This window comes from Blennius ocellaris (genome assembly GCF_963422515.1).
Source record: "Blennius ocellaris genome assembly, chromosome: 12".
NCBI lineage: Eukaryota > Metazoa > Chordata > Actinopteri > Blenniiformes > Blenniidae > Blennius > Blennius ocellaris.
This window is the reverse complement of record NC_137661.1, coordinates 22,019,140-22,090,814: the sequence shown is the minus strand read 5'-3', so window position 1 is coordinate 22,090,814 and position 71,675 is coordinate 22,019,140. Positions and strand designations below refer to the sequence as shown.

At 40.2% G+C, this 71,675-nt stretch overlaps 5 protein-coding genes across 6 annotated transcripts; 2 read left to right on the top strand and 3 right to left on the bottom strand.

Moving 5' to 3' along the window:
* Positions 1–6,578: 6,578 nt before the first annotated feature.
* zmat3 (zinc finger, matrin-type 3) lies at positions 6,579–17,167 on the top strand. 2 transcript variants are annotated; one of them, XM_080505813.1, is made up of 5 exons: positions 6,579–7,315; positions 7,574–7,714; positions 9,332–9,498; positions 9,856–9,902; positions 12,579–17,167. In XM_080505813.1, exons 1-5 carry the CDS (start codon positions 6,581–6,583, stop codon positions 12,785–12,787), a joined length of 1,299 nt encoding a protein of 432 aa, XP_080361939.1. In that variant the 5' UTR covers positions 6,579–6,580; the 3' UTR covers positions 12,788–17,167. The 2 variants fall into 2 exon arrangements, with proteins under 2 accessions (XP_080361939.1, XP_080361938.1); XM_080505812.1 differs by having other exon boundaries at positions 9,856–9,959.
* Positions 17,168–25,413: 8,246 nt separating this feature from the next.
* Positions 25,414–28,309, bottom strand: LOC308137558 (E3 ubiquitin-protein ligase RNF14-like; the record flags this gene model as incomplete). Its single annotated transcript, XM_080506310.1, has 7 exons — positions 25,414–25,544; positions 25,667–25,814; positions 26,426–26,632; positions 26,712–26,790; positions 26,969–27,634; positions 27,785–27,915; positions 28,156–28,309. The coding sequence occupies 6 exons, from the start codon at positions 28,307–28,309 to the stop codon at positions 25,726–25,728; spliced, it is 1,326 nt and encodes a 441-aa protein (XP_080362436.1). The 3' UTR covers positions 25,414–25,544; positions 25,667–25,725.
* A 1,913-nt stretch (positions 28,310–30,222) lies between these two features.
* Positions 30,223–38,065, bottom strand: ankmy1 (ankyrin repeat and MYND domain containing 1; the record flags this gene model as incomplete). Its single annotated transcript, XM_080506309.1, has 20 exons — positions 30,223–30,419; positions 30,668–30,822; positions 30,947–31,019; positions 31,166–31,322; positions 31,486–31,587; positions 31,855–31,977; positions 32,055–32,162; positions 32,307–32,408; positions 32,531–32,671; positions 32,918–33,089; positions 33,213–33,373; positions 33,480–33,786; positions 33,977–34,104; positions 34,280–34,441; positions 34,572–34,788; positions 34,863–35,101; positions 35,753–35,947; positions 36,041–36,187; positions 36,961–37,105; positions 38,058–38,065. 20 exons carry the CDS (start codon positions 38,063–38,065, stop codon positions 30,223–30,225), a joined length of 3,039 nt encoding a protein of 1,012 aa, XP_080362435.1.
* A 329-nt stretch (positions 38,066–38,394) lies between these two features.
* On the bottom strand, positions 38,395–47,191 carry stxbp3 (syntaxin binding protein 3). Its single transcript, XM_080505788.1, has 19 exons — positions 47,136–47,191; positions 45,896–45,945; positions 45,689–45,770; positions 45,532–45,608; positions 45,351–45,423; positions 45,148–45,248; positions 44,564–44,709; positions 44,057–44,150; positions 43,682–43,806; positions 43,464–43,562; positions 43,318–43,375; positions 43,158–43,223; positions 42,709–42,789; positions 42,344–42,479; positions 41,716–41,822; positions 41,476–41,574; positions 40,120–40,205; positions 39,370–39,518; positions 38,395–39,077 (listed from the first exon to the last, which is right to left on the bottom strand). The coding sequence occupies exons 1-19, from the start codon at positions 47,179–47,181 to the stop codon at positions 38,974–38,976; spliced, it is 1,779 nt and encodes a 592-aa protein (XP_080361914.1). The 5' UTR covers positions 47,182–47,191; the 3' UTR covers positions 38,395–38,973.
* An 843-nt stretch (positions 47,192–48,034) lies between these two features.
* On the top strand, positions 48,035–55,633 carry LOC308137556 (fibronectin type III domain-containing protein 7-like; the record flags this gene model as incomplete). The annotated part of the gene is made up of 12 exons (XM_080506308.1): positions 48,035–48,044; positions 48,322–48,582; positions 49,121–49,381; positions 50,924–51,184; positions 51,841–52,107; positions 52,701–52,955; positions 53,039–53,296; positions 53,392–53,646; positions 54,116–54,370; positions 54,827–55,087; positions 55,493–55,522; positions 55,602–55,633. 12 exons carry the CDS (start codon positions 48,035–48,037, stop codon positions 55,631–55,633), a joined length of 2,406 nt encoding a protein of 801 aa, XP_080362434.1.
* Positions 55,634–71,675: the final 16,042 nt, after the last annotated feature.

Genomic DNA, 71,675 nt, shown 5'->3' with positions numbered 1-71,675 from the left:
TGGCATCGGAAATGGACCGTACCAAGTAGGCAGGGTACGTCGAAGGAGACACTCCAAGGTTTGCGTGCTCGGTAATACAATTCTGCCACGAGGAATGCATTGTAGGACGTTTTGTGCAAATTAATACATTTAATGTGGATAACTGTTGAAGAAAGACGCGCATTGTTGCTTGTCGACGCCCCTCTGGATTTCGCTCTCCTCCTCGGATCCCCCTCCGGCGAGAGACTCGGCGCCTGAGCGTTGGTAGAGGCTGTCATCCTGCCCTGGCCACCCGGTTTTTTGGAGAGGAGAAGTTGGCAGAGGGATGATCCTGCGATGATGGCGCTGCAGCTCAAGAGCGGGGATGCCGCGTACTACCAGAGCGCAGATTACTGCAGAAACTACACCTCGCCGCCTGTCAGCTACGGTGACAGCAGCCATTATTTTGCCCGACTGCCAGGTAAGGACGGGAGGCTTTTTGCCAGGCTCGGTTCCCCTCCACCTTTGACTGTCAGCAGTCTTGTGCGCCAGTGTGCATGGATGGAGAAAATCCAGCCGGAGATAGGCGGATGTGGAAACCCGGTTTCTGCTGTCCTCATCGCCCTCACCATCGTAATGTCATGCCGATGGGGTGCACCCGCTACCATTCCACCCCCCCCCCCCCCCCCCACCTTTACAGAGCATGGATGCTGCGACGCAAAATCTGAGGTTGCAGAGGTAGCCCGGCGTGTCTTTTGCACATGCATCAGGGCGACGTGCCTCACGGGGAAAGGGAGACGCCAGGTTTGGTTCCTGGCCGTAATATGAAACAAGTGTTTCAATGCAAAGCTGCACTCTCATCCCTCGAGTGTTGCACCTTTCACTCCTGGCTTGATCTGCACAGCTGATGGTGACATGTGGCAAATGTACAGGAGGCGTTTCATCCGTGCCATAACGAGCTTTCCAGTTGGATTTAGGTGCCTGCTGTAGCCAGTATGTTTGTGATTTACGGCCCTGAAAGCGTAACCATTGAGCAAGACTTGTCTCAGAAGACTGTCTCTTTTCATCCTCATTCAGACTTTAGAATGGTATTCAAATGCAGCTGCAATTAGGGGGAAAGTGAACGCTTTCAAGATGAAAATGTTCCTGAATAATGGTGCAATCAACTGAAAAATTGCCGTTTGTACATCCGTCAGTCTTTTTCCTTAATTTAAAAAAACAAAAAAACATTTTGAGTAAATCCTCTTTAACATGACAAATTCACCTTTTAGCATATATATATATATATATATATATATATATATATATATATATATAATTTTATATACTGATCATGGCGCTACTTATTTGAGAAACTAAAAGTTGATTTGTCAGACTGTCGCATGTGACATGTCGCATGTATATTTGTGTCCCAGCTATCTTGTAAACATCTGTCAAAGCTTATAGATTTATGGTGATAGAGTACTCTCCATCTCATGACTTTGAAGACCTAGGGTATGTTGGAAATTAAAGGTAATCCCCAGATTACAGTTAGTTCTATTAATATGTGCCCTTAATGTGTGCAAGCTGTTAAAACTGGCCGAAAGCTGCTGTGATGGCACACTAAATAGATTGCAATATACAGTAGAATAGTTGGTCTTCACCGCATGCTGTGCTCATCCAGTGCCCAGTGAAGCAGATGGAGGAAGTGCAGGAGGCATGTGCTTCTCATCACTCTATAATTGATGTGACACAACACAGTACAGCAAGAGAAACTCAAGAGAAAATGAACACTTGGCCTATATAGAGATTCTCAGTGGAGGCTGCGAGATTATCAGGCTCTGGGACAGAAGTTTTTTTTTAGTGCTTTGCTAATAAACTGGAAAACCAAGAGCTCCCGAGTCAAATAAATCTAGCATGCACATGTATGGCTTCTCAATTACTGTTAAGTTGTTTTACAACTTTGTGAAGACTTGTGACCAAAATATGGTGAATATTAATGTACTTCGTTCGAGCTACTGATCGAAGCTGGCTTTTGACTTGCAAAGTTAACTTTCTACCCATCTTTAAGGCCTCAAATGTCACAAAAACAAATGGTTTTGATTTTACAACGAGGACCCCTCCTGATGTGAATGACGTGTGTGCTTTTCTATCTGAGAGGAGAAAGAAACTCACCTTTGCTTATCTCGGCCACATTAAATATGTGGGAAACTGAAAGAGCCAAAGTACAGTAAAACAACTGACAGGCACTGATTTTCCTCAAAGAGCTATGTTCTTGTATGATGACAGAAGACTGAAAAAACTGTGTTTTAATATAGTGTCGTAGTAGACATGATAACATCTCTTTTAGCCTCACTGTCATGTCTGTGTGAAAAGCTGATCTTTTTCAAACTTATTTATTTATGAACATGGAAGCCATGTTCACAAATTCTCCACTAATAATTCATGTTTTGTGGCTGCTTCCATGTTTTTACTGAATAGCATTTATGCTGGTGTATCACTGCAGGAGTTCAACCTGTGATTTAAAAAAAAAAAAAAAAAAAACAGCCAATAGGTTCACAAATGTGGCCTGATGAGCGTCGTAAATGAAGTGAAATCCCCTCAAACCTGATCAATTGTTGCTCAGTGTCCATCTTCCTCATATTAAAAATTGGCTTTATCGCAGGTGATATGGTGGTCAGCATTCACACCTCACGGTGCGGAGACCCCAATTCAAAGTCTGGACCTGTCCATGTGGATTTTGTGGATTTTCTTTCTGTGTGAAAGGCAGAAATCCAGAATCAAACCTGGGATGCGTTTCACTGTGAGCGCAAACCACTTCACCACCCAAGCTCGAGTCTGACGTGGGCCACAATAAGAAATACCCATGGATAACTCTTATTTTTGTTGTTTGTTATCATCTCTGAGGTGCCCTTAGGCAGATGGTAATTGAACTGAAAATGCCAGCAAGTACAAGAAGTCACTGAAAAAGGCTGCTTGATGTTTTTATCTTCCCGTGCTCAGAAGTGGAGTGACTCTCAGGGCTTCGACGTGCAAGCTTGTTTTCAGGGTTTACTTTAATGGTGGAAGCCTTGGAAATGAGTGGCTTCATGTCACAGATGTGGGGGTGGAGGTCTGCGAGGTTGCGCGGCTCAGCCGAACGGAGAAATAAAGAGAGAGTACGTCAAGAGATGAATGTTACGTGAAAAGATAATATTCACAGCAACAAGACATAAAAGTAGCATTGAGAGGTTTTGTTTAAAGAATATGTGGAAAAAATGAGGTTGTATGAAAGATTTTCCGACTATAAGTCATCGTTTTTGCTTTTTCTGGTACATGCAAATGTTTCCAAGATACTCAGAGATAAGTTATTATACATGCACAGAGGTGATGTTGTAGGAACGGCTGACAGCCACGTTCAACGTTTTTCCACGGTTAGAAAACCTCCACAGTTAAATGCTAAGCGTGCCGGTGAGTGCTCGCGTCTATTGTGCGGCGGCACAATGCGTTTGCTGATTAATGGATCAAGCAAAAAGGGGTCAGCTGTCCTGGAGTGTTGTTTCTGAGCCACTGCTGCTGCTGCTGCTGCTGCTGCTGCTGCTGCTGCTGTTGTCTCAGTTATAATCAAAGGGCCCTCACGAGGACACTGATGATGTTACTGATGATTTGCAGTGTGTGATTAGTGGATGAGGCTCTGGACAGCATAGATGGAGACTTCGGGGCATTTTTAACAGCACAGTCGTTTCTGATGAGACAGGGAGTGTTGTTAAAGGTCTGTGAGTCTATTTTTGGTATAAAAGCATGACATCGACTCTGTGTTCCTTCAACTGTGAAGTCTGTTTTTTGTTTTGTTTTTTTGTTAATGAACACTGAGGTTCTGTGAAAGCTTCTTCCCTCTAACTCACCACTCCCTGACTCACAGTGGTCAATATTAACTCACGCGTTTTCTGTTTACTACAGATAATTCATTGCGGATTCTCCCCACGGACAGACGAGAGAGTCTCCTGCACAGGAGCTCCAAAACTAGCAATATAAAACCGCTCATGAGGGGGATATATATATAAATGCAATAACAAAATACCGGAAAGTAGTGTAATCTATTTTGGTTTATATGCAACTCTTGCATAATCTTCATAACAGTAAGAGGCTGCAAACCAACTCCTGCTAAGTGTCCCACAGGCTGGTCTTGCAGTTGACAGGACTGTAGTAAGGTCAGAGTCTTGTCCAGCATATCTATCTCCTGAGGTCAACCAGGCCAGGTGACTGACAGGGAGCAGCTAGACACACTGGACAGACGGACTGACAGCGAGCAGCAGTTGGAAACAAAAACACTCCAGGGTGTTATTTTGGGCGTATGATTCAGAGTCGTTGGGGGTCCGATTGGATTCCAGATGAAAGCTACCAGCACAGTGAGTTTTGGCACAGTTGTTGGCCTATTACTGACCTCACAGTATACACACACACACACACACACACACACACACACACACACACACACACACACACACACACACACACACACACACACACACACACACACACACACACACCTTTGCTCCAACGTTAACCCAAGTCTGACCCCGAAATATGCCTTCAACATGAATTTCCTTATCAGGATTTTCCAATGTGTTCACACAAAGACAACCAGCCTCCATAAGGCAAGTTTGTAAACAGATTTAAGTCCTCGCAACAGTAATAAATGCACAACCACAGAAACACACACAGACTTTGTATTAGCTTATCCAAGTTGTCACACTCCAGGCTGTGAGGGTTTTCATCATCACCGCTCCTGTGTGTGTGTGTGTGTGTGTGTATGTATGTGTGCGTGCGGGCGTGCATGTGTGTGTTGGAGGCACACGCATGGATGTACACTTAACGTCCCCTATGCATGACTGCAGGCACTGCAGGCTCAGTCTAATCTTTGTGATGCCCACTGGAGTGTGAAGCCGCTCTGTCCGAGAATGTGTTTCTGTTTGCCCATCTCTTTAAATCTCTCCCGCCTCGGGGCTCCGAGAAATAAGCGACTTCCCGAAGTCGCTGTAAATGCATAATTGGATTTTCATCAAGTTCCCTTCTCTTTATGTCATTTTGATGATCTGTCAATAGACTGAATCTTTGCAAATCTGACACATAAAAAAAAAAAAAAAAAATCTGTCTTGGTTTGAGTTAGGGTTTTTTTGTTTTTTTTGCCAACACACTTGTATAGCAATGAGCCATAGGCATCACGTTTTCATGGTTGTCCATATGGCTCATATTTATTCATGTAGAATTGTGTAATTCCACGGGGTTTTTTATTTGATTGCCAAGGACCCAGTGACCTCAATAATCTTTGTTTGTAATATAAACTATGCTGATTTCCACATTTCCACACCCACTATCACATACAAACTGATGCAAGACTCTTCAGAATGAAAAGTTTCTCAGGTGTTCCCTGGATTACAAAGTGTCTTTTTTTTTTTTCATTTTTAATGTGTAAATCTGAATTTGACAACATCAGACGAGGCAAAGCCTTCGAGGCACTACATGTGATCTTTTGTGCCACACAAGCATACACCGAGCTGCAAGCCTCTGGTTTGAATTAAGGATTTCCATTACACTCATTTGTTGATATGAACATGTCTGCCAGCTAGCTCTTCAAAGTGAGAGCGAGTACTTGTGTGTCACACTGACAAACGCAGCCCCTAAACAAGGTCCCAAACCTCAAGAACCACTGGTCTAAACAGCAAGGACACAGATCTGTATACGACATTGTGCCAACTCATCTCTCTAGATCTTTTGCTTCAAGACAGCTGTCAGAATTAAACGTAATCTCATCTATGGCAAATTTACTCCACAAATTTTCCTCCACAACTCCAAAGCAAGCCTTTCAATTATCACAATGTATGGTGCATAGCAACATTTGGGACGCAATTGAAGATGAGCTTCATTTCTGACATTTTACATTAAAGAAAAAAAAAAAATCAATGTGTGTACTGGTACAGAACTAACTCGGGATAACTGTCTCAAGAGAAGAACTGAATAAGTAATGATAACTTAACTAAGCATAACCTAATAGAAATTCAACCTGAGAGGAACACAAGTGCCTGAATCACATTTACTGGCAATCGTAGCAGTTGTTTAGATATCTCACACAAAAGCACAATGCCCTTAATAAAATACATGGCAGTTAATAAAGTCCTAACACCATTAAGTGGAAGCTGTGAACAAATGGGAACATTTTGAAATATGAATATCGCTAAAAATAATAATGAACCTAAATATGTTTTATTACTGTATCTATGGAGGATTCCTAATGGCCTCAAGTATTTTTGAACAAATGTCCATAGAGGTGGTCCGTAGGGACATCAAAACATCAAACCTCAGAGGAAACAAGTAAATGACCAGGTTTCAGTTTATTTGGAGTGTCTAAAGGTGGTGAAGCAGCTTGGCTGTTTAGTGAGTGACTCACTGAAACCCAAGTTGCTCTTAATGGTGTGTAATCATCTCATGTTGTTATCATTTATGTTTCAGCGGGTAAACGTGATTAAATATGGGATGTACATTGAGACTTCTGAATTTGTAGTAATGTCTCGTGTTGGTAATGTTCATTTAACACTTACCAATGTACTGGGATGTCTGCTTTGGCGTTATGTCTGTTTTCATTCTGTCCACAGGCCCTGAAACCATGCTGAAGCCACCTCTTAGTCTCTTCAGCCACCCCCAGCAACCTTTCCATCATATGGACTCCTTGCACCAGTTGGGACCTCCTCCAATGGCACCTACACAGCCTCTTGGCCCTCCACCCATTGCCCCCGCCCAGGCAATCGGACTGCCCACTATGGCACCTACCCAGAATCTAGGCCCTCCTCCTCCTCTAACTGTTACTCACACCTTAAGGCCTCCCCCAATCACTCCACCACATGCTCTAGGCCCCCCTCCAATGCCCCCAGCTCAGCCACTGGGACCTCCACCAATGGCACACACCTTGGGGCCCCCACCTGTAGATCGCACACAAGCAATAGTGCCTCCAACCATGGACCTCACACAACCACTGGGGCCTCCACATCTGAACCCTGCTCACGCACTGGTTCCACCTCCCCTGGTGGCGCCTGGAGCGGGAAGGTTTCCCCTCCCGCCCAGCCCCCTGTCCTTACCCCCTGCTCCAGGCCCTGACCCGTCGCAGCTGCATCCAAGGCCCCCAGGACCGCCTCTTATGCCAGCCCCGGTGTCCAGCCTCATTTGTGGGCCTCTCCCAGGCCAAGCCGCCCCAGCCAGCGAGCAGCCCCAGGACGAAGGCTCTTCGCTGGGGGTGGAGGAGCAGGAGGACCCTCTGGGGCTGGAGGAACTATGTAAACCACTGTACTGTAAACTCTGCAATGTTACCCTCAACTCTGCCCAGCAGGCACAAGCTCACTACCAGGTCAGTGGTAATTCACTTGCACACATACTATACATAATACAAACTGAATAAATAATTCTGCCTTATAATTAAAAAGAAATCTATATTTGTATTTATTAATTTGTTAACTTTTTACATCATTTTTAGTCTTGGTCTGTCCAAGTATTGTTTGTAAATTTAATTTTGCATACAAATTTACCAATTTTTAAATATCTTAACTTCAGACCTGCATGAAATGTATTGGTGGACTGACTGTCTGATTTATTCGTTTTCTTCAAGGGGAAGAACCACAGTAAAAAGCTGAGAAACTTCTATGCTGGCAGTCAGCAGCCTCCAGCCATCAGGATCCCAGAAGCCCTCGAGACGGCCGGCCAGACATCTCTCAGCTCAGGATCCAGCGACGGTGACGCAAGCAGGCAGGTAAAGTACCAGAGCTGGCAGCTCAGCTCCAACCCGCCTCGGCGTTACAGTTTCAGTGGAGGAGGTGGGTGTACCGCTGCTGCTGGTAAAGTGGCCACTCTGCTGATAGAGGTCCTCTGAGGAGGTGGTGGAAAACTGCAGAGTCACTGTGTTTCATTTGAACGCCGGCATCATTCTGTCGTCTATGAGCAATTTAAATCTGTATTTTTTTTTTTTGTACCTCTTTTCTGTTTGCAATTGCAACACATTTAACACAGGCACATGTGAAAATGGTGCAATGTTGATTGTTTTCTTGAATAAAACCATCAAATTGAAATTCTAAACAAATGAATGAATTTGAGAAAAAAAAAATATGTGCGATTATGGCGTTTCTCATAAGTAAAGTAACCCCAAAGATAATTTTCATGAAAAACAAAAGACAACATGGTGTCACTCACTGGATTATGTCATTTGCTTTGTGATTTAACGCAGTTCCTCATAAGTGACGCATGTTTGCCATACTGTAGATATAAAGGTTATTTACACATCATGACATTATGAATCAGATCTGAGCTTCAGGCCACATGTGGCTCTCACCAGCTTGTGAGAGCTCGTTTAAAAACTGTGCATAAAACTACAATTATTGTACACGGTGCATGCAATAGAGTTGTTGGTTTCTTAAGGATGTCTGTGTGTCTATAGTTTGCGCATTTGTACTTTTACCCTCCTTCGCTGTGTTGATCATACAAGTCAAAACACAAAAATGTGATACAAAAATCTGATTTGATGTAGAGTGGAAACTAGCTATTTACATTTTGAGGAAGTATGTTTTCATTTGCAGTTGGTTGATTGGAGAGCTCAGAAACATGGATTTTTATTTAAAAAAAAGAAAAGAAAATGAAAGGCTAGTTAATGGAACAAGGGAGAAATAATAAATTTTTTCTGAAATCCAGATAATATTCTCACAATGCAGGTGCACTCCCTGAGTGCTTTTAAAAGAAATCAAGCCCTATATAATGTACTACTTGTTCATATATAAGATTTGAGATTTTAACTTGCGAATTTGTGAAATAGCCTTCTTGGGACAAATAATTGGTTAACAAAAAAAGTCACCTAAACATCATACATGAATGGGGTTATAACTTTATATCAAATTTTTAAATATAGTTGGAAAGCATCATTATGTATTGAAGTTGTTCCTCCATGGAGAATTATTATATGTAACACAACAGTCACATAAACAAGACACAGAAGTATAAACATTTTAGTGTAAACATAAAGACACAATTTTAGTTTGTGGACATGAATGTCCGTGTATTACAGAAATACAATGAATATGGGCAGTGTGGAATATAGATTTGATAAATTGTTTCAAAACTTTGAAAAATGTACATTTCAATACAATTCAGTTGTTCTAATAATATTCAGTTATGTATGAAAAGCAAAGAAAAAAAAGACTGGGGGACAAAAAAAAGTACCTTTCTATAGAATAAATCATTACAGCTTTTTGTGAGCTTTTTTTTCTCCTTTGCCTCCCTCCCACTAGAATACCTAAATGTTCATTTCTTCTATGCCTCAGTGTTTACTTCCTGACCCCTCTCACCACAAACACTGTGTTGCTTTGTCTGATTTGTGCAGGCGTTGTATAAGGGAGCGCCGCGGGTCATCCTGGCCACAGAGAACGACTATTGTAAACTGTGTGACGCCTCCTTCAGCTCACCAGCAGTCGCGCAGGCCCACTACCAGGGCAAGAACCATGCCAAGAAACTACGGCTGGCTGAGGCCCAACAGAACGCCACTCACATGTAGGTTTGGATGCTGTTTGCCGCAGACTTCAGTCTGCGCTACGTTTGGTTTACAAACACATTGGAAGTCGAATATGTTGTTTTACTCTGACTAACAACACTACAGAAACTAGAAAATCAAAGGTTTTTAGTCTAGAGGACTAAAGAATCAGAGAAATAATTGTTTTTGTGTCAGTGAACTGAAGGATTCATTGACCGAGCAACCCATCAAGTACAAAACAGGCAGACATTTTAATTTGATTGCTTACAAACTAATCAATTCTTTAAATAGTCGCCACTAAAGTGCGCTATATAAGTAAATACAGTTTGTTTATACTTATTTCCATACTGTGGTAACTGTGTCTCTGGCTCTTACAGAGAAGGCAGCAATGATGCAGCCCCAAGAAGAAACAGAAAGGATGGCAGTGAGTACCGACTGGTGAAAAACCGCCGCAGCCCACAGATACCTGCCTCAATGCCTGGTAAAATATTAAAAATAAATTACATTTAGTAGAGGACACCAGTGTAACTGATGGTTATGAAAAGTGAGGGTATGTTACATTATGTCACCAAACGAGGCAGAGCAGTGCAGTGACTCTGGGCTTTGAGCCTTTTTTGTGTGCGTGTGAAGCTTGCATGTTCTCCCTTTGTGTGCATGGGTTTTCTCCTGGTTTCATAGCTTTTTCCAACAATCAAATTACATTATCCATTTATTAAGCAAGTGAGCATATCTGATAACTTCCTGTCTAATGCAGGTGGGAGTTTCATGTTCAAACATATGGCTAATTTACCTCGTAAGTTATGTTCAGGGTTTTGTGTTGTAAATTACACATTGTATTGTTGGGTACTCGAAATCCAGTAAGAAATAGTACCATTTTTACCTAAATATAGCCAAATGTGTGAAATATTTAGATTTTGTTTACATATTTTAACATATTTTATTGTATCTAGTTAGCATTAGAAGTAGTCTTGAAATGTGCTTGAATATCAAATTTTTGAATTTCTCAGATAAAGGGTTAATTTGTGACACAAAAATTTCCCACGGTGTGATGGCGTGTGTGTGTTTGTGAGACTATTTGTCTCTTGATGTCGACCTTGTGAGGGGCTGAACTGTCTTTCATCTACAGTCAGCTGGTTGAACTCTTGATCCCTGCGATCTGAACCTGGATAAAGTGGGTTTAGGAGACAGATGGACAAATGTCAGTGATTGTTTCTACTTAATTCACTGGCCTTTGCATTTGACCTTCAGTAAACTGGTTTACCAACCACAAAATGCAATGTATCTGCAATCCTTTGGTTTTCTCCGTATATATAAAGGCACTATGCAGTCCAGAGTCATGATTCCTCGGGGAGGAACAGTGACAGTGAGATGATTTGATGAAAAGCCAATCTTTGATTGGTTGATGTTAGAAAAAAAATTAATTGTAAACCACTTTCCAAAAACATAGGTAAGATGGCAAGCACCAAAAATGGTAGTTGGTAGTTGATGGTAGTTATTTCCAATACATTTTGAATCCAGCTTGTATTCGCAGATTTTCTCTTTGAAAAAGGCCACATTTCTCGTTTTCTAGTGATTTTATTTTCTGACGCGCTTGTCCTGAATTATTCCTGAAAAAAGGGATGAAATAATCACATACGATGCGGGACGGTGATGTGGATGGGGATGATGAATTGGGAGAGCAAGAGGTTGAATAATTCCGTCAACACCAGTGCTCGCTGGTTGTCAGAGGTTTTTCAGGACACTGCCTGTTATACCGTCAGGTCCTGCAGCTCCCCTGGTGTTCACTCATTGAAGCGTCAGCCTCACTTCATGCTCCGTCACGGTGCACGTCTCAGCTGAGAGCCTCAAAGCGACATAAATGTTAAGTTCGTTGGCTGGAGCGATGTCATCACTCATGTCCACTGACGGTGGCGAGTCCTGTGTTGTTGGCGGTGGTGCGGATGTCTTTGTTCAGCCATGTCTTCTGGTTGGGGAAACTCTGATACTTTATTTGGGGGATAGATTTGCTGCACAAAAAGTTTTTACAGTGTGTAATATTCAACTACGAGCAACTGATGAGCACATTAAGATTTTTATCTCAAGAATTCAGATTTTATTTCTTAGCTTTAGTTCTACTATGATGAAACAAAACTGGATCAAATTAAGCATCACAACATCTCTGATGTTTGTGACGCTTCATCTCAATGCGAGTGAGAGAAACTTTAATCGTTTTTTTTAATCTAAGCTAAAGGTTAGTGGATTCATTATTATTTGCAAATGTAGTTTTTTGATGAACTAAACCTTGTTTTCAGTGTGCCTCTGTGAGTGTCTGCTTTCGGTTTTATGTGTGCGTGTGAAAACAGATCCAGAGAAGGTAACATCACACTTTCTGCTGACGTCAAACAACCATCGCTTTCTCGCTGCGTCGGGCTCCTTTTGTTTGTCCAAAGGCAAAAATCGTACAGTAAAAAGCAAAAATGATTCCCTCTCTCTCTCTCTCTCTCTCTCTCTCTCTCTCTCTCTCTCTCTTACACACACACACACCATGTTCTGCTGATTTAATCAGTTTGCTTGATGGACAAACCCCAAAATAGCTGCGCTATCTCCCATGCGGTGGCGTTCTCGCTGTCTCTTTCTTTATCTCGCTCAGTCTTTCCTTCTCCTTCTTTCTGTTAACTCACACATACACAAATATGTAATGGTTAATCTAGATGACTTTTGTTTCGGTTTCAGTTCTTTAGCCAGTGATTTTTTTTAACTCTTTAATCCTCACCTCTTTGGCATGAGTGATTTATCAAACACAGAGACACAGAGAACCATACACACAGACACACACACACAGACAACCACATTCACTAATTGACATTGAGTATTTGCAAATTGTTCCCTTTCCACCCCTGCACGTTCTACTTCACTGAATAATTTAACTGGAAAAAAGGTTACGTTTGGAATAATGCCTATAGGCATTGTTCTCATATCTTCGCCTACCTCGGGTCCTATGTGAGAGTTTCTTGGCCGCTGTCTCGGTAGATTAATCTCGAGTGAATTAGCCTCTTAATGCTTAATGTATAGCCAATGCTAACTCCCCCCCCGTGCTCTTTCTCTTCTTTCTGCCCCTCAGGGCCTTACTACAACCCCAGACCGAGGCAGCGCATCCCCAGGGACTTGGCTATGTGTGTGACTCCCAGCGGACAGTTCTACTGCTCCATGTGCAACTGTGGAGCCGAGCAGGAGACGGACTTCAGGCAACATCTGGAGAGCAAGCAGCACAAAGCCAAAGTGTCAGAGCTGAGATACCGCCATGAGATGGAGAACCTGGGCTACAGCTAAGATACACAAGAGGGGATTGGGGGCAGGAAGTCAAAGACGGGGCAGTATGAGGCTGCTGCAGGTCAGGAGAACAAGTGTATTCAGTTGATTGAGAGGCATATTTACAAAAATGATTATCCCATAAGGCCTCAAGATCCTGTTGCAATTTATTTACTATTTAAATCAACCATTTAGGTTTGTATGTTTTTCAGTCACTGGGCTACTCCCCATTTTATTAGACCAGGTTTGTGTCCTTATGCCTCCTTTCTGCATATTCAAGTGCTTTCGAGGCATGCCACTTAATGGGTGGACCACCTCTGCCAAAAGGAGTTAAATCACTATAGAAAAATCTTCCTCAGAGAATATAGGATTTTACTATTTTGGTGGAATTTGTAATCTTTTCTTATGCTCTTTCTGGTCAGTTTTCCTCTAAAGCAGTGGTTCCCAACCTGTAGTCCAGGACCCCCTTCAGGATGTGCGAGAAATCACAGGAAGGTCTGAGGCTGTTGTCTGCTCTGACGTCGCATTAACTCAATTTGCAAGTATAAAAAAAATAATATATACATATATTAAGAAGCTTTTGGAAATCTAGAAAGCCTTCCTGCCTTTTATTTGAAGGCTTTTGGTTTGTTTGTTTGTTGGTGAGATTATGTGTGTGTCCGTTCATGATTTGGCTTCACTGGGATCTCAAAGTAATTGAATCAGGTCAACTGGTCATATGGAAGATATTTTGCCCCTAATCCAAGTGGCTTCATCCATTCCAGTGGACTTGGCGAGGCTGGCTGGTCAATCACACTGAGACGCATCGTGCCTGAACAAATGGGAATATGCACGGACGGGCTTCATTGTGATTTTTCTGGCAAATCAGAGGTCAGATAGGAAGTCTGCAGCCTTTCTTACAAGCAATCTGGGAAGGGGACAGAAAGGATTGGGAACCACTGCACTACATATACTGTGGGTGCAGATTGAATTCTGACTCAGGGGGCCTTCCAGTGACTGTGGTCGAGTAAATTTGATATCTTTAAACCCTGAGAGTGACGTTAAAATCTAACCTCTACTTGCTTATTAGGAAAACACAAAGCACAATGAACATTATCTGGTAGAAACGGCATTATAGGAACCTGTGAGCCTTAGCTGACCTCCTACCGGTCCTTTGGTGTGTATCAGGCTAAAGGATAAGCCCTCGCTTGCCTTGTCCGTGCCTTTGAATGGAATTAGGCTAAAGACTAAGCTTTGGCGAGCCATTTTGGCAATAGTGGAAACCAATCTGTAGTGTCGATTGGGGTTTTTTTTTCTAAAAATATATATTCTGTGTCATCTTTCTTGTCGTATTAAACCCACACAAATGGTATGAAAATATTCTTGAATAACATAGTTGTAAAAAGGATATAATATACTTGAATCCTGTTGGTTCTTTGGTTAATGTTAGCCTAGTGTTTATTGTAAATGATCATAATCTATTTAATAATTATCAGGAATCTTGTACAAAGCGTGCACTGACTTGAATGTCTACTTATCAGCACTGTATGTTTGTGCGTGGATTTCACTGTTAGACCCTCCAGGCCACTTTGGGTGGTGCCTTTGTTGATCCGTAGGGTAACTCTGGTACCATCAGTGTGTCGTTAGAAGCTGCTAGTGCTCATCGTTTTTGACCGTGCTGTGGAAGAACACATGCCAGGAGAGGCTGCCTTTGGAGGTGAAGCGACTTCTGGTAGCGGAAATCTCCATCTTGGAAAATAACCACGCTTGGCTTTGCGAGGGAGAAACACGGAACATGACGCAAGCAGCTGAAAGCATTTCACTCCGAGCTTCAAATTAGGTGGCAAATTGCAGAGCTCCTTGAATGTTTCTGGTTGTAAGACATACGATTTAATTTTCCAATGGGGCTTGGTCTTTATGCCATTTCCCTCATATGACCCGGGTCCTGCTGTTTTCTTTTATTTGTTTATTTTTTTGTCTTCAGCTCATCCAGAAAGGATCGCTTATATAACTCCAAATCAAATTGGTTATTCTATTTCTGTTTATTTGTCTTTCTGTGCGAGTTTAGAAGTGCTGAGATAAACATAGTGCAGTCATGAGGCATCTGGAGTTTACAGTCATGTTTTGGGGGAGATAAAAAAAAATGTGCACTGTGCCTTTAATGTTGGCAACGATCTCCTCTGCACTTGAAGATAACAATGACGAGGTAAAAAATTAAATGTATTTATGGTATCGATCATAAAACGCTTGTCTTTAAAATTGTTATTCTCATGATTTTTAATCCTTTAAATAGGGGGAAAAAAATATTTTTATTCTTCAAAAGTCACTTTAGGCCATGGTGAAAATGATTTCCAGTGTGTCTGAACTATACAACATCAAAATAAAGTGTATTTATTGTTTTAAAAATAAGAGAAACACCTCCACCTTTAATTTTACAAGTTCTGCACACACACACGCACACGCACACGCACACACACACACACACACACACACACACGCAATTAAATAAGTCAAGGGCCTGTTCAGTCCACACAATTAGACGTGCTGGAAAGTGAAATGGACGTCGTCATCCTGGCGTTTTCTCTGCGGTTGCTTCAGCATGCTGCGGACTGAGGCAGCTGTTCACGTCTTGTGTTTGTCTCTGGAGCACAAATGCACACATCTGACCAAACACACGAGGACACTCAGGGGAACAGCACTGCGAGGACAGACCACTGTGCTGGTGCGGGAATTCAAAAGCCAGAGGGAGAGACAAACGGTTGATGAAAAATCAAATGGCAGGCTGTTTATTAGCCCACTGTGCTGCACAGTTTAATCAAAAAGGGACAAAAGGGAGTTATAACCAAAGCTGTGTGGAGAGAGGCACGGCTCGTCGAGGAGCTTTTCTTTTCCTGTTCGACAGAGTTGCGGTCTGTTAATAGCACTTCTCCTTCTCCCAGAAATAATACGCTTTGTCTTACTTGAAAGCACTGGTAGTATAACCTTTTATTATGTTGACAGGCTCCTGGATTCAAAATGAGAGCCACACTTCAGTGCAGCTACAATGAACACTGTCAGCAAAGGCAGGAAATGCAGTGAAGGAAATGAGGAGATGGTACGAAGCTAAAAAGAAATCCAATTACAACATTAGACTGGAAACCTATTGGCACTGTTCATTGTAATATCTGGTTATTTTGCAGAAGCAGATCCCAACTTCTTTGTACAAGAAATGATCAACTCATCACAAAAGGCTTGATATTTTGTGAACACACTGACTTAGAATATGTCTAGCTGCCGCTACATAAATACAGTCCATTCGCCGTAACGTGGACCTTGATGGTATGGATATTACAGGGCTTGAGGAGCAAATATAAATTGAAATGTAATGTGACTGTATGCAACAAAGTGATAAAACCTCAAATCCATAAGTGAATAGATCACCAAACACTTCCGTATCCTCTGGCCTGTTCAAGCCTCATGGAAAGTGCCGAGCTTGTCGATGCCAGGAGACGTTTGGGTTTGTTCAGACACCAGCATTGTGCAAGTCACTAGAAGGTAGCAACTGACGGCAATTACAAGCTACTCCGTTACCAATTAATAAAGTGACATGACTGGTTACTGCAAGTTAAAAATAATTTACGAGGGAACGTAACTGCTGCTTTACAGTTAAGTTTATTTGTGTTTTTTGTATATTTCTGTTGCAGAAAAGTATGAAACATACATACATACATACATACATACATACATACATACATACATACACACAACATTTAACCTCAGTAGCAGTGACTCAATTGAATAGTAAAATAAACTAAAATAGGTTCGCTCCAACAGCCTATCAATATTAAAATCAAGATTTTCAAAGTGCTATCAGTGCATTTTATACGATCCTGCCGACTTGTAAGAAGCCACATAATCAAATTAGCTGAGACTCCTCCTACCCTGGCCTGAATTCAGAAGGGAAATGGCTTTAGGGAGCAACCGGCGCATGCACCAGTTGATCTTCATACGAGGAAGTCTGAACTAAAAGCCAGAAGGAAGAAACTGGAACGCAATTTGTAAGGGAGACAAGCTGTCAGGAAGGATGGCATTAGCCTTCCTCATTATTTGCAGTTCTACAACTGACAAATAGTAATAGCCTTGTGAAACTGTCGGAACGGTACTGTATTTTCCAGACTAGATAATCACAATATATTAAAACACTGTATACCAGTACTTATAATCTGGCACCACATGGTGTCAGTGTGACAACAACAATTTATACACCAGTGCAAATTAAAGATGTTTTTGTCTTTTCACCTGAATGCTGTTTATAGTTCAGAACATACTGTACAATTTTCAGACGCGTAGTACTTTATTAATTTGTTACTGCCATAAGTACAGATATTAGAGTAGTGCATTACTTTTAAAGGACTGATTTACAACTTTGGTGTACATGTTTCCCCAAGACAATTGCAAAGTCAGTTAAAGCTATGGATTGGCCCTTTCTTTTACCTTGGAAAAAATTTAAAAAATGTTTTAGGATTAACATAATGACTTTGCCATTTTGGTCAGTTTTTATTTTTATTTTATTTATTTATTTATTTACCCCCCCCCCCCCAAAAAAATTTTTGCAACTGGTTTCTGTTAAGATGTATAATAGCTTTGGACTCAGGCCCCAAGAAGATTTATACCAAACTAAATCCATGTTATTGTGATAAACAACACTCGACACAAAGTCTCCATATTCATTCACAAGTAAACGAATGCACCAAAAGCAACTTTGAAGGCCTTCTTTGCGTGATTTAAGAAATCTTAACAGCCAACAGGATCCAACCCAAAATAGAATGATGAGCCTGAAATAAGAGTGAAACACAATTAGTGGCTAATGAGGCGTAACCTGACAAACCATCGGTAAAGTGCTGCACTTAATCAGACCTGGATGCTTCAGGAGTGGAAAAGAAACAAACATTTTACATGTAGTAAAGCAAATGTTTGTTTTCTTTTTTTAAAACCCCAACATTAAGAAAACACTATGGTAAATAATTGAAGGTATTTCCATAAATTGTCTATTAACTGTTAATGAGTTTGGTAGTGTGGCAAACTGCACTTTTGTTTGCTGTGTGGTCACTAATTTGGCTTAGATTGTTTACACAAACCCCGTTGAGTTGTTTGGACTTTCTTTTTGTTCAAAAGGTTCAAATAATCAAGGTACTGTTACCATTTGTTTTATATTTACTTGTTCTAGACCCCACAGGGGGGTCAGTAACTATAATATACTAACATTTATTTCACTATTATTAATCCAAACTGTAATCTGATTGCTCCATGAGCTCCATAAGTTAAGAGTTGAATTCCAGTGTGTTGTTGTAAATGAGAGAAGTGTTACATAGTGCACCATATAAATTGTACCTGGTATATTTTGTGCATGGGTAAAGTTATATTTACTAACTGTTGAGATGTTTCTAGTATGGAAAGAAAATGAAAGACTTTTTTTTTTTTAAAGGTTTATATGACTGGATGAATTGATTAGATCACAACTTTGCACAGAGGAAACACCAGTGTTTATAAGGGAAAGTAAGATATACCCATACGTTGTTCAGTTTGAGGAAAGACTTTACTATCGTGGTCATTGTGTCTTTGCCTCTCAACAATTTTTATTGTAACGTTCACGAGGTGAGAAACTGAAACTATTACGGATGTGTATCGTAGCTGTAATTCTGTGTTCATCCATGTGCTGCATTGTTGGACTGAGCAGATCGGGGCAAATGGGCGACACTGTGAGGTAAAACAGGAAACAGAAATACTATCATATGTTCCATCTCATCTGTCTTTAAGTACAATTATTTTTAGAAGAACCCTTGATAATGAAAGTGTAATACAGACAAATAATGAAAGAGGATTTAGTGTCACCTTCATGGCAGTTGTATTGAGTTTTATTGTCTCAATAAAATAGATAAAGAGAAAATCTATAGATGAATAGAGAGACTGACTTTAAATTTCTCTGTTGTTGAAGAAACACCATTAATGTCTAACATGTGCCACAGTTTTTCCATGAAAATAATAAAACGCAACCAAAATCACTGAAGAAAATGATTACTTTTCCTCACTCAAGTCTGATACGTAACAATGCTCATCAGTGAGATACGCCACTGTTAAAATGAGGTTAAAAGTCAAGGATCACAATCACAAACCTACGATTTCTGATAGAAGAAGAGTTTTTAGTCCAATAAATATTATTTGGCTACAAATAGAAATGATGTTGCAGGTGATGAGAGATTATTTTTGCAGGATTTCTATAGTAGGACACACAAATGGAAGAGATAAACCATTTGGAAAGATGGATAGCCTAAACTGAGAGGAACTCATTTCGAGAGCATGCCAATTATTAATGTGTATGTCATTTTCTTTGCCATTTTTGTGGTTTTGGGAGGATTTTGTTTAGTGCAGCTAACTACAGTATTTGTCTTTATCTTTTACGCAGCATCTCGCTGAGTCACTGTCAGCAAAGTCTTGGCGAGAGGCAGGGAGGAGAAACGAAATGGTTACGGCACTTAAATCCCCATAAAACTACATGTCGTCATCTGTGGAAACTCGTTCTTAAATGTGAAATAGCTGAGATGAGATTAGGATCAAATGGTTTCGGAAAACTGAATAAACAACACATGTATGAGCCGCAGAAAAGAAATCATCATAATTAGCTGGCAACTTCCTTATAAAAGACAAGTGTGTAAACATCCTCGACAACCTTCAGCCCCTTTGACCCGACAAAGCAGATGGACGAATAGATTATTGACTCTTTTTTTTCTATTTATGTTAAGCTACTCTAATTAGCCACCAGTCCCACATTTATTTTTTTGGCACGCAGATCAGAAAATTGCTAAACTCTTGGCTTACAAGTGATTAAACAGAGTTTATAACATATTTACTTTGCCTCCATGTGCTGTTTGTGCCTGCCCGTTTCAGCTGTTGTGCTTTCCAGCTGATGTTAATCCATTTTTAGAACAGATAGCACTGGCCTCACAGAATAGCCCATGTGTCCTGATCTGGGAGACTGGAGTCGGTCTTGTATGCTGACATATTTCAGGACCCCCACCCCCCTCCTCCTCCTCCTCCTCCCCTGCCTCCATTAACTGTGAGGGTCCCTACAGCTCCGAGGAGAACCTCTGCAGGACAAGTCTATACCTTCTCTTGTAATCTTTGTGAAAACCTCAGCACACTCTCAGTGCCTCTGAACAATGTTGCCAACACACCACAAAGAGACTGACTCACTGACTGAATGAACGGATGGATGGATGGATGGATGCCTGGATGCCTGGACTACTGATGTGCTGATCTCTGAAGCTGTGTGTACGTGCGTATGTGTGCATATGTGTGCGTGTGCGTTTTCTGACAGATGAATAAACTGTGCAGATGACAATAAGCGACCCGAGTTGATGATCATTACAGTGAATGTGTGTCTCGTGTGTTTTCTTCCACGGCTCAGTTTGTACCGCTCCAGGGGAAATCAGCCCTCTGTTCGCCGACGCTGTTATTGGCTCACAGGGCGAAGATGCTCCCCGTAGCCTAGTTTCCTCCGCACTGATAACCAGGCTTTACTCATTATTCTTTATATTACCTCTGCCAAGAAAGCTGTCTTTTGTGCCTTTCGGTAGGTTGTTTATCTGGCAGCAGGGCAACTCCCCCAACCTTGTGAACAGATTGCCTGAAATTTGTGTGTTAAGTTAGAGTATTAGTCTTTAGCGAGAAGCCACAAGCTCCATTTTCTGCAAATTGTTGTAGCCTATTTGAACTGAGCCAATATTCTTGTACAGATACTGCTTTTATTGACATTAAGGCAAAATAGACACGTGCAATAAAAAAAAAAATGCAAACCAAATTTCCAGTCCTCTGCTTTCACCTCATCGAGCTCTTTTATGACAAAGGTTTTCAATTATTAATGCACGTTAACCGCAGTCAGACTTTAAATGGGATTTACTCATTAAATCTAAGGAGAAACTGCACTTGTTCAATATGACACTTGTAAACAGACCAGCTCACAGTTTTTTTTGCATCAGCCACTGTTCTCCAGGAAGAATCAATGATTTTACAGAGAAAGTCAAACTTCATAACTGAAAAATATGTACATTAGTTAGACATTAATATACAGCCTGTTAAATGAACATCATCAATATTTAGTTCTCTTAAGTATCCGAGGTATTTCAAATGTCAAGAGGGGGGACAGGCTTGATATAGGGTGCAACCTAAAACCGTTTTCATACACATTTGGAAGAGAAAGGAGGAAATCTGTGGAATGATAGAAAGGGAGGGCAAATAATTGTAGTGATAAACCGCATGTGGTTCAACATGAATTTAAAAACATTAAAAGTTAAATGCTTTAAGTTATTTTGTTTGTTTTGATTTGAATTATCTTTCCTTGTAAAACAATCATTCTTTGTTGCTGTTTTGTTTTTCTTCTTTCCCACACTGGTCCATATGGTCCATATGAGAAATATTAACATATCTTTGCTTGGCCTCAAGCATTTTTGGTTTGCTATAGTATCAAAAGCACTCATGTAACTGATGGTGGTAAAACTGACTGCACTGCATTTATGGATGTCGGTGTCAGATCCTTGCACTCTGCAGTCTAACTCACAGAGACACTTAATAGAAATGAAACGCCATTAGCAAAATTAGCTTCACCTTTGCTTTTTTTTTTTTTTGCGGTCATAAATCAAAATATCTGCTGTGTAGAAGTTCTGTGGTCAGTCTATCTATCTGCCAAAGCTAATATAAATGTGACGTTTAAAGTGCTGATTGGAATTAAGGGATGCTATGCTCACTGAGCAGTTTGTTGGAATTTCTTACATTTATTCCCCTAAAAGGTAGTGGATTATTCTATCAGATATTGAAGTAACAGAGTACTTGAGAACTGATGAGAAGAAGTGATACCAAAATACTGATGTAAGCTTACCAAGATGCATCCAGCAGTTATAAAGTTAAGCTGACTTGTATTACAGGCTGCTAATGCGTCACATGTACTGTGGATTCAGGATAATGATGCTTCTATTCAGAAATTTCTCCCCAAGGACATTTCAGGAATCATAAAACGTCTCTCCAACGGTAAAGAGGAGTTTAGCAAAACGGCATCAGTTGAGACAACAGCTGCCGCAAATAATGCCAGTACTAATGCTAGGTCAGCTCAGAAAGCAGACAAAAAACACTCATGTTGTTCATGTATGATAATAATCATGAGTAACAAACTCACTTCAACTTCAGTAATTGTAAGTGTGTAACTTATTTCCTTATTTTAATATGTTACTACCAAAAGGGGAGTTGTGGCAGGAACACAATATTTTATAGTGTGTTGTTGATTTGAATCTGAACAAATGAACTTATTAGATGTTTATTCCGTTCATGGGAACATTTTGGACTCGTGAGTGGGAATTCTTTCACAGAGTTACCAGCACACCAGGCCCAATTGCTGTATTGTGTTCCTCTCTGTGACTTTCTGTGTTTTAAACTTCACGGCCCAGAGTGTGTACAAACACAAAGACAAGTACCACCGTAAGTTACAGTCCCGCAAGCCTTGTCGGGCCACTGGGAATGAAAGCAACAGCAGTTGTTTGGACATATTACGAGGAAGTGGTGACCTCCGTGCGGAAACCGGATCTTCCCTGGATGAGACGCAGGAACACAAACATTGCGGCTTCATATGCGAGGCGGCCGTGGATTTACAATCGCGTCTCGGGGAGCCGGGCTTCACGCGACGCTGCTCTTTGTTTCACTGTTTTGATAGAACAGTGGAGGAAGGGAGCAGGGCGTCTCAAAAACAAGAAGTCGGCCAGTGAGTATGAACGCCAAGCGCTCAGAAGCTACCTGGAGGCGGGAAATATCCGTAAACTGTGCAGTGCGAGGGTTAGAGGGTTATAGGCTCCAGGATTTACAAGTGAATGGCTTTTTACGAATTAACATTCTTCCACTGGGATCAGATTTTCCAACATGTGATGATATTTCCAAGAAAACGGGATGTGTTCATTACTTAATCAAGCTGATCTAGATTTTACACAGGGTCAACTCTGAAGGTGTGTTCTGTCTTGAATCACAGTTCTTAATGGCATAGTCTTTGGAATTAAGAAAACACTGAGTTTGTTCATTTTAAACCAAAACAATTACTCTTTCTTTTCAGGATTCATGTATTCATATAGTTCTTGCCAGGTTCTTATCAACGGGGTCAAAACTGTTATGTAATTCTTGTCATTCAGTGCCCTCCAGTGATGCTGACACGGCATAGAGTCTGGAATTTGTGACTGTTCTTAAGTGAGGAAAGTAACACTTCTGACTGTAGGAAAGCGTAAAATAACGACATGGAAGAATCTAAATATTTGGGCAACTTAAGATACTTTAGACAAATCAACAAACCTTATTAGCTTATATTTATGTAAAAAAAAAAAGAAGAAGAAGAACTTCCTCAATCCATTGGTTTTTATGGGAAAGCACAAAGGGGGAATTTCAACCCACAGCTTCAAATTAATTAGTTTAAGAAAAGAAAAGATGAAAACATATTCTATTTTAACCATATAATCATAACCTATTCATCCTTTGTGCTTCTACTTTGAAAAGGGGAGTTGTGGCAGGAACACAGTATTTTATAGTGTGTTGTTGATTTGAATCTGAACAAAGCCAGAGCTTGAATATTGAACGTGAATCAGAATTTTCTCCCTGTGAGTTGAGAGTCCTCACAGTTTAGATGTTGTGTTGGCTTCATGCATGCAATCCTGTCAAAAACTCTCTGCTCCTCCGACACATCATAGATTAAAATCTGGGACAGGAGAGCTTCAGATGGAGAGACAACTACGAGAGATGGGTCTTCATCCTCGACGAGGGATGCTGCTCCTTCTGTGCTTGGTTCTCGTGGGCCTGAGGCTGAAAGATCGCCTTCATGCAATAAATCATCTGTTTGACCAAACAAGGTTTGGGAATCTGTGCAGGTAGAAGGGAGCACGGTGGCTGGAGCAGAAATGTCAAGTTTGTCTGGATCTGCTTCATCATCACGTTGCTCGTCTGCAGGTTTTGATTCTAGACTGAGAGAATATTTCTTCATGTCTGAAGCTGCGGCATTGTGTTTAACCTTCAGGGTGCTGAGCTCATCAGAAGGAATCTCCAGCTCACTGTGAAACCTCATGGCATTTTCTCTCAGAAACTGCACCCAAGAGAAAAGCGCCACAGTGCCCCCCAGTGGCGTGGTGGAGCACAACACACAATACAGCATTTTCTTGCTTCGAAACTACTGTATATATGGAACTTTAGTTGTTTAGCTGTGTTTGCCTCATTTTAAAGATGAAATCATGTTTTGCAGCTTCTGATGAATTCGATTTGGTTGAAAATCACAATAACGTCTCTTTTGGCTGCAAAGTTTGCAGAGGCCTGCCCAAATCTGTGCACTGGAGCAGTACTTCAGATGCATATTTGTGCAACAGTAAAACTACAATCAGAGGAATAAATCAACACATGAAATTTAACTGTAAAGTTCAAAACAGATTGGAGAAACAATATCCATACATTTTGTGAAGAAATGTTTTATACAGTTTCATTTATGGAATCAAGTTTAAAAAATAGAAAGAAAAGAGTAAAAAAAATGTTTTTATGTTCATATAACTAAAAAAAAGGTTACTATGAAGGACCTGACTGGCTAATCGGTCCTGTACTGATGCAGGTGTGATGCTTTTCATTTACATTATTATTTTTCAGAAACACTATGAACTCTGCGTGAATGTCAGCGCTCTCTCGGATTTCTCCAGCAAACCTCGACTCATTCTGGATAGATGCTCTGGAGGGCAAGAATCTCATCTTCCTTCTCCTCCAGATCCGCACACATAGTCCCCAGATGACCCGGGAATAAACCACACCTCCCACTCACACCTGTGTGTTGTTTGTTACCGAGAGCGTTTCCGTTGTGTTTACAGACAGTGTTAGATTGTCTCCGTTACCAATGGTTGGGATCTTCTCCTCTGCTGACTCATCCACACGTGTTGTCAAGAACAACACTCAGCCGTGCCCTCATTCTGCAGGGCTGCAGCAGGAATCCCCAGAACAGGCCGAGCAAGTGTCTCACCTGCACCTGTATGTGGCATGAACACAACCCTGTGAACAACCTGAACATACAGCAGAGGAAGCTTACCGAGTTCACAAAGTGCCTACTTTTAAGAAATGATAAATTATTGATTGATTAAGTTGGAACACCACATTTTATTTCTTGAATACAGCAATTTACACCATAAATAATAAGATCAGTTCCTTCCTAATCAAACAATGATAATGTACTAAGAATCAAACAATGGCAAGACATTTCTATTTTGCAATATAAATATAAAAATATAAATATATCAAATTTCCAGTAAATTGTTCTAAATTAAATAGGGTATAAGGCTGAAGATAAACAAAATTTGGCAAATGATGATTTGAGAAAAAAGAAACTTCAGGTTGTAATGAACATTGTTTATATTTTCATTACTCTCATTTATATGGTTAGTTTTATATAGTCCTTTATTACTTTCTTTTTTCTTATTTTTCCATTATTACAGATTTTTTTTTAAACAGACAAAACAAAAATAAAACAAATAGGCAGTCATATTTGATGTTGAAAGTTTTTTTTTTTAATCCATTTTCTTTCAATTAGAAAAATCAAGGGACTAAATGTTTGTGATTTAAATGGGGAAAAAAATAAAACACCTTGGAATAACAAACAACAACCATCCTGAGACTGAGTGGAAGTATTTTTACATGTATATGTGGTGAGTCAGGCCCATCTGAAAGGGTTTTTACACCAAGTGCAATACATCGCGTTACATCCTCCATTTTTCTGCAACACAAAACACAAAGACAACAATGAACCATATTTGTCTAAAATCATCAGAGACAAAATGGGAATTCAGGCCATTTGTTTGCGTGCTAATAAATGTGAGTGAGTGAATAAATAAGTACCTCTATGTTGGTGAAGCAGTGAGGACAGGGCTTGGTGTTATTGCTTAGCCATTTCTTATTCAGTGATTCCAATAAAAGCGGCATGGTTTTGCGACCGTATCTGCTCTCCAGGAGGCACTTCCTCTCCTTACTGCCGGTGGTATAGTCACTGCAAAGAGCCAACTGCCCTTCTAAGACACAAACAGCAGCACAGGCAATTCTATGTATTTATGAATTGTACATATACCGTCAAAACAAATCTAAATATCCGGCAGGGATGTCCTTTATCTCCCTTACTATTTGCTTCAGTTCCAACAGACAGCTGTAATACATGGTACACTTTCTCTACCTTTGCTAATTATGGTGAAGCCTGTGCGTGTGTATTGTTTCTTTTTTATCCAATCCTATCACATCCTTTTCATGTTTGGTTTCCAACTACATAACACTTTTGTTACGATCAATGAGTCTTCACGACTGAATGCTGAATTGGCAGATACAACTATTGCTTACTATTACTACTAATAATAATAGTAATAAAAATAATAATAATAAATACATATACAATTATGTACAGTTTGAAGTTCAAACTTTACATGAAATAGACAAATTACTTTTTATCAGTTATTCATCCCATCAGTAGGACCTCGTCTCTGCTTTTAAGTGGTGAAAAGTGGCCTTTCAGCAAATAAGTTTCACTGTAACACTATATAGAACACGATTTGTTGATATGTTTCTACATAGCTACAGGTATGCACACATACACCGTTTATCCTTGAGTACCTTCTGACTGTGGTAGCGGTGCGTAGCCGAGAGTTTCTTCCTGGCACATCGCTTTGAGCTTCTCATCCTCACATTCATCTATGCCATGGTTGGTTTTCTTGCACTTGACACAGAAGGCGAAGCTGCACACAGAGCACATTTCGACAGCGCTGGACTTCTCCGCGATGATGGCTGAAGCACAGGAAGGCCGAGGGCAGTACATCACATCTGATGGGAGAAAAAAAAACATTTAGTAATTGTAAATTACAATGTACAAGATGTACTATTTTTAAAAAGGGAAGCACACCGGGCATGCTGTCAAGACTAGTTAGGAGCAAGAGACGATCATAACGGCTGAACAGCTCCTCCCCTACGAGAGTCATCACCTACCAAACAGAAAAATAGAGACGCAACAAGGGCCAAAAAAAAAAGGTGTTTTAATTGATTCGATGCAAGGTAAAATGCATCCTGGCCAAGAATTTACACAATCAAACTTTTTTAAGAAAATTATTATTATTTTTTTTAATTTTGGTCATAAACCAGAAATATATGTGAGATGTGTACCTGTGCAGGTGTCGGGGTGGCAGTGCAGCCTGCCTGAGGACAGGTGACACTGCGGACGTTCCCCTCTGTGATCTGGAGTTTACAAAACTCACAGAGACAGGCTCGGCAGAAGATGTGGCCGCACTCATACAGCTGCACACACTCTGAACCAAGATGACTCAAAACACAAACACCACAGTCAAACGCCGTCCTGTCAAAAACTCTCTGTTTCTCAGACGCATTATAGATTAAAATCTGGGACATCAGAACTTGAGATGGAGTCAAAGACAGATCAGAAAAGTGGTGGTCTTCATCCTGAGAGGAGGCCTCGGACTCAACCAGCAGAGACGCAGCTCCTTCTGCAGTCGGACTTAGTTGGTCCGAGGAGTTTGAGGGGAGCACGGTGGCAGGAGCAGAAATGTCAAGTTTGCATGGATCTGCTTCATCACCACGTTGCTTGTCTGCAGGTTTTGATTCTAGACTGAGAGAATCGTTCTTCACGTCTGAAGCTGCAGCATTGTGTTTAACCTGCAGGATGCCGCCTCCATCAGAAGGAATCTCCAGCTCACTGTGGATACCCAGAAACCTCAGGGTATCTTCCCTCAGAAACTGCACCCAAGAGAAAAGCACCACAGCGCCCCCAGTGGCCTGGTAGAGCACGACAAGCTGAGTGCTCAGTGCGGCAAGCTGTAAAGGAGAGGGAAAACAATTGTCTTTAAGTAAAAGTGAATTACTGCCAGTAATTAACAATATATCTTTCAGTTTCTGTGGCACAAACAGGAATTGATGGTGCAGGTAAATATTGTGCATCTGAACTGGCCTATGCATTGCTCTTACCTGTGTGTGAGTCATCCAGCTGCAGGTGAGGGTGAAGGAGGGAGGGGAGGAGGATGGGTAGTCCTCAGGGAGCTCAAAGGTCAGCAGCAGAGGTGGAAGGAAGGAAATCCCATACTGCCTCTGAGAATCACCTGGAGATAACATCAGGGGAAACAAAGTAATTGCGATGAGCAAAATGAACAAACAAAGAACAACCGGGGAAGAAATCAAATAGGTATTGACGGCTATATTAACTATGAATACACTTAGATTAACAGTGAAATATATATCAGTCAATGCACCACACGCACGCACACGTTCATGTTTAAATAGTGTTCAGGTCGTGTCTCAGACAAACTGTCCACAGTTGTGTATCGATGCCTTGTTTATACCTTCTCTCAGGACAACAGTGAAATCCGCAGGAAGCTCAGCACACACTCGGATCTTTCCGGCAAATTTCGACTGTTCCCGAACAAACTCGTCGCTGTCGAAGATACTCTGGAGGACGAGAAGTTCATCTTCCTGCTCCTCCAGGTCTATACTCATAGTCCTCAGACGAGCCAGGGAGTAAACCACACCTCCCACTCACACTTCTCACAAAACGATTAAAAAAACAACAAGAAATAAAATAATAATAAATAAAAAAATTATAATCGTAAACAAAGAATTAAAAAAATAGTTGCTGAAGTTGAGGTGAAGGTTGACGTTCTTCTCTTGGTTGCTTTAACTGATGTGTTTGTCCTGTGACAGATCAGATTGTTTTGTTTTTTTCTCTCTCCAGCAGTCGCTTCCTGGTCCAGCCCTCCACTGTCTCATGCTGCATGATGCAAATACAACAAGCTCCACTGCAACCTCGGCCTATAGGCTTTTAAACAAGGAGTCGATCATAAGATTACACTGGAGTTACCCAAGAGGCAGTGGACCCTCCGCTCTCTCCTCACTTTAATGTCACAATCCGCAACACTCAGGTGACACTGGTCATTAGGGGCAGGTGGGCCAGAGCCCCACCTGGTGTCATCAGAAAGGGCTGCATGCAAAGCATGCTATTAATTCTTTAAGATTATCTATGATGTATTCTTGTCTGTGAATAAAACTTCCTCTTATATAGCACATAATTACTGTGTGAGGACTGAACTCCCTGGTTATTGGTCTCCTCTTGCTGTTTCAGGTTATTTTCTCATCGGTGGGTTTGCTACTGTATGGCAAGTCAAGTGTAAGTGCGCATGCTCAAGGCAGTGGCTCCATTCACTCAGATCACGTGATTTTGATGCCGAGCCCAAGCCTGAAGCCCTTCTAAAAATGTAATTTAGATGCTTGGAGCTGATTGGCTGGTGCTGATTGAGACAGTGCGTCACAGAACCAGACTGAGTCACAAATACCAGCTTGTGAGCAGCTGAAGCTAACAAACAATTAAGAATCAAAATTAATTATGTTGATTATTTACGAATACGAGTTTGAAACTTTTACTCTAGTGGAGGAATTGCAGGTAACTCGTGGTAAAATGAGTGAGAAGTGACCAACACTTTCTAAGAATCTTTTAAATTTGCAGCTTTGCCGGTGGTCTAGTTATGGAGCTTTAGTCTTTGAAACAGCATGACTTGTTTTGATTCCTATCTTTGACTCTTTAAAAAAAACAAAAAATAAACCCATACAGCGAGCCACCGTGCATCAATCCACACAAGTGATGTTTAAAACTTTTAATTAAGAGATAAATTGTCAATCTCATTTACCATCCAGAGTGAACTGCTACATCAGTGAGCAACAATACAACACTACAGTAGTCCCATCCACTGGAAGTTGTAAGACAAGATTATACAATATGGCACCTTACTGTTCGCATGGAATAAGGTCAATAAACACATTTAATTTATTTTGTTCTTTTGGAAATATCTATGATACAAGATTCAAAGACAAATGCAGAAATGTTAGATATTCACACTGATGAATCAGCACACTTTTATGTTAAATCTAATCATATTTCATTTTGGCACATTTAGTCCTCCATAAAAGATGACAGTAGACCAGAGCGATCTTGTCCCGTTGGGACACATAAAAGTGCATTGAAATGTTCAGGAATATGTTGCTGTAACTATTGTTAACGATTCACCTACCATTTCTGAATAAATCCCCCAAAAAACTGCAAAAAAAAAAAAAAAAAAGCCCTATACAAAGTGGATGGGAGAAGCAGACAAGAGGCAGACAAGATTTCCTCTAGAATTTTCTAGTTTATGTTTATTGTCATACTTTACTGTATACAGTTCAACCAACTTGTTTTTATCTAAAGATTTAGGTATAAACGAACTAAAAAAAAGTAAAAAAGTTTTCTACGGCAAGGTCAAAAGTTTTCTACGGCAAGGTCAAATGTACCAATATTATGTCACAAAGAATTGATCTTGGCACAGAGATGTGGATTGTTATTAGGTACGAAACCTTCTCTGCAAAAAATCTATTTCATTTCATCAGTTGAAGCTGTAGTTTTCCTTCAGGTTGATTGTGGTCTCCCAGAGCTTCTCATCCTTGCCGGCCGGCTTGGTGAGTCTCTGGGATTTTGGGGCGTCACTCGGTGGCCTGGGAGCTGTTTTGGACGTCAGCATGGCAGTCAAAGGTCTTGTGCCTCTCGAGGGTCTCAACTCCGTTCCCTTTGAGGGGCCTTCAACTGATGGTGGATTGAGAAAGACAGACAGATGGACGTTATAAACCAAACACAGATTTTCGAGGTATGCATTAAAAATGGCTGTATAGAGCGTAAAGTTATTCGGCAAAGAAATGAATCTTACGCTCAACACTCAAAGTTACACTCTCACTGTAATTTTATGATAAGAATATTTAGTTATGATCAAAATGTTTGAATTTATGTTTTTTTTATATATATATATATATGTAATTGTTGGATAGGATCCCCACCTGTTGCCTTCATACATTCTTCCCTGTGACCTTCATCCCACGCCTTTCGTTTGCAGGCAGTGGAACAGTACTGGACTTTGTGGCAGGCGTTACATTCGCTCAGCTTCACAGACACAGAGCGACCGCAGTAATAGCAAAATTTAAACAGTGGCTTCCTAAGAGAAAGATTACAAGTGTCAAAATGGAAATTCACCTCTGAAACACAGTGTTTGGAGCAAATAGAAAGGAAAACAAATCAGAATGCGTAGATGGCCTTCGTCAGTGTCTTTGTATGCTTACCTCTGGGCTTCTGCTCTCTTTGGTGGTCTTCCATGGTCGACAGTCTTTTCAATTTCTTTTGCTGTATTGCTACCTGTGACTATTTTAAACGGCAAATATAGTAAAAAACACATTCTATGACTCACAGCTAAAATATAAAAGATATTTATGAATTTCTGCTTTGAATAAAACAGATATTTCAGTGACCCTCAAATGAATGAAGTGGTATAAGATACTTACAGTTTAGTCGTTCTCTCTCTGAATTCTCTTTCTCCTTTTGAGCAGCAGCGTCTTTGACAAACTTTCCCATCATGGTCAGCAGCTGATGTCGTGTTTTATGTGTTTCCCTCTCACTTACGTTTAGCGCATGAAAAGGGGTTTTGGCAATTCTCGTATCCTAATAAATGACATAAAAACATACAAAATGGTGTAAAACCTTACTTTATAGCTCAATAAGAATCCAAAAGTTACATCAAAATGTTACAACTGTGTTATTTCTTTTTTTTTTTTTTTCAGTGGGCAATATGAGATGTGCAGAGATTATAAAACAGCAGTGTTACCTGTTTGAAGGAGTGGTGTGCATAGTCAATCAGAGTTCCCACAACATCGCCTATTTTAATGGACATCAAGAAGTCGGCGCCAGCATTGGCTAACATCTTCAACTGGATCAAAAACACAAACGAGTTCAAGGTACACCTCTGGACAAATGAACACAAGGGATCACTTGATACAAATACATTGGCTTGGATCTGAAATCTGGCTTATTGTACTAGAATGTGTGATTGAGAGTGGACACAGGAAGAGGACATAGAAAAGGTTTACAAGTACTTAATAAATGTTATATATGTTCATCAGCGGATAGATAAATTGACTGGGTTTGCTAACAAGACTTAATTTCGGAGTTTTAGGAAAATAGCTTCTTTGTGTACCAGTTTGATTTGGTTGCCACCTGAGTGGTAATTGATGTTGCAGAGAGCACAGAGAGCGCTGCCCACCCCGGGACCCAGGGGTATGTTGGGATCTGCACCGCCATTCAAAAGCACCTCCACGGCCTGAGTAACAACAGTGACAACAAAATGCCTCAGACAAAGTGAGGTTTGGTGCACTGTGTGAGTGAGAGGAGTGTTACCAGGTAATTTCCGCTCGCTATGGCCAACGAGAGGGCCGAGTGTCCACTCCAGAGAAGGTCGGTGTCGGCTCTGTGGGAAACCAAGTGCGCAACCACTTCACTGGCATTCTGCAATGAAATATTCATTCATTAGCTTTGTGTCACTCCTGACTGGACTCACCACTTATCTCGTGCTTTAAAGGTTTTCAAAGTACACCAGCAACACATCCTATTTGAGTCACGGATCCGATGGGTATGACAGTATCACTTGACCTGGTAATCACTGTCTCTCTGGCATGCCACATGCAGGGCTGTTCGACCTCCTTCTTTCAGGTGTGCGTCGTCGTCGCTGCACAATAACTTTGTCGCCTTCATGGCAATCTGTTAAAAAAAATTCAGGCGTATACTTTTCCCTGATTCAGCATTTCCTTTATCAGTAATGTCAGTGATGAATCCATTTGAGAGTTTTAATGTGAAAGAAAAAAAAAGACATATACCCTATCTTGCTCATATTTCTCATCCTGGTCACATGCCTGCGAGTCTGGGTCAGTGATTGCATGCAGCAGCAGCTCTGTGATTCTGGGACCTGCTGGTCCTGGAAGTGCTGCAGCCACGTGAAGCGGATACAGACCTTTTTTCTCCAAAAATAAATAAATCATTGAGAAAATGCTAAGAGGGACACAGATGTTTTTACATACATTTGTTGTGTTCCCAAGCAGTCCTTCCCAATCAACACACTTGACTCAAATAAATGGGTTTTCATCCTGACAATGAGCTTTTTATATGAGTCAAGTGTGTTGGAGACTAAAACATGCAGGGCAGTTGAGTTTGAGGAGCAGGTTTTGGAAGACCTGCCTCAGAGGAAAGAAAATTTGAATTCCTACCTCTGATGGAAGGGCGATGTCAGTTCGTGCCCCACACAGCAGCAGTCTCCTTACCGCTTCGATGTCGGCAGCCATGATAGCCAGAAAGAGGACCGGCATGGGCACCCTGGATACATTTGGGTCGGCTCCCCGTTCCAGTAGAAGCTTGAGGGTATTCAAACGAACACGGCGCCTGATCAGGTCAGCAAAAACATGCCATAATTTCACACACACACACCAAATATGAGTATAACATCAGTGTGGTCCGAACAGAGAAAAATAGGAGGTGAAATGGGAGAACAGAGAGAGAACTGACTCAATTTTCATGGGAGCCATTTTTCGGACAGTCCGCTGTGTGTCACAGTCTCGTCGGACACCAGTAGAACTCAAAGCTTCTGCCGGTCGCTGCATCGCTTCCTCTGTGACTGAAGCAGCTGAGTCAAAGGCCTTTTCCGTGGTCGGATCCTCTTCTTTGTCCTTGTGCGCAGAAAAAAAGTTAATAAAAGAAAAACAAAACCAGTACCAATCAAACCAGGAAGACAAAATGATTTCTTAACAATTAACGAAAGCTCGTCCCGCTTACCTCAGCTTGAGCTTCCCTCCACTGCACGTGGCCCAGCGCATTGCGATCCTCCAACACTTGAATGGATCCCTCCTCAGCAGGCGCCTCCTCTATATTCTCAACATCTTCCTCTCCCTTCTCTATTGATTCGTTTCTTGACTCGGTCGCTGTGCTTTTCTCTGGCTCATCACGAATCTCATTATTTTCCTGTATTTCAAATTCCCCCTCCATAAATTTCACCTCTATTTCTTCTTTTTCCCAAATGTTATCGTCATCCAACACTTCACTTCGAGGATGTAAGATCTGCTCTGCTGATTCGCTTGATGCCCTTTAAAAAACAGAAATACCTTCAACTATTGTAATCATTTGGCAAAAGAAATAGTAAATCTATAAATACACCATTTTCAAGGCCATTATTGCTGATTTGCTTTGTCTCATTATCTGCCGATGGAGGATATCAGAAGTATATTAGAGAACGTACAGCGTGATGTCAGAGGTGAGATTAGCGACACTCTTACCTGGGAGAGGAGTGGCGCTGACTACCCTGATCTGTCGAGGTAATGTCAGTCGTCTGAGGTCTGTTGCGAACAGCAGAATCTTGGTTGATCTGCTGACCGTTACCGCATAAAGATGAAGACTCCGGCAGCTGATGTTGTATTACAATGGAGGGAAAGATTTTGAGCAACACAATCATGAAATCATCAGCAATAAGAATTTCATAACAATTAATTGGATATTTAGATACAAGAACTTTTGGAGACATGTTTTGGCTGAAGCAGTAAGCCAGCTGACAGAGATCAATATAAACAAAGAAAGCTTACCAAAGCATTGGAGGACGGTTCAGTCAGAGTTGTGTCGAGACAATGGAAAGGGTAGTAGAGGATGTGGCTCACAGCGAGCGCAGACATTCCTTGATGGTTTAATTTGTCAATATCGCTGCCCATATCCAACAATAGATGGATCACATCATCATGGCACTTTAACTAACAGGTGAGGAAACGCAACAAACAAATAAAGTCTGTGAAACGACTACTACGTGGACAGCTACGTTAAAACCTTTCAAATGTGAATATGAATAGACAAAGAGCAAAGATAATGACCGGGATGCATTACCGTTGCTGCAATCAGCGCAGTGTGTCCCGATGCGTCTGCTACATCAGGGTGGACGTCACCCGTTTGGAGAATTTGAGACAGCGCCTTCAGATCGCCTCGTGAAGCGTACCGAATCATGAGTTCAGAACTGACTTCAAAAGGTCCTTTGGGGCCAAAACTTTCCCTGTTCAGAGACAGAACGGCTGCCACGTCCCATCCCACATTTTTGGCATGAAGTCTGCGAGAAAAGTATTGTCAAAATCCACCCGCATTCCCGCCAAGCAATAGAAGACATTTTGGAGTATACACGACCTGTGGTTATTTATGTGAGCCTGCATGCGGGCCTGTAAGGGCAGCGAGGAGAGAGGGTCCCTCTTGTAGCCACTGTGTGGATTAAAGTCTGACTCCCACAGTTCGCCGTGAAAGAGTTGATCCAGTTCTTTTCTTCGACCAGGGGGAAGTGGCAAGTGGTCGCCATCTGTTGAGTAACTCTCAATGCCGTGGGGAAGGATGAAGCTCTCATCTAACGGAAGGTCGCTGTCTATATTCACCTTAAAGGGAGGGAACTGAATTGTGTCAGGGTGAAGCACTGTGATTAAACGATTGTTCAGAATAGCAGTACTTTACCTTTGAGTGTGACTGAATACTGCTGGTTGGAAACTGTTTCTGATTGGGAGAGAAAATGTAGATGAATTTGAGTGGATACTTATTTTTGTACAGTGAAGATGGATATGAACAGAACTAAGAGAAACAAACATGCACGAGAAATGGAACACTTTTGAATAATGATGTTTATTTATAGGTAAGTCAATTGGAATAATCTTATTTAATTTGCAAGATGTAAGATAATAATGGAATACCTTTCCGTTGCTTTTCCTTATCAAACTAAATATATCTATCAACTAAAAAAAAAAAAAAACACCCACATCTTTACAGAAACATGAATTAATTACTGGCTAGAATTAAACGTAAACAATTAAAAAAGCCTACAATATCACTCATCTTGTCTGCCCTTATGCTCATGTGAATAGACTTGTCATGGTTCAAGAATAACTGGTTGATCTCAGCCTTTGAGACAATTATATGTTGTTGTTACAACATTGTTGTAAAAAAACTTAGATAACAATGACAATGTCACTGGAAGCTGTTCACCTGCGGGTCAAACAGTGGTCGTGACATGTGACATGTGACATGGCATGTACCTGAGTCAGGGAATCCGTAGTGAGGCTTGAGTCCAGGTAGGCACTATACTCAGGGAATGGCTTGAGGCTGAAACAATCTTCTACACAGGAGCAGAGCTTCAGCAAGCGCTTCCCGAGCCACAGACCCACGTCTTGTCGCTTGTCGGGATAACTGATCACACCTGGACCAAACCTCTGGTCAGTGTGGTACAGACCCTAAGAGGAAGGGAAACGTTTACCAAAACAGGCTATTATGCAAAGTTGAAAACATAACCCAAATGTCTGTCAACCATCATGAATCCAACGTACCTGAAAGGTGGCTCCATCAGGGAACACGTGTTGTCCATACCCTTCCCTTCTGTTAAGGTAAAACTTACCAATAAATGTGTGACCTGAAGGCCAATAGTACGAGGCATTGCCATGTCTGTAGTCTTTATAGTAAGAGCCGTCATAGTACTAGAGAAAATAAAAGATACAGAATAGAAAGAATAATGTGATTTCTCTACACCAGAAAAAAAAAGCAATAATCCTGATCTCTATTGGTTGGCAGAAGGTGATATTGCTGAGTTGGTTATTTAGACATTACATTTTTAGTCTGGACAATGAGACTGAAAGCTTTGTATCCAGACTCTTGACTTTGATGAAATGTTTGTGTTATATTGAAGATGTACCATGACTGTCATCTTCCTATTAATGTATATAGTGTCACATAAGCCCATGTGGGTATAATAATAATAATAATCCAATATTGGGACTTTTATGCTGTCAGTTCTATAGTCTATTTTTATATGCATTTATTTGTTTGTTTGTTTGTTTGTTTGTTTATTCATGTATTTGTATCTAGTTTGAAAATCTAGCTTTTTCATTAGTCTTTGTACTCGTACACTTACCCAATGTGGTAACAGTGGTAATAAAGTTGTATCCTGTGCTTAAACACATACATCACACACTTTATGCTGGCATTGGACTGTTTTGATCATTACTGTTATTTAATAATTATGCATTCTACGTTCTGTTTAGAGCATTTCTAATTATATTTTCTTTTATTAGATTATTTCAATACCAGAGCTCGTGTGATATTTTCTTCATTTTTTTATTTCAAACGTTTTTTTTTTATCTTTGTGTTGCTGCAGAGATAATGATTGCAGGACGTTGATTGTGAATTCAGTTATTTCTGCAGTTTGCTGAATAGATATGTTCCAGTTCATCACTCGGAAGCGTGGCGTTACCTCCCCATTTCTCCAGCTGGATCGTCCTTTCCCGTGTCTTAAGCCGTTCACAATTTCTCCCTCGTATCTGGATCCGTCCTCCCACTCCTGAACACCGAACCCTGGCCGTGTCTCTTCGCCGGCTCCGGCTCCGGATCCCGGGCCGCTGCCTCCACCCCTGTCCGCCTGCTCCACCTGCTCCGCACCTCCTCCTCTTCCTCCTCTTCCTCCTTCCATAGCAAACCCCGCAGCACCTCCACAGGTCGTCGAGTCAGTCCGCGGCTCTCTCTCCTCCTGGACACGATCCCGTCGAGTTCATTGGAATAATTAGTTTGGAGACAGTGAACTTTTAACAGGTCAGATTTGAGATTTGCCCTGGAAGCTAGCGCCTGTTGTCATGACAACGACGCAAGAGTCCTGGGGGGCGGAGCCGACGCATGACGCATGCGCAAACCAACGTTAATGGATAGCTCTTTCAACGGGAGCGAAAGCAGGTACTGAAAATCTGAAGTTAGGTACAGCGACTGTTAAATTGTATGGAATTGAATTGTATTTCAGTTTTCTCTCTATGTTGCCATATGATTATGGTGAAATTTACTAAGATATATATTAAAATTCCTTTTGGTACAATCAATGAAACAATATTTTTATTCAAAAGTGTGCATCTTGTACAATCTATATTATTTTTCCATTTATTACAGTCAACTGAAATGACACATTCATTCACATTGCCAGATTCCTTGATTTAAATAGCGCTTTGTTTTTACATGCTATCTAGTCTAATCTCATTTTTGTTTTTTGCAATTTGTCCATAATTTTCTATCAACTATGAACAAGTTGACTCATAAATTATTATGCATTTCTTGAACATATTTCTGCTTACAAACTATATTTTAATTGTTCGTCTGAACTCAATTTGGATGTATGTTAGGTAGATCCAATGACTCAGAGGTAATGTATAGAACTCACTCACCACTTCAAAGATTCAATGCCCCTCTCAAGTTTAGCCTTTTGAAAACACAGGAAATATGTACTCATTTGTGCATTGTGTATCCTCGAGGAGGCAGTTTACTGACGGAACCTCAAGTAACTGAATACGAGGAAAGAGAAGTTATTACATCGACATCTCGGATCGTCCCATGAGGTTCACATGTTGTTTAAGTAAAGTTCATTCCACTTTAAACAAAACTTCTGTTTATCAAGGTGGTTTAGTCGTCTGTGATTTTGCATTGTTTTGATTATTCAAGACTTCATCCACCATTATGACTAAATCAAAAGATGTTTTGCTGTATTCCTCTACATTCACTTTCATTTTTGCAAGTTCCTGAAAGGTATTTCTCATATGTTAGATATTTCCTGTGAATACTATGATTGGATTGGATTATTGATTATTTAGGATGATACTGCAGTTCACAAACAAGGCCATTTTAATTCTATGGACAAACAAAAATGTGAACCACTTCATTCTTTTATTAGTCAGTTGTTCAATTCAAGGAGAAAAAAAAACGTAAATACTCTGTTAAAAACTCTTATTACATTAGGCATTTCTGAATAGAAGTGATTGAAAGACTCATGAATGATAAAGCGGGGACTCAGCGCTCACATACAGTATATATACATCAGGTCAATGCTACCAATCGTTTCGTCTCCCACCATATTCTTTCAAAGGCCAATCAGCTCTTTACGTTACAGGCAAATATGTTTGAGGACAAAAGCAGAAAATAATAAAGCAGGTTAGACAGTTTTTACATAAAACATTTGGAAGGATGAGGTCCCTTAACCTGTCCTAAGCACGCAGGTAGTCTCAGCTCTTTGAGGAGAAACTCATGAAATGACAGCGATAAAAGAGAATTTTCCCTCATCCCTACAACTATTTAAATGCATAAATGAGTTTGAAAAGAAATACAGTTGAGTATAAAGTAAATTCCCTTCACGATCCAAACAGGAAGAGGAGTTGAGTGCACGGTGCTGAGAAAAATGAGATGTGAGGAAAACGGGGAGTTTGGGGGAAATAGACCGCGGAGGCCCGACGTTTCAGGCGTTGTTCCTCTCATCTATGGTGAAGACTTCCATCGGGCCTTTGCTCAGGGCCTTGATGTCGTCCAGGAGGCCAGTGGGAGTCAAAATGTGGGATGACCCTAACAACAAAATTAAATACAAATTAAGACATGAACGGTACATTCTCACTTCTGACTGCGTCCAGCAGGTGGCGTGAGACGGCGAGAAATGAAAACCAGCGGCAAGTGAAATTTGTCGGTGCCTGAAAATAACCCCATCATGTTTATCAAAGATGTCTTTTGTTTAGGCTGGACAGTTTTAATCAATTCAGTCTCCACTTTGTCACAAAGAAAGAAACCCTTTTCTGACTGAGCACATGGAGAAAAAAAAATCGGGCCACAGTTTATCTACAATCTTTTTTCTTCGGCTTACCTATGATGACCTCGCAGGACTTCACTGCCCGAGTGACTTCATAAGCACAGCGCATCTCGGAGTAGGTGATTCCTCCGATCACGAAGATGATGAGGCGAGAGCCGGTCCGGCGTTCGTCCTGAGTGCTGGCCTTGTGTTTCTGTCGGGCGCTGCAGAACAGAGAAACACAAGTTATAGTCTTGAAGAAAATTTGAACTGTAAATTTTCACACATAGATGAAATGGAGTAAAAAAAATATGCTCACATAAAAAGTACATGGGGCGCGAGCCACCCAAATGATCACTAGGGGGCGCTAGAATAGCAGTCTGTTACTGCCCGGGTCTTTAATTTCCTCTAAAGCGAATAACTACTTCCTTACTTCTTAATCCATTCTCCAGATAGAGAATGGATTTATTGTACTCAATCAGATGTTTTATTGTCGGTATCGCATTTCTTTCAGTAACGCATAGTATTTTTCACAGTATTGTATGACTTTGTACAGTCACAACAGTAAGAGCTGCAGTTTCAGATCTTGCTCAAACATTAACATCAAACTATAATGTGCAGCTGATAATTTAATGCAAACCGACGACCTCCACCACTAGGGGGCAGTGTTGTAATATATCCTCAGTCATCTCTTTCAAAAAAACAAAGAGTTGATACAAGATGTACTCCTTATGTTTGCATACATGGATTTATACACTGTTTTGGCTGTTAATGACTTTTGTTTACGTCCACTATCTTGCAACGTGATTTCAAACAAACTCTTACCTGACGGCCCCGGAGCCGTTCCAGGCAGCAGGACTCTCCGACTGGTGCGGCCACTCTTTGCTGTCCAACTTGTTCTCCACAGCCTCCTGAAAATAAGAGAGATGAAACTTAAGTCACATACCGAGGTTTTCTTCTTTAGACGTCAATCTGAAGCTTGGAAAAGGGATATTGTGGATTTCAACAGTTTAAAAGTCACTTTTGAGATTCTGTGTCATGAAGGAGGCAGTCAAGATGTTGATAAACATTTCTTTCTACTTTCGACAACTTCCATTTCAACATGAAATAGTATTATTTACAACAAAACACAACATAGAACACCCATTACAACTTTGGTATTAATTCACTAAAGCACAGGGATAATGAGGCACGTTTATCTCATTAGCTAAACTAAATAAATATCTGGTTTAAAGCCATTCGCAAAAGTAGTTGTGGTAGATGTTGCGGATTGTTTTCAGCTCTTTTTTTCTTCTGCTACACAACAAACTGTTTTCTGCAGTAAGAGGAAACGTCTTCACCTCCTTTTACAGGAAATCAGGTGTTTGGATGGCAAAGGCTTTGAAGAAAAGTTTTTTCAGGTTATTTCTGGGCAGAAAGTGAAAAAAAAACTATATCATAAACACCTTATAGGTAATTCTTTCCATTGTAATGTTTCATCTGTTAAACACAGTGTGGACACAGCTTTTACACTGAGGCTTTACATTAAAATCAAGATTACAATAGTTGTCTTAACTTCCTTTGTTAAGTGAATAAGGGCTTCTCGGATCCACTGAGAATCACCTGTTGCATTTGTCTGAGCCGTTTGCTCGATTAATCCAAAGTCAGTATGCAGAGTTTACAGAATGAGATTCAGTAAACTGATAAAAGAGCAGACTGCATTTTCAGAAATGTCTCATTCGACAGCAGGGAGTTGAACAAAGCAGCAGATCGTGGGGACGTTCAGTTCAACAAAACGGAATCTCACCTTACAGCAATGACCTTCTTATAGGGAACATATTTACCAGACCATAAATGTGTTTAAGCGTCAGCAAAGACTCATAGGAAAAAAACAAACAGAAGTATCATCTTCAGGGAAAAACACAAGCAGGAGTCTGATTGTTCTGCGAGATGTTCAGACGTTGTTTTTTTTTACAAGTGGATGGAACAATAAACAACAACACTAACATATAGGTGACACTGTTTATCAGATGACCTGAATCTGATAACCTCCTTTTGTGCCGCTTTTGTCGTTGTGTTCATTTTTCCCACAGACGCCATTCAGCGGGGCACCGGGGTAGCACGGTGACCTACACTGGTCACATGCTTCAGGGGGGAATAGAAAACAACAAAAACAGGATGTTATCCGGTCATTGGCCTGACCTCCATCACATCCTTTATGACGGGCGTCCATCTCGACAGGTTGTATAGCCCGTCCTGAGAACGTTCCCGTCGGGATGGTTTGCGGCTGAAGAAACTCGGCTACAAACAAAAGAAAACGTTTGAATGCAGAGAAGAAGACAATACCGAAAAAGAAACTGTGATTGCACCATTTCGAGAAACTTCAAGTCAACAATGAATGATTGAAAGCGTAAAGTTGTTTTTTTTTTTTGTTTTCTTTACCGACGTTATGATCGGTACACCCAGTTCTTTCCAGTTCAGGATAAACTCTCGGTCGTCTTCGATCTTAACGTGTTGGATAAGCTTGTTCAAGTTCTCGTCTGTCGTGCCTGTTGACATACAAGCAAGACGGTTAAATCGAATGATCACAGCTTCGTAGGAGTTCAACTCTGTGTCAAATAACTTCGAGTTTAACAGAAATGCATTAGGTTTCCTAAAACATCTTAAAAAAAAAATGCCTCGACCTTCATAGTCGTTGACACTTCCATCGTTCTCATGCAAAAATACTATGTAATGTTCTCTGTGGTATCTGCAGAACAGTAGTGAAGGCTGAACACACCACGTTGTCTTCTGATGGAAAACAGAAGCAGCTCAGTGGGACATCATGGGCTCTTAATATTAAAAGACAGTGAAACAACAAATGTTGTCAACAAAAGACAATCACATTATATTAAGGCCCAGATGAGTTAAAAAAAAAAAAGTTTGTCAAGTATATGCAAAACAAATTAAGTATTTACTTTGAGAACGACGGGCCAGTTTACAGAAAAGTTGAAAAGCAAATCAACAGAAATGGACGATTGGGACAACAGCTGAGCATCTTCGATCCCATTGGACGAGAAGGCCGTCGTACCATTGAGGCTGAAGATGTACAGCAACACAGCTCTGATCTTGTCGTGGGTGCTGTATGGGTGTAGCAGTACGGGCAGCAGGGTCCTCATGGGATCCTTCACCTTCACGCCCTCCACATCTGAACCTACTGCGAGGTCCTGCACAGAAATACAGAGTCATCTGTCAGTGCATCATCACAGGGAGGGGAAAAAGTCCAACACAGCCTCAGGTGGAATCAGCATCCACTTCTCCATGATGAGACTTTTCATGTAGCAGATCTCTGCTTCCTGACACCACCACACACGCCCAATAACTTGCTCGGGCGGAGCGGTCAAAGTGTTTGCAACGTTCCACTACACAACTTGAGCAGAACGCAGACGGACAGACCTGTTCGGCTTTGCAGAGTTTCTCCACGTTTTTGGAGAAATCTTTCATGCAGTCCTCAGCCAGCTGCAGGTGAACCGTTTTCTACAGGTTTAAGACAGAAATGAATAAATGAATAAAAGTGAATGAAGATCAGTAACAACCGAGAAGCACTTTGGCGAGGTTTCTGTCGATAAACAAGATGGAGACACGCCCACATGATGTCAGCGCTGTCGAGGCACCACATCTTACCACATCATAATTACTGCCTGGAGCTGTATTATTTTGTTCGAAGCTACTTATTCAAGAAACCAGTGGCATTACCATGACCCTTGAAACAATATGACATTTATTTTATTGATTTAACCACACAAGTCAAACTCATTCGTATTGATAATGACAACCCGGCAAAAGGCAAAGAAGAGAGGAAAGTGACTAAGAAGAGAATGTTTTTAAGTCTTAAGTGTTTATACCTCAGTCAGCTGCTTACGAAAAGCTGGCATCTTCTTCATCATTTGGGCCAAACTGCTAATTGTGATCTGGAGAGAAAGATAAAAGAAAGGTGTTTGAACAGAGATTTGTCATTTTTCACGTGTAAAAGACAACGTACAGAAGTTCAATAGTCCACAATACCTTCCCATCTGGTTGTTTCTTGCTGGCAGATATCTCTTTTACCATCTTTGGGATCTGTCTATTGTGGGATGAAGACGAGGTGAGTCTATTGTGGCGAGCAGCCGGGGGCAAACCAAAATGACACCGCTCAGATTTTGCACACTCACTCTGAAACCTCGGCGATGTGCTTGTGCCTCAGCCGAACCCAGAGCATGTCATCCTCGTTCAGCAGCGCCTGCTTCTCAGCACCATCTTTAGTCTTGTACCTGATCACATTGTACAGAAAATAAGACTCATTTACAAGTAGAAAACGACTCTTACGGATATAATTTGCATCAAGTAGATTCTCTGGCATGCGGAGACGCAGCAGATGACGGTACGTTACTTGTAGGTGTCGTTCTGGATATCAATGAGGTCGTAGGCCATGGCCTGGTAGGTCAGCTCGTGCAGGATGGGGCTCACAGGGTCAAAGCCTCTTTCCACGATGAGCAGCTGGGCTTGAGTCTTTCCCTGGTGACACAAGTAAATTCAGGTAGAAACAGTTACCATTTCTTTTTCTCCCGTTTCAATTAATTCACTTAATACAATCAACTCAAATGAAATTTCAGCTGAAGGGCATTAAAGTCTGCAAAATGTGCGAGTTCCCTTAACGTGGCACCTTCAGCCGAAAGTAGCTCTCCAGTTTCAAGGTTCAGTTACCTCCCAGAGCTAAGACTTTGTTTGTTCTGTCAACAGTCAGTCTTTTTTTTTCCCTGCTCACCTTTTTCTTTCCACTGTCATCCAGGTCAAAGTATCTGGCTAGCTTGTTGTCCACCAGCTCTGCCAGAGTCTTTGCGTTCTCCATGTTGTTGTCTCTAGTGAGGGAAAGCATTGCTTTTCATGAGTCATCACATTAGTTCTCAAAACAATTTCAGCAATATCTATTTATCCAGAAAATGATCCAGTCAGCAAAAAACAGAAATATTTAGTCGAAGAACAATGGTCTAGCAAAAGTACGCAAGTACATCTGTAAATCTATGCACTATCCACATGGTTTAAAGTACAGTATGGCCACTCTGAGTAGCTCTTTTACACAAATGATTTATGAATGGGGTCAGACAGCAAGTGATACCACTGACTTCTTTTCTAGTGAAGCTCATCTTCTCTCACAATTAGGTAACTCATTTTAAGCTTTTCGCATAAAAAAAAAAAAAAAAAAAAAAAGTACATCTCTGCTCGGAGGCTGAAGTATGTTCTAAGCTGAGAAACTAAATCTTCTCTGGCTTACTTCTTGTATCTGACCCCTGGGTACTCGTCCAACGTGGCACAGAGCGTGACGAGCTGGTCCGCAAGTGTCTCCAGTGTCTTCTTTTTGTCCTGACTGTTGGGACTGTAGATGCTTTTGAAAGCCCCAGGATTATCACATGTAAACACCTTGATAAAAATAAATAAGTAAATAAATAAATAGAAAAAAGAGGACTATATATATACACACATATACATATTTTTCTTTTTTTTATATTTCATCAAACATGTCATACTTTTAAAGCCCAGAGTAAAATACATTAATGTGAAAGAAAAAAAGAGAATAAGGAATCATTATTTATATTGTTTACAAAATACTGGGACCAATTTCAAGCCACCAGACACACAAAGTTTGTTACATCACAGCTTAAAACTGCCAACGCCCATTTAGGATTCAACGAGGGCATTAAAAAAAAAAAAATTCTTCCTTTCAACAACATGACCTAGAACACACTAAGGGTACATTTGCTCTGTGAACAAGTGATGATGCAGTCTGGATAAAAAGAGGAAACTGACCATTACACAACAAAGTGGATAGAAGCACAATTGCAAATTGTAATCACTTACTTGTGCCTCCTGGGGCATGAAGGACATGTTAATTTCCTTACAGACACGTATGTGCTTTGCACAGTACAGCTTCATGTTGTTGAACAGGTCATCAGGGCAGTCTGAGGGAACAAGGTGCTTTTTTAATCACACTGTGGCTTTATATATTTGTCATCATTTTTATAATTGAAGTAGTTTTACTTTAAAACCTTTCTGCTACTCACAGTCAGTAAAATATACATATGCTGCTTTGTATTTTGGTTTGGGCTTGAAGTCAGCTATGAAGGCCTCCACACTCTGAAAATAATAGGATTAGATAGGAAAACAGGAGTGCGCATCACCAAAACAAATTTCAAACTGCAAAGATGAAAATGTGAAAAGCATTATTGATCATTAGAAGCAAACCTTGGCAGTTGGTGTCATGAAGTAGATGGCCTTCATCTCTAAAACAGGCTCTCTGCTTCTGTACAAGTCCTCCACGACTGCAAATACAGACACTTCAGTCAGTTTCAGCTAAAACCCGTGTGATGTAGATTGATGTTTCACTATATTGAAAACCTACTTGTGATTTTTTCTGCCATCAAATCTGACATTTTGCAGCATGATGAGAGGAGCTTGGTGGTGAAGGGGTCGAGAATCAATATCTGTATTGAAGATAAACCCGTCACTTACAAGGTTCTTTACAATCATACTGCAGTACATACAAGTTTAAATTGAAAAGAGTCATGCAGCTATAATCTCTGTGTTGATCTGTCTGTGCTGATCATACCTTCCATACTTCAGATTTTCTGCAGTCTGTAATAATTGTGTCTTTTATTCCTGGGGAAAAAAAACACAGAGCAAATCATCATGAAAACCAGCACTGGAAAGTGAACAATGAGATAGGAGAAGACATGAAGAGGTGAGAGGTTTCTGCTGTGGACACCGATTTGGATTTTAAGGTAAAGTGTCTACTCGCAGACATCTGTTTGTTTAAAAAAAGGATTTTGTTTTAACAAAGTACCGCAATGCCTTTGTAGATTATTCCATTCACATGTATCTCCATTAAAAGAACACGGAAACACGTTCATCGTCAGGCTCCCATGCATGAACAGAGAAGTGATTCAACATATGACAAGTAAATACTGATACATTTATTCTGCCAGAAAAGTAAAAAAAATCGATTTTTGGTTTTCATCAATAAAGTGAAGTTTGGCCATATCCAAATTTATGTACAATATCCAACATCTCGGCACATATGATCCCACTTTATGTGGCTTAAAAATCATACCTTGATATCTTTTGTTGAACTGTTTTATGTTTGGATATTTTTAAGGTCCACGTTCAGATTTTTCCATAGTTTCACTCCACATACCGGAATGCTTGTTGTGCAAGCATTACTGGTCCTATAAGTATATTGGCCTCGTAAATTATAGAATTATTTTCTCTCAATTATAATTTTTGAATATTTCTTGGTTGCAGGTTGGTTTTACTTCTTTTTTTGCTTTGACCGTTATTTGTGCTATTCCATGACTTCCGACTACTGGAGCCACGATGGAATTCGTTTGTCAGATCAAACCTTCACCGAAGGTGTCTTGGTGCCACTAAACGCCGCTCAGAGAGACGATTTTCGGACAAAAACACCGGACGTCAGCAGGTTTTTTTGTCCGTTCATGTGAGCCCATCTCGGGCAGAAATGAGGTGGGGCTCTGGGCGATACACAGTCACCACACACACAGCAGGCGAAACAACTCTCAAACACAACTTTCAGTCTGCTGTTGAAAACTTTCATCGATTCGCACTAAAGCTCAAGCCTGAAAAACGTGACAAGAAAAACAAAGCAAAAGCAAAACAAAGTGACAGACTGAAACTGAATGTTTCCCTGTCACTCCGAGATGCGAAGTCGTAAAAGAAAGCGACAAAGCGGAATTCCCACCAATAAACCGATCAAACTTCTAAACCAGAAGGTGTATTTTTGCTGCTTTTTGTTTTAAAACGCAAATGCCACGCTCATGTTGGAGAGAACTTACTTTTCCAAACTATTCTTTTCAGCCCGTGATCCGAGCCCGCTGCCATCTTGGATTTTTTTTTTCTGCGCCTCTTCCTGTCAGCCGTGCGTCCTCATGCTATGACGTCATCGGCGTCAACAAGTCAGCGTCGGCTCGTTGTCCTCGCGCAATACTTTCAAAATTCGGGTCGGTATCTCACTACAGTATGGTACGCCACAGATAGACCTATATATAAATTATGTATTTATTTATTTACTTTATTAACATTGTTTTTTAGTCTAAACAGAAAATATTTACAGTGCACCGATTTGTCAGAATTGGTGTTTTTTTTTATCCTTATTTAAACTAGAAACATTTTTTGACCGACTTGAACCATTTGATAATGAAAAATCTAATGAAATAAACTCAATAAATAGTATTAAATTCAAATTGATCAGCAAGTCTGTTACTTTACCGACCAGCAGTTCTTCAAGATTGTTAGAAATGCCATTTATATGTTTGGCCACAGTGTCATTGGGCAGAGGGATTGTTTTTATTTTTGCAGCACTTGCTTATCCGCACTCACTCACGCACGCACGCAACACACCCTTGCTTGGGAAAGTCCAGTGCCTTTTCCAGACTCATGTATCTGTATTATTTCCTGACTACACCTTCAGAATTGGATATCACGCCCATGGTTCCAGAGGGATTTTCTTCTCTTCCTGTTCATGCTACACCTGCCCCAAGGTGCATCACTTTGCCTCACTGTGATTGGATGTTTGGCCCTCAATAGGAGGAGTTACATACAGGTATTTCAACTGATAGAGAGAGGGGACATACAAGAGAAAAAGAAAACATCCAGAAAGATCAAACAGAGGCAGAAGACAAACGTGAAGAATGAGTGCTGTGATGAGGTTAATGGTTTTTGCCCTACTGGGCATATGCTCACAGGTAAAGGAATGATATCAGTGTGATGATTGGCTGAGTTTTATACATCTAAGCTCTATGTTATATGACACAAACATTTCAAAAGATGTATAATTTCCACCATGTAATCTTTTTTTTGTGTGTGTTTTCTCAATGTGCAGGTTGCCGCAGCAGGTATGTTTTTCTCACCAAATGGCAAGGAGCAAAATACCTTGTATGATCATAAAATCATAATGAATATCTTTCTCATGATCAACACTGAGTGTATCTATATCTTCTCTTCTTTGGCGACTTTCAACAGGTTTCACAGTATCGGTGTTCTCCACTACATCCAGGACTGTGATACTCAGATGGACCAGGTTTACCGGAGCCACTTCGTACAAGATCACTGTTGCTCCTCAAAGTGCACCGACCAGCTCCGTTGCCTTCGTCACCTATGGTCCCAACACAGTGATGGGCTCTGTCTCCTCTTTGTCCCCAAACGTCGATTACATCTTCACAGTCGATGCCCTGGATGATAACCAAGATACACTGAGCATCACATCCACTCAGTCATCAACAGGTGATGTTTACAGTTCTCTATATACTTATACAGCCAAAGCAAATAGCCAGAAAAATCTGATATAATTTTATGTTTCATGTCTAACAGTCTTGTTACATATGCGGTTGAGTCTGGATTTGTCTTTACAATAGCTCAGGGATTACTGTAAAGGTACTTGTACTTCTATGTGTTTTTTTTTCCCTCAAGTATATACATTTACTCATACTTAAATTACTTACGAGTAAAATCCATAACATGTGACGCTACTCTTAAGAACACAAGTTGCCCCTTCATATGTAGTGGTAATGCAGTGATGTGTGTTTGTCGTCTGCGCTTATATTTGAGAAGAGATTGATTTTCTATATACAGACATTCAAATGAATGAATATTACATTTTCACTAACTTATTACCCAACATAACACACCAGACAGAGGAGGATGGGGTGTTTTTGAATATTTTTTCATAGCCAATCCTCTGCAATGTAAATTTTAATTTTTTTTTTAATTATGTTTCCTTTTCAAAAGCATCTCTGATATGAGCTTTGTGTGATTATTTCAGCTCCTGACACAATGGATCCCATCCAGACCGTGAAGCCAAAAGACAGCAGGACCCTGATGGTGGACTTTAACACGAACCCCCTGGCAACTCACTACATCGTTCGCGTCCAAGACACCAACGGTCTATTCAGAGAGGACACAGTGTCTTCCTCCCCGGCAGAGATCAAGTCACTCGCCCCATACACCGAGTACACTCTCAGCATCTTGGCGGTAAACGTCGCAGGCCGCAGCCAGCCATCGGCACCTGTGACTGCAAAGACAGGTACTGTTGTTCATCGTTCATCTTTTTCTTTTCTTTTTTTTTTCTTTTTCTGTGGTGTATTTTATTATCAATATGCTTCCAGCTGCACACATGGGAAACAATGCCACATACGCATATTTATTGTGAAAGAAGAAAGAAAGAACCAAAGAGTGAAAGGGCGAAACAAGGAATTACCAAAAGAGGAACGATAACACCCAAGGGGCTCTCTGTGTGGAAATGAGTCTCACATTTACTGAAAAACCGAGAATACTTTTGTCATCAGTCCCCATGCCCTGCAGAGGTCACTTGATCTACCTCTTTGTCCCATTGCAGAGCTGCTATATAATACACAGGACTGTGAGCAAGTGTGAACGCACACAATAAGTGCAAATCCAAGTTTATTCTGTCTAAGAAAAGCGCCAGTGCCCTCGAGCGCCTCTCCGGTATCGGCGGTAACTGTATACTTGACCTGACTCTATGTCAAGCACAAAGAGCTGACATCACCCTGAGTACATTTCTGTCACCACTCACGTCCAAACCTACCCCACAGGGTGGGACATATGATTCCTATGAACCAAAAAGCACACAACAAGATTTCTTTCTCATAGTGTTGTCTTCTGTATTACTTTTCGGAACCACCCAACTGTAAATGGTGGACAGAAATATCAGGAGTTGGATAACTTCTACTACAAACGACACGTTGAATCAAAAACTGTTTCATTGATATAAAACAGATTAATTCATAATCAATAACATGGATCTTTGTAATCAATATATAGAGGAAAGAACAACCAATGTAAATGCACGGTGAGTGAACAGGAGGTCTCTCAGCAGTCTAAACCTATAGCAGCGTGTTTAGAAAATGATCCAGGGTGACCTGAACCAGTTAAAACTGTGTTTTTTTTGGTTTTTTTTTTTTTCAAATATAGAAATGTAAGAGCCCATTCCTTAATACTGTGTTAACCCCTCTAACTCAAACTGGGAGTGGCCTCCATATGAGAGGAGGTGAAAGTGCTACCTAATAATCAACATAGCCTAACTCTTTAATAGTTCATGGTGCCTGGTTGTTGAGAACTTTAAACACTGAAAGTAGAATTTAAAATTATATATTAGTAATCAAATAAAATAAAAAAAAAATCCGTTGATGAAACATGATCTCTCTTGCTAATTCCTTTCATAATAATTCATAATGTTAAGATGGTATTAAATGTATTACGTATATCAAACTTTCCTGATCTATGGAGAATAAATCGAGGAGTTTTGGTGGAGGGTGATCGGCGTTATATTTCGGTGTGTCATATACACTCGTACGCTATCACAAAGTCCAGCAAATGTGTCACAGGCACATTTAAATAATACAGCCAAATGTACATTAATGCAAAGTTACTCCAACCCTTTTCTGAATAGGTTGATAGTTCAGTAAATTACAAGTGAATTCAATTTATGTTTCCCCTGTTTTATATATCACTTCTCATTACACTTAATCATCTTGATTCCTTAAAGTACCTATCCTATGAAAACCATATAACACTGTCTTCTTCGTCTTCTTCTTCTTCTCCGCAGTTTTGCCTCCTCCTGAGCTTTCCACTTCATCACCCAGCAATGACAGCATAGTTGTGTCCTGGGCTGCTGTTGCTCATGCCGTCCGGTACACCCTGTCTTTATACAAGTTTGACTCAAACACTAAAATGGAGCACAACACTTCTGATACCAACTTCACCATCTCCGGCCTGGAGGCTGGCACTCTTTACACCATCATGACTTATGCTTGGGACCCCGAGGGCCGAGAGGGAGAAGGCAGCTTGTACAAGAACCAAACAACACGTAAGGAGACACTGAAACACCTAAATGTTTGTGATTTTAAGTCCCACAATAAAAAAACATTTACGTTTATTCATTATTTTGGGTTCATAACAGTCACGTGATGTAAAAAAAAAAAAACAATCACAGTCCAAGCCATCGCAAACGTAAAATTAAACTTGGCTGAACAGTTATGAGGTCCAAAAACTAAAATCTCTTTCACTGACTCACTGAGAATAAATAAGGGTTTTTATTCATTTATTTTTCAAATTCAAAGCCCTTCTCACAAATTAGAATCATTTAACCCTTTCTAGGGCACTTACTGAAAAAGTCATGAATAGAGATTATACTCAGGTAAGTTGGTATTTAACAATTCAAGACTTAGTTTTCATGTTTGTGACTTTGTTTTACAGCCGTACTTAAACAAACAGCTAAATATTAAGAATGGACCAACAAGAAAATCTCTTGAAAATTGTAAAACTGACCCAAATTATATTGTATTTCCCATTTTATAGTTAAAAGTATCTGAGGTAAAAAATGTTGTTATGACTTTTTAAAAACGTCAACTGTATAAACAGAAATGAAATCCAAACGGGTAAAGTCTGTGGCCTGTATAAAAATGCAGCCCGTCTCTGATCTCATTCAAACCTTCGTTGAGTTTTTTCTTTGTCTTTTATCAGGACCTGCTACTCCTTCCTCGCTCAACGTGTCTCTGGAGAGGAGCGATACTATGGCATCACTCTCTGTGTCCTGGGAAATGGACCCGGACGCTTATGGGCATATTGAGTTCTATGTGACCAGTGACCAGAACCAGACCTGTACCACGTCATCCAGCAGCTCCTGCAAACTGTCGCCTGTGAACTGCGGTGAAGTTCATACTATCCAGGTCACCGCGTCAAACCAGGCCGGGCCCAGCTCCCCCTCCAGTCCCGTCGTCTTCGTCACCTGTGAGTGTCAGCTGTGGAAATGTTTAAACACTCTGGCAGTTTTCAATACCAGACTTTTACTGTTTCTGACAAAGTCACAAAATATTTGACAAAATTAGATCAATTGCAATATTTGGTATTCATGATCCTTTTTATTAGAGTTCATCATTGCTATGTCTATATTTGTCTATATTTGTTGGTATTGTTCTAATGTAATGTAATCAAATGTAATCTAATCCAATCCAATCTTTTTACAATGTTCTTTTTATTTAAAATGTTTACATGTTTTAATTGATATCTATAGATATGACTGCAGCCGTATGGAGCAATAATTTCTCTGGAGTGACCTTTTATTGATCAAAGCATGTATGCAATTATATCAAATTGACAAGACTTGTAAGCCAGACACACAAGTCTTTTAAAACGTTACACATGGCAAAGACATTTTGATGTACACTTTCATAATTTTGTGCTATGGCACATTATAAACTGTTAAAAAGCATAATGGCCATGTTAGGTTCATTCTTACACACACACCTTGGTGGTAGTGCCGGTGTCCATGCGTTTGTATTATCTTACAGTGCCTGGTTCTTTCTCTTGCCCCGTGTTGTCAGTCCCCTGCCCCCCAGAGTCTTTGGCCCTTGTGGAGTCGTCGGAGCAGAACTGCACGTTGACGTGGGACGCCGCGCCTTACGCTGACGGCTACGTGGCTTTCATCAAGGCAGGAGATGGCAGCGAGGAGAGCTGCAACACCACCAACAACAACTGCACCTACCACTGCCAGTGTGGCTACATGTACCTGATGTCTGTGCTGGCCTTCAACCTGGCTGGCAGCAGTCCTCAGGGAGAGGTTCTCAATCACACCACCCGTAAGCGGCTGCAGAGGTGCAAGTCTTTGGGGCTGTTTCTGTCGCCGTGATACGCTTTCCGTGTGTTTATCTGCGTGTTTCAGTGCCCTGTTGTCCGGAGGACGTGTCTGTCTCTGCGGTGAGCACCGACACCCTGGAGATCACGTGGGCAGCCTCCAGGGGGGCAGAAGTGTACGAGACGAGCGCTGCAGACAGTTCGGAGGTCATCCTCTGTAACGACACGGCGCCGGTGTGTGCCCTGTCTGACCTCAGCTGTGACAGCACCTACAGTGTGAAGGTGACACCCTGCAATGAAATCAGTGGCTGTAACCGTGCCTGCAAAGCACACGCCAAAGACACGGGTACAAAACTTTCCCTTATATTCAGCAAATATTAAGTCCTCCTTCATCTCTTAATGCTTATTAAACCCACACATTGCCCATCTTTCCTTCATCAGCTCCCTGCATGCCAATGAATCTGATGCTGAATGTAAAGAACTCGTCCTGTGTCAGCGTCAGCTGGACATCAACCAACCGGGCTGCCACTTACACTGTGAGTGTGGACGGAGGCGACGGCAAACACACTTACACCACCGGTGGAAAAAGTCTCGACCTCACCGACCTCCCGTGCGGCTCCACCCATGAAGTCAGCGTCACTGCATCGACCGCCGCTGGCCTCAGTTTACCCAGTTACTCTGACTCCATAGAAACAGGTTTGGATCAATCCATCCAGTTTTAAATAGCAAAGGAGAAATGTGTGAGGAGAAATGGTTCAACGCTTCTTCATATTTATTTTACAGCTTTGTATACTAATAGTGACTGTAGGTATTGTGATGAGATATGACAAACCACATTTGGTCAATTTAATAAAGGTCTCTGAGGAAAATGTTGCACTAAAACTATTACTGTAACAGTAAGAATCAGTAGAATGTACTTAAAGAGGTGAAAGTTGTTTAGTTTTTTCAATTTATATGCTTTATTTTGTGCTTTGCAATTATTTTCTATTGGATATGAATTTTTTTTTTTTCAAATGCTCACTCCATTGATCATGTAGTGCTGTTCCACAAATCTCAGATTGAATAAGTAAAAAAAAAAAATCTTAAAAGTCATTTGAAAACAATGGAGCAGACATTTTTTTTCCAATCACAGTCATGAATCTTTAAATATCTTCTCCTTTCACAGAACCCTGCTGCCCTGTAAACCTGACGGTCCATCAAGTCACTCAGGCGATGACCAATGTCTCCTGGTCTCACGCCAAGGGGGCACATTCGTTCGTCACATCACTGACGTCGTCCCGGGGCCACGCGCGCTGCCACACCCAGGACTCCCACTGCCTCATGGGATGCATCACCTGTGGCACCAACTACACGGTCACCATGGAGGCCTTCAGCCAAAGCGGGCGCATGTCCAACTGCACCTATCAGGGCTTCTCGTCCAGTGAGAGACACCATGTTGAACCATCGATAGCTTTAGGAACTTATCGCACAGTTATTAGGACATAACACGCAAGTGAACCGATCAAAGAGCTGATGAACTGTGACAAGCACTACATGCAAAATGCTGTAACATGAAAATATGGATGTATTATTATTCTGTGAATTACACTCATAACATAACTGTATTCATACCAAGCAGGTATAAATATTCAGCATAATCCCAATCAAATTTGAGTTAGCAAACTATCAGCAGTGTCTAGCTTCGCCTTAAATGTGATGAATGTGTCTGTAAGTTTACAATCATTATATTGGAACTTTCATCAGAATAGCGTAAACCTTTCAGCTGAGAGGGGCATCCATTAGAAATAAGAAACGTATATAGACGAATCAAAGGCAGTTTTAAGAAATAGTGTTTTGTTTTTTTTCCCATCTAAGACGTGTACTTTCTTTCTTCTAGGTGCCTGCTGTCCATCAGGTGTGAAACTGATCAGGATGTCTGACAACTCTCTACGGGTTTACTGGCGCAGCACCGGCAGCAGCCACAGCACCGTCGCAGACATGGTGGGCAGCAGTAACAACTACACCTGCACCGCTTCGCAGGGGTACAACCAGTGCAGTATTGGTGACGTCCAGTGTGGGACTGTCTACCATGTGGCGGTAGCTCCACTCGCAGTAGATGGCAGCAAAGTTCAGTATTGCCCTCAACGGATCTACTCAGGTATGACATTGGGATCTTCCTGTACAGGACAGCTGATATCACTTGTTTCATTTCAAAACCTTTCACACTTGATTGCGTCATAAAACGTGCCCCTTTGTCCTATTATGTTTAAAGCCAAATGCTACAGTTCTAAAACATAAATGCCAAGTTAATAAACTTTAATTTGGTAAAAAAAAAAAAATGATCATGAACAATCAACACAGGGAAGACATGATAAAACCTGCTTGCTCATGTGCATTTGTTGTTTTTCTCTTTTCTCTGTTAAAAGCACCTAAAACCTACTGTGTTGTATTGGTGTTATATAAATAAAGTTTAATTTAATTTAATTGATAAAGCATGACAATTGAGGAGCGCAGTTTACAATTGTTTGAGTTGAATTCCATCTTTCTCCTTCTGCTTTTTTAGTCACTTGTTCAGGGAGCGACATCGGCACAGGTGAGTTACATTGTTCAATGTTTTCAAAAAACTGCTATATGCTTGATGTTTCTAATGTGACTTAACTCTTCATTTTCAGTGATTTACAGAGGAAAGAGAAGTGTGGACTAGCAGGTGGTAAGTACAGTAATTGTTCACTTGAACAATTACGACTAAGAAACAACATCGAGAGAATAAATAGGGCAAAAAGGAAGATTCTTAAAAGCCCAATATGAATGCCTCTGTTAAAATATATAATTGTGGTACAGAGTTTATCCTTCAGTTTGTATCCCTTTTAATGCTGTTTTTTTAAGCTTATGTACTGGAAGAATCCCATTGAGATCTGTCATCTTACTTTTGTCAGGTTGCAGCAGGTATAAAGATTTAAGATAGCGACAGAGATGATTATAAAGACTATTAGCTATATTGAAACAACTCCTCAAGAGGGGGCTTTGTTGTGATTTATTTGTGCACTCATATAATATTCCATTGATACACACCATATACGTCATTGATACACACGCCTTAGCAAAAAACAATAAAATTGCCTTTAAATCTTCATGTTAATAATGTTACCTTCTGGATAATATTCATGTGTTGACATCTTCCAGACTTTCTCTTATAGTTAAACTGGATTTGAAGTTGTTACACAGCAATCTATTGACTAATGACATGAATGTTTAATTACTTTAGAGTAGATTTAAGTTTGTGGATGACAATGATGTGTAAATAGTTTTAATTTGACTTCAGTTTCATTTTTTCTCCATAGATACATCAGCTCATCTTCCTCCTGCATCACCCTTCCAAAATGGAAAGAAACAATTTTACCACACAAACATTAAACAAACAAAGATATGATGAGCAGCCATGATACACATGTTAATTATTAGGACTAAATGCTTGAGAAGCTGTTTGCTGGTATGTAGCTCTCATGTTCCATGTCTGATTAAAAAAAAATCTCTGTGAGATCAAAATCTATAAATTAAAAGCTAAATATGATAAAGCAAGAAAAGATTCTGTGTGGTTCTAAAAACAATTTTTTCGAGTACATCATGATGGTTAAAAAAAAGGCTTGTCATCATATATGATTTCATACATGGAAAATAAATTGTGATTTGAATTCTTGCAATGCACTTTAGCTTAATTTAAGCTTAATTTTATCAAAAGATTAATGAATTGTTTCTTGATTATTTCTTTCAATTTATCAGGTTAAGAAATATTTAATTAGTACAGACAAAATTTAAACAAAAATCCAATGATCGTGAAATATGTTCATGCCACTTTCCTTAAAGAGGACATGATTGGAAAGTCAGATAATAAATTCAAATACATTTCCTAGCTGAAGTCCCAAGTATGAAGCCTCCTGGTGATGATGTGGCAGACCAGAAAACATCCCTCGGCGTGCTGTTTGTTATTGTCAGGATGAATTTAACCATTTGGAATATGTATCACTGAATGAATATGGTGCATATTCTGGTTAATAAAGATTTCCCACCATCAGCTTTGTGTTTGTGTGTTTGTCTTTTTTTCTTTCTTATCATGAAGAACAAATAAAAAACAGGAACGCAATCTTTCATTCATGTTGCCACTTGATAATTCATGCATTAAAAAACAGATGATTGTTAAGTGTTTATTTACTACAACAGAGCTCCCAAGATCTTTTGACTTGTTTTTGTATGTCAGAACTTACTTAATTATGATAGATGAAGTGAACTACAGAAATAGATCACAAACGCAGTTGTTGACAGAAAATAACAAAACGATGGGGGGGAAATCACTTTGCAACCACAAGGTGGCTGAAGGCGTCAACAATGAAAGACAACAAAAAGGGAGCAGGTTCACAATATGCAGAATTGGTTGATGAAATGGATTGGCAACAAGAAAATAGAATAAACTCATAGAACATTATTACTTAGATGAAAAAGAATAAGAATAACATAAAAAATGGATTATAGGGTGCAGTATAAAATGATGGATCGTTTTCCAAAAATTCAATGGCAAACATAAAGATGTATTAAATCTATGTATTAAAATAATAGTGGCAGCCATCATGCAGGTTTCTTGACCTGTTTACATTTTTTTAGCATACAATCTGGAAGTTCTGTTTGGTTCTGAGTTTTAATCCATGACCATGACCGGTACCGGTCCATTGGTCGTTTGGTACCGAGCCGCACGAATAAATAACTTACATTATTTCCGTTTTTATTTATTATCCGAGTCTGAATGGTCTGAACAATCTTTTATTTTGGAAAATTGACCGACTTTTCTCCGTTACATCCGTCTACGACTCACGCTTGTCACGTGACACATTAGCGCTAATATTAAACCCACAAGCTAGCAAAATGAGTCAAAAACAGAAATCTTTGGAAAGTTTCATTGCAACGGGGAAAAGGTCCAGTGAGTAGGAAGAATAACATACAAGTAAGTAGGAAGACATACAATTACACAGTGGATTCACGTTTAGAATTATATTTACAAAATACCACAGTTTTTGTGTTGGTCGTATGATTTTATTTTGTTGTATTTATCCGCCACACCTAGAGGCCGGAGTGAGATAAATGTACAAACTGGAAACAGCTGATGACAGCAAGCATATATCTCAGAATGAAAAACTACTTAACTTTCTTTCATAGGTAAGAAACCATATTTGAAAAGTTCCATCCATCCATATGGACTGTAAGGGTGAATACAGGATAGATGGTAGACAGATAACCCATCCAATAGTTAGAGAAAGCCTCTATACACCCAGGGAGAACATGCAAACTCCACACAATAAAAAGGGTGCGATATAATGAGATGAGAACACTAACCACTTCAGCAATGTACAAGTATGCAAACATAAAAAACGTATTCCTGACAGCAACTTTGTTAATGAGTTGACAGAAATACAAATGTTTTCCTCTGCATATGTCAATGCAGAGTGTAGCTTCCACAAGCACGGGTGCTCTGCAAGAGGCCTGGGAGTTTGAGGGTTCTGTGCAGTATTTTAGCTGATACACTCTTAGGACCGCGCTCTTCTGGACCACGCTCTTCGAGACCACGCTCTTCTGGACCATGCTCTTCTGGACCATGCTCTTCTAGACCACGCTCTTCTGGACCGAGGCTTCAGATCTTGTTCCTAAAATGTGCTACAGTCTCCTAGTTTGGGGGTCGCCGCCCCGAGTGCTCCTAGTACTATAATAACCACGTCAGCTTTAACCATCCACATTTGTTCCAGATGTTTCTTCAACTCTCAGCTGGAACTGCCTCATCTGTCACTACTGCCCTCTTCTGTTGTCTGACGACCATCACAATGTCCGGTTGGTCAGCCAGCAGCTGTTCGTTAGTCTGGAAGCCGAGGTTCCACAGGATCTTGGTCCTGTTGTTCACACTTTGAATAAAACTTGTGGTGAGTCGAGCAAGTGACATTTGATGTGTATGTTTCCACATATGCTTATTTTCAGTTCATCCATCCACTGGGGCGCTGGTTACATCTAACTATGGGCGAAAGCAGGGCAGACTCTGCATAAGTCACCAGTCGATCACAGGAAAAGACATATAGAGAAACACTCATATTCACACCCACAGGCCATTTAGGAAAAAAAACAAAACAATTCACTTCTACCATGCATGATTTTAGACTGTGGGAGGAAACTGAAGTACCTAAAGCCATGCACACTAGGGCAAAAACTCTATACAGAAGAGTCCTCCATGCCCAGAGATGAATGTTTTTGCTGTGAAGCAATAATGCTAACCACTGCACCACCATGTGGCCCATATGCTATGTTGCATTATGTGACACTGTAAGAAAGTGACTTCAGTTTTGTGTACAATAACTATACATGTACTCGTCTTATGATATGAATTATAACATAAAACCTGTAATGTGTGATTTTGATCAAAAGCAAAATTGTGTTGTATAGAAAAGGCATAGCATTTTACATACTTTATATATAAAATATGATATATTTTATATATTATATATATTAAAATATATATTTTAATGATTTTATTTATTACTATTGTTTTTTTTAAGTGTAATTGTTTAATGACCTTCAATCATGATGTCCTTTTTTTGTCAATTTTTTAAATGGCTGAATTTAACATTAAGCAGAGCCACTAACATATTAATGATAAACATAATGCATACATTTGAAGATAAAATTAAGCTAATAATTATTTATGGTTCAAAATAGCCCCATTTTAATGCCTCATGCATTGTGCAATGATGAGTGAGAAAACGGTTGATTTGAACACAAGCAAGTAAAGTGTATTATAATTGGTTACATTGATTTAGTGCAATGGAGTTTATATTTTGAGGAATATAATTTTTTAAAAATCTTTCATGACTATACTATATTGTGACCAATATGACTCATTGATTTCCACTTTGTACTTTATACAGATCAACATAAAGCTGGGATAAATGTTCAGGGTAAAGCCAGATACCAGTGCAGGATCAGCTTTCTGCAAAGGAGTATCATCACTGCACCTTGTGACACAGGAAACAGGATTAGATTTCCTTTTGTGCCCGGTGCCAAAGATTAATGACTATAAGTTGTTATGTAAGTGCCAGACTTGTGTAATGGCAATATCACATTAGAGGGGAGCATCCTCACCACAAAGCCAGCATATTGTCTCCTGCACAGGTTCTTCTCTACCTCTCCTGAGGTTTTTTTCCACAGCACAGAGTGAGTTGTATGAACATTAATAGATCCATCCATCCATCTTCTATCCTGCTTATCCTGTTCAGGGTGGCAGGGTGCTGGAGCCAATCCCACGGTACTGTAGGCAAGGACAGGGTGAACTCTGGAAAGGTTGCCGGTCTGTCGTTGTATAACAGAGAAAATGAATTCTCAGTTGTGTCAGTAATAAAAGAACACCTTGCTGTGTGTTGTTCAGCTTGGGTGATCTGCATTGTTGCACGCAATTCAAAAGGGTGCTCCTTTTGTCAAATAGTAGGTATTATCTATCTTTAATTTGATGAAAATGTTTGAGAGATAAACGTGTCTGTTGAGTTGCAGCTGCTGTTTTTGTTGTGTGTCGCTTTGGCTGGCATGCTGGCGGCTGTATGTTGAGGGTGAGTAATGGCAGCACCACTCAGGTGATACATAGTGTAAAAAGATTGAGAACCACTTGTCTATTAAGTACATTTCCTTCAACCATGGTCATCTGGGATCAGTTCTACGACTTACCGGTGATTAGAAATTAGATAAGTGGTCTAAAGCTGGATAGATGGGTATGTATTTAATGGGAAATGTTTTTTGTTTTTTTATTTAATCATAATAGTGGCCTATCATTATTGATGGTGACAGTTATCAAAGTGAAATCACCGCCATCATTCACTCATGAACACTGAAATGCTCACGTAGTATTGGGGATACACTTTCATTAATGCAACATGTAAAATATGCAAACCACTCCTCTCACTCCGGTCAGCCAAGTGAATTCTACACATAGATCTGTGTTCACTATCTCATACCGCACTTCCATTTGCAAATGTATTCTTTCGTGTTCACGTCCATTTCTCTTCTAAAACACACCTGGTGACGCACCGGCATCACACTGCACCCACCCAGAGTGCTTGTTTTGACAGCATCAGTTTCAGTTGGCTTAAGTCCCTCAAATCACAAAAGAGGTGGATCTGGTATTATTCCCAGTGCGCTGTATATCGCATAGGTTATTGATAATGATACTGTGGCACCCAGCAGGGATTAGGTAGCCTTTCATGGTTTGAACGTGGGGCATAAATTGACCAGAGATGAGGTTTCTCAGGGACACACAGATCTTAGAAAGGCCGTAAAGCGGCTTACGTAACATCTCAATCTCCTATTACCGCAACTAATAATGAAGGGTCGGCAGCCCTTTTAACCTGAGAGACCGTTTGAAATTGTCTTTTCAAAAATCACCAAGTTACAGTGTCACACAAAATACAAGACCCTTTCCAAAGTGCTGCTTTTCAACATATTACAATGAGCGGAAATAAGGCCAGTGGTGGCTTAATGGCTATAAAAGCCAGCATGTTTATGGATGTTTTTCTGTTCTTTTCGAATCCCTCTGATGGGTTACGAATTGGACTAACACCAAGCAACACAAAACACCAGTGTGACGAACTACTGACAGCACATTGTCGGTTATCCATCAGCAGCTCCTGAATGCAGCTACGTGTACAGAAAACACTTTGAAGTGAAATATATAACCTGTAATAATATCTATAACATGATCAAAAATAATGTAGGCAAAAAAACCCGAACATTTTTAATTCCTCGCCTTTCCTCAACGTTTTGTTTTATTCCTTTTTATTCATGGAGATTTAGGGAAAACCGAAAGAAAAAGAAAGAAAGTTCCTTTTCACCTCAAAGACAAAGTTAATGTACTTTAGGCTCTTGCATTTAGAAGAATATTTTGTAATTATCTGCTAACCATAACAAATCTGAGAAATAACCTCCTCTTGATTTTTAGATGTAATTAGATATTGGTCCAACAGTAGTCTACTGTAGAAAAAAATTGAGCAGAACTTAACTGTCTCTACCTTGGGGGATGCATTTCATGGTACAAATGTCTGAATGCGCACTTGGCTCCCTCACAATTTGAAATACCGCGGAAGACACGGTCTCGTTTGATTTACACTCAGCAAGTGAGAAACGCTCTAATCCTATTGTTTAGTAAAACACCAGCTTTAGCAGCAGGCACAGGTGGGCAATCGGTGGGAAGTTGCATCATAAAATGCTCAAAACCTGTGACCTGTAACATTGTCTACTTGAAAGCAATATCACAGCTGCATAAAAACACAATGAAATATCAAGGTGTTCGCATCACTTGTCCTTATTCACCGTGCTTCAAATTTGCTCTATTGTTTAAGCAGGGCAGCTTGAGTTTCCTGGTAGGTTTAGAGTACATATCCACTTTCATGTTGACTTCCTTTTTTTCCCCCCTGATCCACAGTGAGGAGCCAGGAAGTGATAGTCCTTTATTCTCCTCTGATAAAAGATCTTTTTCAGCCCGGCATGTAGCCTACATAAAGCCAGCTTCGTGCGTCGACCGCGTGGGAGGGAATTCATGTCACTTTGTTTTTTTTTTTTGTTTTTTTTCAGAAATACATCGCATAGCAACTCAGTTTCACGCAAAAACTGAAGCAACCGCTTCAAGCATGCAATGTTTGGTAAGCAGGTACTTTCTATGTATTCGAAGTCCCAATTCCCATGTTTGCATTCCTGACTTGGATTTCAGTGCTGCTTGTCTCCTTTGCTCAGGCAGCCCCACCCAAGCCTTTATGTCTTTGGTTTGGGTCATTCACTGTGTCCTTTTGTATTGTTCCTACGGTAAAGGAAAGACAGTATGCGTAAAAATGCATTAAGACACAGAATACCTTTGGAAAATGTAGATATTTGCTGTAACTTTGATAAGGAAGAATGAACAAAAAATCTTTATCTTTGGTATGACTACTGCCCCCCCGCCCAAAAAAAACCCAACAATAAGGAGACTGAAAGTGAGCAAATTGACTACATATGTAATATAATGGCTCAGCTGTAAAACATGCTCTTATGTGGGTTGATGTGATGTGCGATATGAGATGTGACATGAGATGAAGGGTGGATCGTGTTAGTAGGTCAGTAAAGGCACGTCGCATGTTCACTGCCTGTGAATGCTGATGTTATGACATTTCTGTGATACGATCAATGTTGGTCAGGCCGTTTCGATCTGGTCCGGTAAAGTGAATCATTTATATTGTAAAAAAAAATAAAAAAAGAAGAAGGAAAGTTTATTGGCAGCTTGCCAAATACATTGTCACTGAGGGTATCAAAACACTTTGTAGTTTGGTTAGCATCGGATTGTATCATTTTAATTATGTGAGATTTGGCAAACCGAGGACTTTTAATGTCGGCAGAGGCATTTTAACTTTAGATTCCACCTCACTCATCCTGGTATGGCTTCCTCTCCACTAAATAAAAAACCAAACTCTCCCGTATTGTTAAACTGGCGCGTTATGGTCTGTCTCACTGTTTGCTCCAACATTCTTCACCAATCATTAGCTTCGGCTTCCTCCTTCGAAGAAACAAGGAAGGAAATAGAACATTGGAGAATAGATGGATTTATATGTTGTGTGGACAAACACATTCCAATTTATCAGCTAAATCATTACTTATTCTTGAGTTTTCACAGTAATACCGTCTGTATTTTTCAGGTTAGTTTTTCTATGAGATCGCAAACAACAAATCAGGTAACAACATAACATGTTTGTGATCATGCTTCACGAAGAGTGACTGATATATCAAGTGTATTGACAACATTGATCATTTTTTTAATTGTTGCTTTGCCATTTTCTCCAGTTTTACAGATTTTTAACATCCACTATGATAATTGATTCCCCTTCCATGTATACCTTGCTCAATAAATAATAATTAGTTTTCTGATTTTAAATCAAACATTGTTTCCCCACAATGCAAAATTGGAATGATCTTAATACATATTTATTGGATTAAGTTACTTTTTTCTACACTATCTTTGATTGTCATAACTGCATACTTCAGTGAAGCACTTCTGAAGTATTGTCACTCTTTTGCATTAATTTAGATTTTACAAGACTTAATTTCAACAGAAGAATCAAAGATTGGGTGCGTGAACACAACAGGACCGGTAAGGAACCTTTTCAAACATGTAACGCACATATTGTAAAATCGGAGTGTGTGTCTCTTATACTAATAATAATAAGAATTCTAATTAATAATAATAAAATGTAACCCAGAAAGTAAAGCTTAACAGAGTTCAAAAACTACAGGTGAGATGTGATGGGATACATACTTTTAAAAGTTATTAGTTAAAATACTACAACAAGCAAAGTAATCAGGTATGAGACAAAGGTGGCTATGATGTTATGCAAACAGAGAGAGAGAGAGAGAGAGAGAGACGTTTCGTGCGATGTGTGTGCATTTCATGTGTGAGTGGCGCTTGGCCTTATCTCAGGTAAATCCACCAAAACTTCCTGCATCCATCCAACCATCCTTCCGGCCCTTCCTCCTTTCCTCCCTCCCTTCCTCCCTCCCTCCCTCCCGCTGCGTTCTCAGGGCAGCTTGAACTGCCCCGGGCCCCTGGCGGTCCCGCCTGTCCCCATTTGGGGAATACTGATTGGCTCCCACATATGCTGAGCTAAAGCTCAAAAGAATCCAGAACACCTTTTGTATTGGAGTCTCTTCAAACTAATTTTAATCGTCCTCTCAATGTCTAAGATGGGATTGTCGGGAGCTATAGGCTTTTCTTTAGCACTTGTATCTTTTACACAGGTAACTCTCCTCTTCTATTTAAAGAAAATGGACGATAATGTATGTTTGTGATATATTTTAAAATCAAAACCTACTTCTGATTCCATTGCTTTTGTTATTTGCAGATACTCCACAGTGCAGAGGGTAAGATCCATTTCTTTGTACTATAGGTCTGTGACTGAAATATTAGATCTATTAAGATTGGAATGGATCACTAAAGAGATGGAGCCACTGTGTATCAATCGGATAGAAAATATTAAAATGTGTGTTTTTGTTTTGTTTTTATTGTTCAGTGGCTTTTAATGACAGAGCCTATTGTTTCATATCCAGCTAATTCAGGATGCCAAATCTTGTCGGCGAAATCTTCAACTGCATCATCCATTCTGGTGAAATGGACAAAGTATTCTGGGGCTACAAGCTACCTTTTAGACCTTCGGAAGAAGAACTCTCCGGGTTCTGTCCCGGTTGTCACGTCTGTCTCGGGGTACTCGACTATGAAGGATGTGAAGGGTTTGAGTCCAGGAACAGAGTATAAAGTGACCCTCAAAGTATTTATGTTCTACTTTGTTGAGTGTGTGAATTCAACAGAAGCAACCACAGGTAAATTCAACCCAGTGATGTAATACACTTTAGTCATTTCTTTTGTACCTGTGGGGATCAAGTTGTCAAATGCTACATTTAATTTAGTTCATGAGAAAGTAGTGAAGAAGACATACAGACTGAGGAGCTGACTCTTGTAAAGGTTGTGTAGTTCATTACCGTGCCGAGGTTACAGTGCAGTCAGAACTGTGCCGTCACACACAAGAGACTCTTATGAGGTGATGTGGTTTTGCTGTGAAGGACCACAAAGTCATGTTTTCTCCTCTCCTCCATCCTCCCAGTCCCAGACAAATCGCAGATACTTGTCGGCCGGCCTCTGTCAAGTACGTCGTTCTTTTTGAAATGGATTATGGTACCTTCGGCGCAGCACTACTACCTGGAAGTATACAGTCAGGCCACCGGAGACATGGTCAGCTTTACTTATACCAACACCACGGCTGTGGTGGAAAACCTACAGCCCTCCGCACTCTACGACTGTTACATCTACACAGCTAACCAGGCGGGCCTGGGAGGCAGAAGCAAAGTGAGGACCGTCACAACATGTGAGTGAAACTTTTTACTTTACTCAGAGGGAAAAATACCTTTTCTTGGGAATGTACTGTGAACTCATTGTAAAAAAAAAAGCCTTTAGGTCATTAAATAGACTCAGCAACTAATGCAGTGTATTTTTTTGCTTTCTATTAAAAAAAAAAAAGCTGCATTTTTATCAGACTAATTTTCTTTATTTTGAGTGATTGTACATGAATGCATGTGCATTGCACATCTTTCTGATGTTTTCATCTTTTGAAAAGCTGACTGAAAGTATTAATATGGCTGTAAAAATCTTTTGAAAAACTAAAGTTGATGATCTTAACCATTTGTATTGAATCTTAAACTTTTTCTAAAGCTGCTTCCTGCTGAGCAGGGGTACTGAAAATCTCATTTTTAGCTATTTCCTTCATTTTCTGTTTTATTTGGTAAGGCAAGCCAGGTCATTTCATATAACGCTATCCAACAGAAGCACTAAAAATTCTTCACAAACAAATCAGTGGAAAGAAAGATTCTGAAAACAGTGACCGTTCTTCACTATAAAATGAGTGTCAAATATGCAATTCAGTCCAACACACCGAAAATCCGGACTATCTGCAGGCCATGACATTGACCTTATGTGTCTTTCTTCAAAGAACATCCTTTCAGTTGATTTATTGAAGATGTAATGACCGCCATTTCCCCAGTGCCTTTACATGACATGCAGCCCCATATCATCATTGACTGGAAATGTGCACGCTTTCTTCAGGCTGTCATCTTCATAAATAAATGAATAATTTAAAGTTCCAGTATCATCATCTTGCCCAATGCAGATTTGCGATTCATCACTGAATTTGACTTTCATCCAGTCATCCACAGCCCACCATTGCTTTTCCGTATCTCAATTTAACCTTGTTTTTTTTTCTGTTTTTGGTGTTAATGATGGCTTTTGTTTAGCGTTTCTCTATGTAAATCTCAAATCTGTTTCTTACAGTTCAGTCACAGACGTTGACTCCAGTTTCTGCCCATTTGCTCCTCATTTGTTTAGCGAATAACCAACATCTTTTGCAACATTGCTTTGATTTCTTTTAGTGTTTCTTAAAGCCAGGAAGTTGCCATTTTAAATTACTTTAATTTTGTGGCATGTCTATGATCTGCTTTTTTTCTCCAAAATTAAACAACTGAATGAATGGCCTCCAAAACTGGTGATTCCATAATTGTTGCCAGGGGTTGCATATGTGCACTCTGATTAAATCTGTGTTTGTTTCTTTTTTTTAGTGATGCAGCCTCCAGTGGGCATCGTAGCCACTCAGACTGATCAGGGTTCAGCGAGAATAACATGGCTGCCGGTGGAGGACGTCCTGCGGTACCACGTGAAAATATCGGACCTCGATGAACCCGACAGTCAGCCCTCGGCTTATGATGTCTCAGACACCAAGTTGGATCTGCACGGCCTCCTCCCGTGCTCCAACTATCTGATATCAGTGTCCTCATTCAGCAAGTTCTTGGTGCCGAGCGAGCCCACGAACCACACATACTCCACCAACAGTGAGTCGGCAGAGACAAACAAATATCAGTGACTTGGTGATTGTGATCTAGGTCAGCTATTCTCTCTGAGGCGTCGCTTTCAGACATGCAGAATATGATCCGCAGGGTGAAAAAGCATCGAGATTCCCTGACAACCTACTTTATGTGGAAGTGTTCATGTAAATATAAACCTGAGAAGATTTGAAATCCAAGGAGATTTTTATGGTCTATATATGACGTACAGATTCGCGGAGGAATATATCATTAACTTTTCCATCAGAAACAGTGTCAGCGTTCAACCTTATGAGTGTAACTGCCGATGATTTGACAAAGTAGGTCTTAGTAGCCTGTAAACGTCTCTCAGGTGATGTTTTTTTGTACTCTTGCTTACAGAGTTGACTCCAGTTTCCTCGGTATCAGTGGACTATTCCTGTACCAGCAACTCGGTCACGGTATCGTGGTCAGCCGTGTTCGGAGCCGACTCCTACAAGGCCTCGGCGAAGGGCGACAACGGCACACTGATGATGTGCACAAGCACCGGCACCAGCTGCCACATCCCCGGACTGAGCTGTGGACAGAACTACGTGGTACACGTGACCCCCGTGTCCGAGAACTGCGAGAACACGGTCAACTCCACTTCAGCCACTTTCCACACCGGTGAGATGCAAAAAATGAACACACCGGGACATAGCAACTTCTTAACTCCTGAAGTATCATAGTCAGTTTTTCATGAGTCGATTATTTTCTATCATATCTGTTTTAAGAGCCGAGTTGAGGCACTATATGGTTACTATTTGCTGAAATTCATCAGAGATAATGCATAGTGAATGAAGCTTTTTTTATTTCTACAAGTTTAATATTTGATATTCTCCCATCTTTTTATTTTATTTTTTAGTTTCTTAAATGGTTCAATTCTTCCAATTATGCCCTGAAACATCATATGCAATGCCTCCTCTCATGCCAGATGAAGTAAGGCATCATTTAAATATCGGTAACCTCATGAAATACAATGTGATGTGGATGAAACTACATTTTCAACTACATGAAAATGAAGAAAAGAAAAACTCACATGTACTGACGGAAGAAGTCTACAAATATTGCAAACAATCACAAAAAGATTTATATAAAAGTTACCTCAAGTGATTTAAATAGAAGTGGTCAGCTAATGGCGAGGCATGCATAATAAAGCTCTGTGTTTGAGATCATTTAGTCCTGATTTCATCAATCAACCCAAATAATGTGTTTACTAACTGAACGTTCAGTTCAGAGAACAGACTGCAAGAAAAAGATACATAACTGTATTGACATGCAATAGTCACACGTCAATATATCACGAGTGAGAATGTATAGCAGCATAACTAGACAATGCTCCAGGGTGACCCGAGCATCCCAAAACCAAATGCTTTATTCAATATTATAGTTTTAAACCTGATCTTAGAAGTAGATCGTGTCAGTCTCACTAATTGAAACTGGGAGCTGGTTCCATTTGGGAGGATCAGCTTCAATAATCTGAAACATGCAGACAGGGACCCTCCATGATTGGTATTGTAGACATGTGCAGGAGAACTTCATTTCTGTTACATCCATCCATATTCTATATATACAGCATCATCTGGTTCATGGCTGCAGGGTGCTCAACCAGATCTCAATGTATTAGTTGTGAAGACAGTCAAGACCCTTTCATTAGTCAATCACAGGATAAAACAAAGGTTTTTACATATGATGATTCCTTTGAAATCGTTCTAGTTTGTACCCACAATATACTCACAATATATTCACAAACAACCACTAATAAGTGCAGTTGAAACTGTTATAGGGCCATCTTTGGTTGAAAGATTAAGTTGCCCTGGGTGATGGTGTGTTTGGACCCCTGCACGATAAGCTCCAAGCTTTTTTGGGTGTCCATTTAAATTTTTTCTTTTTCTTTACACTACTCACATATTTCATGTACAAGTCATAATTTCTGATTGCATGTGTGAAATTGTGGAAAATAAATCAATGAAATAAAATTAACAAGCATGAACAGCAGAAAGGCTTTTTTGAAAATATGAAAGTTATCAAATTAATTAAAAAAATAATAATAATAACCCCTAACGGTGACTTTACAACAGCATTCATTGGTGCAAACCAACAGACTCAACTTAGGAAAAAAGGAAAAATGTTATCAAAATGGTACATAGACCACAGAAACAATAACAAAACAATAACATCCAAGCCAGGCAACCAACCTGCCTTGCCCAAGGTGTGAATTTGTCAATGTTTCACAGAGAAGGTGGTAATCCAATCCCCACTCAGTGTCTGTGAAATGAAAGGCGACTATTAATTTTTTGGGTGACGAACTGCGTGCAGTTTTTCCTTTCATCTCGCATGTCAGCTCTTTTCTGTTGGCGAGTTTGGTCGGAGGCTTCTGTCCGACCCCACCCCTGGTTCACAATGTGCGCTGTGAAGATTTCGTGACTTGGGTGATGCTGGATATGATTTCGTGACAAATAATTGTTTTGTGATGAGAATGCAGCTATTTAATACTTGGGATCGAGTCCATAAATAATTCTAAGTGACATAAAACCTGATGGAAAAAGCCCGAAGGCGGGAAATCAAGATTTTTGGAGCTTCTGATGCCAGAGCAAACATTGAGTCAGATATTGGCAGATAGTCATCTTCTTAACACCTATTATATTCATTTATTTCATTTCAATTCACTCCAGTTCTTAAAACATGGCAACAATTACAACATAGCCGTGCGTGATTATAAAATGATGAAACTACATAGAAGTAAGCTGTCTTGTTTTGACCTCAGCTGAAGTGTTGGAGAGGGCACGTTGATCTTTTGTCTTTTGGGAATCCTTGTTTACAAGGATCTTCTTTTCTATCACGAGTTCACACGTTTATTTGAGTCATCACTGGGTGTCTCCTTTGAAAACTGGGTCTCCCTTTGAGCCCCACTGTATATATCATATTGTGTTGTGTTCTGGGAATACGCCTGTGTTATTCTGAAATCTGAAACGTCGTACAGTGAAAAGCAACACTGGAGCACAATCTTCAGTATCAGGGCGTTTTAACCTGAAAAGGGATTTGAGAAGCTTTCCTTAATTGATGGTGATACTTAACCCCATTTATGTTGTTGTTTTTGTTAATCCTCCTGTCAGAAACCTAGCTATACGTCTCCTCTGGTTGAGTGTGATGTGTTTGAGTTGTGACAGTACGTGTATCTTTCTTTCCTCTTCAAGTTCCTTGTCCTCCCAGCAACCTGGCGTTGGTACGAGAGTGCAAAAAAGACGTCATCTCCTTTTCATGGTCTTCCACTGACAACGCTGACCATTACTACGCAAGTGCGGTTGACTCAAAGGTAACGCTAATGTCCTAACTAAGAAAAACACATAACCAACCAATTAATCTCAAAAGCATAGTTTTATCAGTGTGACAAAACGCAGACACAGGGAGAACATGCAAACTCCACACAGAAGCTAAAACATGAAATCCTACAGGAGTTCTAACCACTCCACTGTGTTGCTATAAATCTTTCTAAAAATAAGACTGAAATATTTGCTCTACTAAATTATGAATCTCAATAAATTTTGAGTTGCTTGGAGTCTTCCTCCTGCATTTAATGAATGACAGGTTACACACTGAGCAGACCACCAGTCTATCACATGGCATTTACACTTAATTCAGTCATGTAATTTTTTTTTTAACTTATCAAGCTTTTGTAACAAGAAATAAGAGAACCAGAGGGAGAAAATGGAAAAAAACTTGCAAACTCCAAAGAGAAAGGCCCTGACCACAATTAAATATACTCCTTGTGTAATTGTTTTACTTCCATCTACATAAATAGAGATTGTAATGGCTCAAAATATACATATTTTACTTTCTTTGAACTTTGCCAGGTTATTAAACTTTCGGACCATGTGTGGTTGCTTAGCCAATCTGAAACTCATCCTCGTAGATGACAGGCTGCAAAAGGATGCCTGTTAAAAGCTGAAAGTGTAAATAATCTTACTGCTACACAACTCATTAAAACATCCCATTTTGACAGAAAGTAAACAACAGTTAAAAACATGGGATTAAGACAACAACATTATGTCTTTTGTTTTAATGATGTGTGAAATCTGATTAACAAAATTGTACTTTTTTAATGTGAGGGTATTGGCATGCGCCATGACACAGTTTAGAATTCACCCTCAATGCATGTTATGTGACAGCTTTGTTTCACTTAAATAAAAGCCGCCAAAACATATTGATCTGATGATTTTTGTCCTGTCTGTAGTAACTTATTATATATATTAAGTTGTTTTTTTTGTGTA

Bases quoted from the DNA above. Each gene is read 5' to 3' on its own strand.
- zmat3 (XM_080505812.1), top strand. From the start codon at position 6,581: ATGCTGAAGCCACCTCTTAGTCTCTTCAGCCACCCCCAGCAACCTTTC. The intron at 7,715-9,331 runs GTAAAGTACCAG...TGATTTGTGCAG, and splicing joins ACGGTGACGCAAGCAGGCAG to GCGTTGTATAAGGGAGCGCC. The intron at 9,499-9,855 runs GTAGGTTTGGAT...TGGCTCTTACAG, and splicing joins CAACAGAACGCCACTCACAT to AGAAGGCAGCAATGATGCAG.
- stxbp3 (XM_080505788.1), bottom strand. From the start codon at position 47,181: ATGGCAGCGGGCTCGGATCACGGGCTGAAAAGAATAGTTTGGAAAA. The intron at 44,710-45,147 runs GTAAGTGATTAC...ATTTTTATCAAG, and splicing joins TCATGCCCCAGGAGGCACAA to GTGTTTACATGTGATAATCC. The intron at 43,224-43,317 runs GTATTGTGGACT...CTTTCTCTCCAG, and splicing joins AGAAACAACCAGATGGGAAG to ATCACAATTAGCAGTTTGGC.